The following is a 70,724-nucleotide window of genomic DNA, read 5'->3' as shown; positions in this document are numbered from 1 at the left end:
ACCAAGACCACCAAACTGCCCCCCAGCCGTGTATTAGAGTAGGATCAGTTCATGTGGGCGTTGTGGGTGTGTGCATGTGCTCATATGCCCATTTGTGCTTGTGCACGGGCCTGTGTTAAGCAGATATCAGAGCCCAACCCCATTACAGAAAAACACACAGCAGCTCACAACTCCTGTCCAACTGTTTGGCGATCAGCGGAAGAACCAGCGTGAGAGAGGGAAAGAAACGAAGATGACGAGAGGGAAACCAACCAAGGAGAGAGAGATGGAGGGCGGGGGGGGAGGCAGATGGAAAATAGAGAAGGGCAGAAATGGGAAAAAAGCAGGATTGGAGATGGAGTAGTGGTGGTAGTAAAGAAAACAGGAGGGTGCTTGCGCTTGCTGTCTTCTCTGCTGCTCTGTGATGAGAGCGGAGATCTATATCCTCTTCTGTCCAAGGTCACGGTTGTTACATGGGAGCAAAGCAATATCTCGGACCCACACACACATACACACACACACAGACACTATGTGAGATATGGCTCTGCCGATAACTACAAGCAACCATTATAGATTAAAGCAATTAAACTGGAAGCGACCTTTAACCGAACATTATGCCACAGTCAGGATCTTGTGTGAATCATAAGATTTGCGTGTGTATGAGAGTGTGTGTGTGTGTAGAGGGCATGCTTTACATATGCTGGCTGGCTGCTCACCCTCATGTTCACCTTACGAAGCAATGCAGCCTTTTCCAACCCATCATCCTGAGGCCAGTCCAATAAAAATACATGTCTGGTTGCTAGATTACATTAAATCTCAAAACTGTAATAAAACTGAAATAGGCCAGGGTACCCCAATCCCTCACTGCCGGTACCTATAGGGCAGATTTCTGTGCCTTATTTCAGTGCCTGAGCTATGAACTGCAACCCATACAGGCAAAATTAACACCCCCACACGGGCCTAGCTACATTACACTTAACTGGTGGCAACAGGGCTCTCGAAGCACGTAACATTAACCTATAGTTACCTAGCAGCCACTTCAAACTCCAGACGACACAACAACAAAAATCCTAAGGCTAAACGGTCAGAGATGTGGGTTTATTTCCCGAAAAAGGATACAGACACCGGGACGTGCGGCAAATGTTTGAAAAGGGAGGAACGTGACAAACTGAATGAAGCAGCTGGCGACACATGGGACACTTTCGAAAGCAGTGGGATTTTATGATTGTCTGCTTGTAGGACCCATCAGCTGGCTGGGCGGTCGTCCCAACTTCAAAATTTGCATCGGCAACAAAAAAGCCGCTCTTATTATATAGAGGGTTTTAAAGAAAAAAGTATTGCATCTGTCACCGTTTAAGCACCAGTATCATTTTAAAAGCATCTTTTTAGCATCTCTTATCGGGAAAAAAAAAAAACGATACCCAACCCTAAATATATTCCCCGTTCTGTTGTTTCACCCCCCTCCCTCACCCTGGGCAGAGGAAGGAATTAAAACATTAATTTGCATCCCTTATAGTCAACATCCCGTTGCAGCTGAAGGAAGCACAGAGCTCCGATCATGCTTCTGTGTTTTTCTAGGCTTGAGGAGGTATATTTAGATACAGATAAATAGAAGGAAGTAATCTGCTCTATTCCCCAGCATGATTCTGCACTAGAGGAAAAAAAAAGTAGGCCCCGAGAAAGAGAAGACAATTGTTGTTCCACTGGGTTATCAGGAGGGTAAAGCAGGGATGAGGACAGCAGGACAAACAGGAACCGAGCAGAGACCTGTGAGCGTCCACCCAGCTGTTACATCAGTCTGCCCCCAGGGCCGGGGCTCGTTGTGTGTTGGGCTCCCTCTGCTGGCTCACAGAAACTCACCCCACTCCTCGTCCTCCCTGTTCTGCTGGCAACAAAGACCTTCAGAGGATGCTCTTCATCAAAACAACTTATGAATGAGCCCATTTCCTCCACAGATCATGTTCCTCAAGTCCACAGTTAGCAGCAATTTGGAGCAATTCTCTCCATTCTGCCAAGGCACAGTGTTCCAGCCCACCCTCATAACTGTGTTTCTTGTAAACGCCAACAATTTCGGAGCAGATCAATAGGCCCATGTAGTAAACTAAGCTTGTTGACAGCTTAACACTATTTTGCTGCTAACACTATCAGCTCTATCAAAGGGACTGTGCTCTTAATTTAGCTTTGAGAGTTATATTTCTCTTTTTATGACAGCCACGCTTTTCGCTATACCAGACAGACTCAGAGGGAGGATTTCCTGGAATAACATGACTGCCGAGATGCGTGGGTGGGGAATATGCACACTCATAGACTAACACAAGGTACACACACACACACACACACACCCAAACTGGCACAAAAGAAAAGCAGTCCCTCAGCTAAGCGTGCAGTCACAGCAGGAAAACTGGCAGGCTGAGAGGTAAAAGCAGAGCGTAGAGCGGCGGACAAAAATGGCTTCATTGGATTACTGTCCCACTGGGGCACACACACAAACACACACACAACACTAATACACACACACACAAGTCAGGGGGTTGGCTAAAAAGTGCCAATTAGACCAATGGGCTGAAGCAGCAGGACAGATAAATGACCAGAGGGGGGAGGACAAAGACGCTGGACACACAATATAAAAAGTGTACATTGAAAACTCTGTTGACCTGTCAGTCACCTCAAAAATGCTCAAGTTGAACATCAGACACACACGTGCACAGCAGCTCACAGATGCCCCCTGTGCGTTTATCCCCATCAACAGGAGTTTCCTTTGGCTTCCAGGGGGTTACATCATTCATGCTCGTTTGAATGAATATTTCATAGATGTGTTAGTGTCTCCCTCACATGCATTGTCTCCTGCTGTTAGCGCACTGCTCCTCCTTCTCCGCTCGCTGCCTACCTAACCTCCAGAGCTTTTGTTCTCTATGAGCTCCTCCGGGCTGTGACATACACTCAGCTCACACACAGTTGAGTCAGCCAGAGGCAGGCAGGAGGTCCCCTCCAACCTGAGTGTGGCCTGGCCTGTGCTGTCCCGTGTGCGCGGGGGGTTGATGTGAAATCATTTGACTGTTTAATCTACTGTGAAAGTAGGAGAAAGGTAGCGACCGTGCAGCTCATGACAGGGATGCAGCCTTGTTGAGCCGCACAAAGGGACACGACTGGAGCTGTGAATGAAAACGCTTCACAGGATGACAGTCAAGTCACAGCTGGGATCACCTCCAGTCAGACCGCCTGACAGCACGAGAGGCAACAAACAAACACTCACAAAAGACCCACCGCTCCTTAAACCAGTTACATTTTGAATATGCACTGCTGTGCTCCTTTCTCCACTTAGAAGTTCCCATCTGGAGCCAGCTCCCATGTCTCAGTCCAGCAGGCAGTCAAGAGTAGTTAGTGAGTAAATGCATTGGCTAATTTCAGACACAGCATCGATGTTAATACAATAACCAGGAGACGCTCAGCAGCAGCGTGTGACAAATTTAATGTAATTGCTGCTCCTCATTTGTAGACGGCAGCAGAGGGGAAGAGCATCTATCAGTGGGTTATAATGAAGATATCTATAATTTAGAAGCAATGTGACACAGAGGTCAATATTGCTTTGGCATAATCATTATAAGTTAGGCTGCTTTAATGCAAGAAAAACAAAAAAGAGTGAGACAGATGTGGAGCTTTTTCCAGATGTCAGAAAGTAAAATTGTCCACATCACCCCTCTCCATCCTCAGCATGTCAGGGATGCATGTGTGTATATACGTCATGCAAATTTAATTCCAATATTCCCGGGAAAGAAAACAGTTTCTCCCCCCCCTCCTCTGCTTCCCTCCATCTCTGCTTTTTCTTTATGCATCATTCATAACCGAGCCGAGCACTTTCTGCGCCGCTCCGCTCCGCGCTCTCCCCGGCAAGTGGAGCCGCGGGGATCGGGGCTCCTCGTCCGCCAACGCAGCGCACAACAGCCCCAAAGTCATCTATGTGTACACGCTCACACGCACACTCACACAACCTCCCAGGTCCAGGACACCCACCTTCATTCTCCGGGTAATTCCGTAAGGCTCGGCACGGCGACAGAAAGAGGAGCAGGGAGTACAGGAGGAGAGCGGCTGGATAGATCCACAGGACGCGTGGTGGTGGTGCCATTTTTCAGGCTGCGCTGCGCCCTCGCTGCATCCCTGTCGGCGGTGTCGAGTCGGTGAGCGCAGCCCTGCGATTGAGGAGAGAGAGTGGGGAGAGAGAGAAAGAGAGAGGGGGAGCGTGAGGAAAGGAGAGAGAGAGAGAGAGAGAGAGAGAGGAGGTGGAGGAGGAGACGCTGGGAAGGAGGGTCCACAGTCAGCCAAGTTCTGTCAATCAGCCGCCTGGTCTTTGGAGACTCCTTGCAACGGGTTACACTGCAAAAAAAGAAGGAGAAAAAAAAGCATCTGAACAAGTGATTTTAAGTTTGAAAGTAAAAAACAACAGCGAATTTCAATTGTCAGGGCTTCAAGGACACAGTGAAAATTCTGTAATCTCTTTCAAAGCCGTCCTGAAAGCACAGTGGAGCCTCAAATTTATAAAGTATATATGTCACGGCAAAATCAAACCTCTTATTGGATTATACGATTCTAATTCTGTAATTCTGTAAAGCCCATTCATTTAAAAAGAAATACGGATGTAACAAAAAAGAGAGCAAATGTGACACTGCGCTTCCTTAACAATACACAAACCAAGTGTGAAGCCATTAAAACAGTTCTCAAGGCACAAGGGCTACAGTCAGACAAACAGTGGTCTCTGGAATCATTAGATGGATTTATAACAAGGGCATGAAGTAGTTGTGTTTCCATCAACACATAAGGAACAGACACACTGTTTGACATGACTCTAATCACTGATAATCCAACCATGGCATCCACCGGCTGCACTTAAACTGCATCCACAGTGGCCTGTATTAAATTCCTTTACAATAGGCCGTGCAGTTCAGATACTTCCACTGTGTTTTATTTAGTTTTACTCAGAACCACATTCTCTGGAAACCACAACAAAACCAGGCCTCTCGTGCTGTTTGGATCCGCAGTCAACAGTGGGAGGCGCCAGGATAAACACTTCCATCTCACTGCAGAAAATACTGTCAATTATTTTGATAAGCGACATGGGCACAAGCCAATTACAGCATTAGTGTCAGCTCCGGCTCGCCTCGCTCTGTCTTCGCCCAGTTGTGGATATGGTTCCTGCAGATGTGACCGGCAGTAGGCAACGCTGACATGCACAACGGCTCCCAATCAAACCCTTTATGGAGATTTATTCAGCCTATATTACATGTATTTGACTGCAGTCGGGACGTCAGGAATGTGAATGTGGCTGTTGGTGTGTCTCGCGCGGACTTGTCTTAAAAACATGAATAAGTAATGTGCACAGCCTGTCAAGTGAAATGTGTGAGGAAAAGCTGTGAGGGTGCAAGGTCAACCTTTCAATCTTTCACTTCTTAAACACAGCCACACGGGACAGTGCTCCTGTGGCCAATCTCCGGCAGTACAGGCATTAGAGGGGCATCATTCTTCTCATGGAAGCTTTGGCGAAAAAGCAAATGAGCATCGTTCCCGTAATGTTAATCTTTTTCATTTAATCTTAACACCTACGTATACATTCTCTGGATATAAATTGGGTGAACTTAGAGCCCATTTTCGGATCTAAATCCGTATTTCTCTCTCCGGCACACCTGAGAGAAACAGGATAAAGAGATCCCAGAGGTCACCTGATGCACTGGGGGTTTTATTTCCCTGCAGGCCGCCGGCAACTGTGATGCAACGCGCGCCATGATTTATGGAAAGATCGTGACCACAATTATATTTACCACGGGTAACGCTCTTCTATCACACTTCTGTCCCAAATGAAGCTCCTGAAAGAGCCATAAAACTGTCAAACATACTCAGATTAATGCTGAAATTCAGTTTTAGACCCCCCCCCCCCGGCCATGTGTGGGAGCGATAGAAGTGTGTATCGGCTTTTGTGTTCCTTCTGGCATGTGTGTGAAGCAGCCACCTCCACAGATTTGTTAAGGGTCCAATTATGATGATGATTTGTTCCCTGCAATGGCTTTACTTGGATGACCTAATTTTCCTCATTGAGTGTGTGTCAGTTTTGTGTGTGTGTATGTGTTGGGGGGGAGAGAGAGTACTAGTCTGTTTTCCTCTCCTCCTCCTCATCCCTTCCTCTCCTTCTTCTTCTGCTGCCATGACGCTGCATTCATCCGTACGGGCGACAAAACATTGCTGTCATGCATTCCAGCAGTGACAGCATGACATGGCCCCCTAAGCCTGTGTCACTCCCTCCAGCACACAGACCCCACCCCCCCCCAACACACACACACACACACACACACACACCCTGCATGCCTCGTGGAGGGGTGATTTTGGCGGTGTGTAAAACACTGCTTTTGCATAAAGACATTTCAAGGCTCGACAAGACTGAGCTGAGTTACAGTCGCCCACAACAAATATTTTAAAATGTGTTTCCCGGTGCCCTCGTGTGCATAACTTTGTCTGCATCTGCCGCTGTGGTTTTGTTCCGTTCACCCTCCTCACTTTACTTTACAAATGTATTTCCACTTGGAAGTGATCTCCTCCCATAGCCTTTCACTCATTTTAGGAAGACTCTCCCTTTCATTCCTTTCCCCTCCTCTTTTCGACCTCTACATTCTCAACCGTCACCCTGCTTGGCCTATGGCTGGGTCAGCGAGGCTTTGTGTCGGTCTGCTAACCAGCCACAGTATACTTCTCGTTCTTATTTCCCCACAAACACACAACCACAGTGAATATATATATACCAGGAGCTCCTCCCTATATGAGAAAACCGAGGACAGTTACAAACTTGGATAAGTGCAACAGGCGGCGCAACAGGAGTGTGTGCAAGTGTTTTGTGTCGGGCACATGCACCGTTTGCTTGTTTGAGGGGCAGAGGTGATGACAGGGTCGTCTGCCTTGCCAGGAACACCCCCCCGAAGCCACCACACTCTAAATACACACACACACCCTTAGCCCCATTCAAAGCCACTCACTCATGTAGTAATGTCTCTATTGTGACAGACTGAAGGCTTTATGGGCAACAGCTTGGTGCTGGCATTTGGGCAGAGGCATTAGTGTGTATATGAGCATGTGCGTGATTGTGTGTTAGTGTGTGTGCCTGCGTTTGGCCCATCCGCTCTGGAATCTGCTCTTCCAGCGCTGGAAGTGTTGAAGCCTCGACTGCTCTGCTCCAGACTGGTGACAGGAGAGCAGAGTTGCGGGATAGAGGACGGGAGCGGAGGCAGTTTCAGGCCCGAAGATTAAAAGACAAACACGCACGCATACTCATACACACACACACACACACACACACACACACACACACTCAACCATCCTTCCTCTCCACTCTCACTTTCCTTTACTGCCATGGTCTCAGTTAAGCAGGCAGAGCGATTCGTCATGTCAGAGAGCCCCGGTGCTGCCATACAAAAAAGGTGAAAGGGAGTGTGGGAAAGGGCTGGTGCACAAAGCCCTCCCTGCCCCCTGTCTGTCTCCCTGTCTCAGATGCATACGCGGGTCGAGAGCCCCTTCAGCATCCCCCCACCCAGTAGTCTCCAAGGCCACCATCTGCAAAAACACAGCCGACCTCTCCACACATATACATATACTTTGATTTCCCACGTGACCTTGTTGATTTTGTGGTGTAGCTCAGGGCGCCAACACAGCCAAAGAAAGTGAGGCTACGATTTTCTACTGTGGCCACCAATCTTAAAAATGCAATGAGTTCATAGAGAGCGTTCGCAAAATATCTCAACATCAGTTCTCTGGAGCCTTCCAAAAACCCTTTAACTCAGTCCAGAGAGCCATTCATCCGGGGAGATGGAGGGAGGAAAAGACGGAGGGATAGAGGGAGGGAGGGAGAGGGTAAACACAGCTATTCAAAGACGAAACTCGGCCAGCGCTCCCTTCAAAGAAAAGAGTGGAAAAAGTGAAGGGTGATCTCCTTGAGACTGAAGCCAGCTACGCAGACAGAGAGGCAAATAAAACAAACAAACAAACAAACAAACAGAGAGACTGACAGAAAGACAAGCTGAGAGAGGAGGATGCTCACACTGTTCCAAAATGTCTGCTCATCTATAGGAACCAAAATATAAACACACTCACCGACACACCGACACACACACACACACACACACACACACACACATATACTATATATATATGTATTTGGACAAACTGCTGACTCGTAGGCAAAGTGAATGTTGTCTGGCACAGCTGAGCCCAGCCGAGGGTTATTTACTGTAAGCCTGCTGGGGGAGAGCGGTCAGTGTCTTACCATCTCAGTCCTGTCCTTCTCAAGCAGAGGAGTGATTTAACAATCAATGGAAACTGACCTTGTCTTCCTGTATCACATTCCTGCTAGAGCTGCCCCATTAGCCAATGACGAGAAGGCACGCAGATTCACCGGCGGCAAGGTGAACAACAGCAAGAAAATATCTTGCTGAATCGTCCTGAGGCTAGTAGAGACTAATGGGAGCAAAGTCAGGGAATTTATGTCATTTTATTCAGCCGATGTCACATCATATCAAAAGTGCTAAAAGAAAGAAGGCTAGATGGATGAAGGGAAGAATGGAGTCATCATGAGTAACTGGAGTTTGCCCAAACAGTGACAGTGTGCTGGCAGAGCGAGGACGGAGAGATGCCCGGCTCAGAGCTCAATCATTTCCTACTTGTTCAGTGCTTTATATGGGCTGGCTCAGATCAAGGAGAATCTGAATGGGGATTTAGGCGTCACTGTCATATGGATCGCACACTACTGCTGTCATCCGAGAGTCTTATTATGACCTGCAGTCGCTGTTGCCTCACAGGCCGTTAATCCTATTTGTAACAGTGGTCAGAACTTTGCAAGGCATCGTGGGTAGAGGAGTAAGATTGTCGCTGAGAGAAAGTCTTTCATCCCACATTAGAGCTCAGTCAAAATGAATCATTTTCTAAGGTAAAATAAATTAAACCAAGACAAAAGAAAACCAAACCAAACCAGAAAATTGCAGTGAAAAAAAGTACAATTGCATTTCAGGGCGTCAAATAGCAGCAGCAGTTGGCTAAACAGAACGACTCCATTTAAAGGTAGCACAAAGGCAGCTGGGTCTCCTGCTGCGCTGACTTCATTCAGTGGAGGGAGAGGCAGGTGTGGACTCGGTGAATGTCTGTCAGCGTCTGGCGGAGGAGAGACACTGCTCTCAAAGTGGCTGAAGGCTGCACAGACCCTTTCACATGACGCAATTGGATTCAAAGTTAACATTTAAAAAAAAGCCTCAGCCTCGGTGTGTGTTCTTCTTCCACCTTTCCTCCGCGCACACTGACAAAATGACTTGCACAGAGCAGATCCGCGCGTCGGCGTGATTTGTCACCATCTCTCCCGGCACGGACAGGCCCGCGCTAATGGACGGACACTCTCTTTGTGTGCTAAACAAATTAGCTCCATTACTATGAGACACACGGCGGGGGTGAGAGAGACAGATAGAGGGAGGGAGACGCAACGGTTGTATATAAGGGATACAGAAATGCAAACGTAAAGAGAGAGAGAGGAGCGAGGAAGAGATTGATAGAGTTTATAGGAGAAGAGTTGTTGTATGGAGCATCATTCGGTGTCAGTGTGTCTGTGTGAGCCAGGCGAGACATCGAAGCGCTCCGAGCCCTTGTGGGAAAGAGTAAATGTGCATTATCGTCCATCCATCACTCACTCATTACTCATTCACTTACTTACTCTCTCAGACACACACGCACACATACATACACACATGGAGCACATACATGAATGCTGATAGGCCCTAATACGTGCACTTAACACCAGACTGGATGCCAGTGAGACACATTTATCTCCATGCAACTGTGAAACGATGCTGAGTGCATTTGCGAGCGTGTGTGTGTGTGTGTGTGTGTGTGTGTGTGTGTGTGTGTGTGTGTGTGTGTGTGTGTGTGTGTGCACCAGCGAATGTGATCCGCCAGGTTTCAGGTCAAAGCAATTCTCTGTCAAATGATTGGTTCATAATCTGATTGACAGGCATTCTCCCTCCTCTTCTGTCTTCTCCCTTCTTTCCCATCATTTGTCATCCATTTCACTCTTTCTCGTCCCCCCCCCCCTTGTTGTATGCATTTCTCTGATCCTTTTACACCCTCTCACCTCGTCTCGTCCGCTTCTCCCTCCAACGTCCTGTTTGCCTTCACCTCCTTCTCCTCCTCTCCACTCTCCCTCCATCCTGTCTCAGTCTGGATGATATAAACACATCATTCCGTCTGAGCTGTGATCACATTACCTGTGGTAACGCAGCTCATAACCACACACCTCCGCCATCTGGAAGCACGTGTGTGTGTGAACTCATTTTTGTTCCCTCTGTGGGACTTTTTCCAGCCTAACCCAAACCTTGTCAGGACCAAAGCCCGGTCCTTATGAGGTAAACGTCAGTACTTCGGCCCTGACTAAAGGCAGGGTAGGTAAGCCGTCTGTGAAACACTTTTTCATTTATACGGTGAAATCATCCCGATAGCAATCAGGAATATAATAAACATATGGACAGAATTAAATGATTGGCTGCCCCTGCTCTCACTGTGCATGACTTGGCAAGTCTTCGGCCGGGAAGACATGCACTGCTGAAGCAGCAACGATATCCAGAAGTAAGGGAGCAAGTCATGGAAAAGTCTGCTTCCAGCAGTTGTCAGGTAAAGTGCATGTGTCTCGGGGCGAAGCTTTGACGAGAGGGACGATTGGAGAGAGTGGAGCGCATCTGTATCAATTTTTCCGAAGCGTAGCCGGCTTTTTTTTCATGTGTCCAGGATAACCGACCCAAGCTTTAAGGTTAGTGGTATGGTGTGAATTGTGGTTAGGGTTGGGCAAAAGTTGGTCATGGTTAAAGTTAAGGTTATTGATTAGGTTTGGGTTAGGCTGCCCTCAATGAAGGCAATCAATGCAATCTTAATAAGGTTAGCTGCGCAAACCTGTGTGTGTGTGTGTGTGTGTGTGTGTGTGTGTGTGTGTGTGTGTGTGTGCGTGCGTGCGTGCGTGCGTGCGTGCGTGCATGTGTGTGTGTGTAAAATCATGCCCCGTCTGGTCAAATTTAATTGATACAGAAGCGGACTTTCAGCTCAGTGGTGGCTGTACTGTCGTGGCCTTGAATCCTTTCTCTGGATTTACAATTCACATGGAGTTGTGTGTGACAGGTTAAGTTGATGCTCTTCTGTGCTGACATGCTGCATCAATAGAGACATATCATCTAGCATCTGAAGGTTATAGAAGATTTCCTGTGCTATAATAATCTCTGACTCTCTTGTTGCTGTTTTTTCAAATGGAACTTTTGAGCTTACTGGTCATGTGTGTGTGTCATCCTCTCTCCCTCTCTCTATCTCACTTATTACGTCCGCCATAGAGGTTATGGTTTCACCCCTGTCCCTTCATCTGTCAGCAGGTTTCCCTGTTGTGCTGATGTGTAGTTAAATGTAGGTGAGTTCAGAGAGAGCTGGACCTCTGCAGCCATAGGGTCGACTCCACTGTACCCCGATCAAATGGAGGGTGATCGATCAGGTAGTCTTCAATTAAAGCAGGGCTTCCTTACCTCTGGCCCTGCGACCTCTGACCTTTATATGAATGTTTTAAAAGTTAGAGGGCAGCAGCCAGGAGAGAAAACAACCAGCAATGCAACACACACTCTCTTTAGGTCGAAGGACGCTTCTCCGAAGTCTCCTTTGACATTATCATGAGCTTTAATGATATGCCATAGGGCTCATTTAAACTCTTAGCAGCTGCCCGGGATCTATCGTGCCATGTCAGACTAGAATCAATATCTCTTACACACACTCTCACACACACGTACACACACCCTGGGAGGAATCTCTCTTATCGGGAAACATCAGATCAAGCAGATACACTTGAATGTCTATTGGGGGCAGATTGACTCACAGTGAGGGGGCTCAGAATCAATGTTTTTTCTCGCAGGCCAAACTCATCCTGTGCTTGTGTGTTTGTTTTCTTTGTGTGTGTGTGTGAGTGTGTGTAGATGTGTGTGTTTGAGTGTGTGCATCCAGGGAGCACTTGCCTGCCAAGCCAGCTGTCTGCTTATTCACGACATATTAGTATTAAGATGGTGGTGGCGAGGATCAGAGGACGGACGCACAAGCCCAGAGCAGGCCGAGTGCAGCCGTGGACTCGCCTGACAAGAGAGGCCCCTCGTCGAGCTCCCCCGCTGGGCTCGGGAGACAAAGACAAGTGCCTGTGTTTCCAAACACGGGCCCCTCTCACCACCCAGAGGTCAGGAACTTTGAATAATCTAGCTCAAGCAGGGAAGGCCATGCTTTTCTCATGCACACACACACACACACACACACACACACACACACACACACACACACTCAAACACACACATTTAGGGATTAGGGCTTTGATATGACCCTGGTTAACCCGTAGAGAAACGAAAAGCAGGGTGTCACAGGGGGGAGAAGGAAGAAAGTTGCAAAGAGTGTGGGGTCTACGTGGGCCTAATGACAAAGAGGTGGGGGGAGTGGTGGAGATGAAAAGGGCGATCATGGGACATGTGACAAGAAGCAACAGGGTGAGATGGACTGAACGGACTGCATGATCAAAGCAGACAAATTAAAAGAGAGATGGAGAGATGGTGAGTAAAAGGGAAACATCCTCTTTGAACGTCTTCGTAAAATGTCCTTCTGGCACATCCTCGTGTGAGATGCCACCTCCAGTGAAAGACAGAATAACTGACGTCCAGACACAATAGTCGTTCTGTCACTTGCCCACAAGATCAAACTGGCGGCCCACGTTCAAGCGATGTAGTGTCTAGAATGGGAAACCTCAATTATTCAAGGACAGCTGACATTTTATCTCTTTAGCCTCACAACTTACTGTATTACCATGAAGAGCAGAACAATGTCAGCTGTAGCCTCGGGGATGCAGTGGTTGTATTTTTGCCACTCCAGACTACTGGGCTAAATTTGGATGACTCTCTCAGAGCTTGTCAAGCGCAGGCTTCCCCTTTCACTCACTACAGGGGAAGTCCGCCATCTAGTGCACGAGCAGCATTAGGGCTCCCAAAGTCTGGAGCAGCAGATTTTTTGTGTTTAAATCATTTATTGAAAAGACGTGAGCTTTGTTAGAATAAAAAAAGAACATAACCGTGGTGGAGTCTGACTGTCTCAAGACTTGTCAGTGGAGCTGCTCCAATTTTGTTTCTGTTTTCATTCTCATTTTTGTGATGGGGACCTGACATTTCTGATACACGCCATTGCACGCTTCACAATGTTATGGCTTTAATATGCAGTTTTTCATATTTTCATCTTTTGAAATACACTTTAAGGTAAATGAACTGTGACGAACTTGATTTCACAATTTCGACTGTGGGACTTTTTGCTTGAGACAGTAAGTCCGGTCCACAGGAGCAACACAAAGCAGTAACAGAATAGGAACAAAATGACCCCCGCCTCCCAACTAATCGGCCCATTTTTTCCAAATCTAAGGAGAGGGCTGGACAATTTGCTGTCTATAATAGCATTGGCCAAAAGAGACAGATTACTGAGGCGGTGAAAACCAACTCCATCTGAAATGATCGTGCTGGATCAGCTGTGGCACTGTGCGTCTCCCAACCGTGAAGAACTGCAGGCGGAGAGCCGCTATAATTAAAGCGCTTATTGATTAGACTTTACGCGCTTCTGCGGCATGTGGACCGTGAGCCGGAGGCACGGGGGCGGGTCACTCACTCTCACAGACATTCAAATCACCCCAGAGCCATGAGAGCAATGTCTATGCTAATGTCTATGTTAATACGTCCCTGTTTAAAGTCGATTATTGACGCCTCTCCTAAATGGACGGTTGATCCACAATTGAGGCTTTTTACGAAGGGGTCAATAGCAAAGAGATTGATACAGGGCCAGGAGGTCAGCTTCATTTCAACTCCACCGGTTTCAGGAAATGAATTGGAAATGACTTAGTTAATTTAAGTATTAATTGGAAAGCAAATGACATTTCTCAACTCCAGGAGGGATTTCTGTTCATCTCCTGGTATTGAACAGAAATACGCTAGATCTATCTATAGTGGCCCTGGGGAACAGGTCAGAGACCCTCATTTGTTGAGGATCACCTCTCACTGGATTCATTTAAGCGTATCTGTTTTCACAGGTTTGCATAAGCAGTGTGTCTCTGCATGTGTGACACAAAGAGAGAAAGATAAAACGAGCACAGCACAACGAAAGCCCCCAGGTAACGTAAAAGAGAGCTGGCCATACAGCACGGCTGTGGTGATGTCTTATGGAGCTCTGGTGGCTGCATGGTGCTGGGGGCCAGGCAGAACATCATGCAATCTGTCTGAGAAAGGTCGGTGTATTGATCGGCCTGTATGACTCCACTGTTACATATCAAAAACATCTCTGCTCTTCCCAACACTTCTCCAGTTCTGAAAATGACCCCGGAGTGCAGTGTTCTTTACAAAAGTCCGTCCAGCAGACAGACACTGGGCCCGTCACGCTCAGGCACCGGCGTCTTTCAGACTCAAAGCCCAGACACATGGCTCTCTGAACAGCATACCGGGCCTTTATAGAAGTTTTTTTTCCTTTTTGGAGTGGAACTTATCAGAATGTGTACACAGAAAGAAAGGAGAGGGAGAAAGTTAATCAGACTGTCTGATGGTTATAATTCTACCTAAAAAAAAAAGAAAAAGACAGAATCAAATATCCTTATCTTCCCAAATGAATCAATACAACTCCTCAGTGTTGGATAAAGGATTAAATTAAACCTTGATCTGTCTGTATCTGATTCTTTATTAAACAGAGACGGCCAAATATATTCATCTGATGAGACATTCCTTTAATTAATGTTCTCATTTGTGATATGCCAATCACATTGCGGGGCGTGTGTGTGTGCGTGAATGGGTGCCTGCTTGCATGTGCGTGTGTGTGTGTGTGTGTGTGTATGTGTGTGATTGCTATGAGTCGTGTACCAACCACCAATGTGTTTGGTTTTTAGGAAGCTCTCTTCTCTGCCACAGTCTGTCCCCATTTCTAAAGTAACAAAGGGCACAAGCATGATGTAGGGCGTGTGCATGAGTGGGTGTTAATGCACACAGTGTGGTTAGAAAGCTGCGGTTTCGGGGGTTTCTGTTCAATTCTTTTCTCTGTGCGTAGCAATGACGAAGGGCTCTGTGAAAGTCTGTGTGCCGTAAAACTGTCCCTGTGCACGTCCTCCTGTCCACGTGCAGAGGCTGGACAATGTGCTTCTCATTCCCAGTTGCAGTCAATGTCGGATGAGGATATGAGAGTCAGTATTGATTGTAATTTCCTGCGACGCTACGTTCCACTCTCTTGCTTTATCAGGAGACTAATTCCAATCAGACACGCTGTCAGCAGACCAGCGGCCCTGGCTCCTGCCCAGGACAACAACTAATGAATAAGAGAGGAACGAATAATCCGCCGAGGTATTTTCTCCTCCGACAAGCCACAGGGATGAAAATGATGAGACTGGGATGTTGGGTGTGGAGAAATGTGTGTGTGTTCGTGCCGAGCACATTAGTCCAGGCATAGGTCATGTGTGTGCTTGCTTGCATGTGCCTGAATACCTGTGTGTGTATGGTCGTCAGTTTGTGTATTTGTGTGTTTTCTGTACAGGAATACACCAGCCAGGTTTTCACTGGTGTTAATGGCTGGACGTGTGGGATTTGTTGTTGTTGAATGAGGGAGTCAAGGCCATAAAAGTACCATTTATTTTCCACACTGACAGCAGGTGGATGGCCAATCAGGTGCTTTTTCTTGCTGTTAGTTGACAGTTCTAACCACCGCGCTGCCCAACACCTGTTGAGTCTGTCTTTTCTCAATTATTTCATTTCAATCGTGCTCCTGCTTATCTCCCTGCGTCTTTGTGTTTCCAGTGCCCTCACCCATTCTAAAAAATATAAATTTCACTCTTCTTTTCCAGTTCTCATTAATCCATCCTCTCTTTCTTTAGCATTCTAAGCTCTATGAGTGCATTAAACTGCCAGTTTGCCTGCAGTTTTACAGTTGGTTAATTGCTGTGTTAAACCTTCTGAATCCCCTATGCTTGGCTCTTCTTTCCTCGGCATGTGCCCCTAACCAACTGTATAAATCTGATTTAGACATAATCTAACCCTAATCTAACCTTAACCCCTTTTACTTGGAAATTCTAGTGTGGTGTAAAACGGAAATCTCTCTCAGTAAAGGCCAAACACAGCGTCATGTGGGGGTTTCACTCATTATGGTTGATACATCTCTGCCAATGTTGTGTTCACATGGTGAAAGAAAAACATCCAATAGTATGATATGTTTTTCCAAATTGAGATCTGCGTCTGTGTCTTCTACGTGTATAGCAACTCTTTTTATCCTTAGCTATTTGTGGTGATCCATTGTTGCATCCGTCACAGAAACATCATCACACACACTCACTCGCTATGAATTCTTTGGACATTTCCAGCTGTATTCACACATGGGCACAATTTACCTTGGGGGCTGGCAGAATAGGTGTCAGAGAATGTCCAGAGCAACTGTCTTGGACATAATTTCAGGAAAATGTCCGCAGTACAGTGCATGTCTAAAAGCACCAATACAAAGATGGATCGCCCCAGTAAAAAACTTGTTTGTAGGATTGTCAAACACAGAATCCTTTGGCTGGTGACACAATCAGGAATATGCTAGCTACTGAATTATTTTGAGTTAAACCTACAAACATGTTTGATAAGTTCATCTCTCAGGTGCCAACCTTGTATGGTGTCAGAGAGTCTTAAAGTGGAAGCAGCTTGTGGCTTTCAGAGTGAGTGTGGGAAACTTTCAAGTTGCTGTATGTATGTCTATAGGGTTACTAACACCTTCGAGGGTAGTCGTAAGTGTTGCATTGTGGGTAGGACTGTGGTTGAATGGTCTGTTTCTCACCTTCAGCGAGTGAAAGGCAAAACTCATTGTTTCCTCTCCCCACTGTGTGGCCATGTGACGAGCCTCGGTGGTGACGGGTTGGAAGTGAGGTGGGGGCAGAGAGGCGGATGGGCTGGTAGTGTATAAGAGCAGAGACATTTTTTGGGTTTTGGTCAGGTTGTAAATATTTGCGCCGAGCGATATTCATTCAGACACTGAAGGACAAAGCCACGGTGACAATTTGAAGATGAGACGGATCGTGGTGTTGGCGATTCTCAGCTTCATCACGTGGATGAGCTCGGTCCATGAAAGTGAGTACTGAAAAAAGTTCTAAACTGTAATTGTGTGAATGATCTGAAAGTTTGTAAGGGGGAAATTAATCTTTCTTTCTGTGTGTCCCGCTCAGTGCATGGACCCGTGTCCGGCTGTTGTCTTGGTGTGTCCAACACCACAGTCCGTCTATGGAAAATTAAGAATTACACAATTCAGTTGGAAGGTGTCTGTCCTGTCACAGCCATAGTGTAAGTTTCACACACACACACACACACACACAACGTCAGTTTTGGTTTTCATAGCAAGTTTCCAGGTTTTCAGATATTATAGATTATCTTTATAAATTGCAATAGCATCATCACTTTCTAGAAAGTTTCCCTGTTGTTCTGGATAATCTCAATAGTGTCCGCAGTCATTGGATCTACTTTCTAATGGAAAATAGGCCCTTCGGAAACAATTTACTGTGCATTAACCAGAACAACAGGGACTGTGAGTGTGTACAAAAAAAACATATTTTTTGTTGAACTTTAAATAAATTATAAGTTAGTATTTAACTAAAATCAAAATGAATAAAGCGAAACAACTGCATTAACATCTCACACTATCATTTGCAGGTTCCAGACAGAGCGTGGATTAAGAATTTGCTCCGACCCCCAGAGCAGCTGGGCAAAAAAAGCCAAGATGAAGGTGGATGAGGCAAAAAGGTTGCTTGAGATGGAACAGAATAAAAAGGCATCCACGAGTGACTTTGCATCAACAGTCCCCACTACAACAAAAGCACCAGTGAAGCAAGGCAGGAAAAGAAGGAGGCGGCTTCGGCTGAAATCCAGAAGTGGGAGGAAATGTGTCTGATGGCGTCTTTCAAACCTGCTTTGTAACATCAACAGCAAAGAGAACTGAAATGTATTTTTATCATGATTAAACATCCAGAATATATAGCTGTGATGTCAGGACTCTGGTCTCCAGTTGGATTCCAGATGCCAACCCCACACCAATTTTACTCTATTTCCTAGGTGTGTGGATTGATAAAGTTTTATCTCATCCCATGTAAGTTTGTGTTGACCGTACCTTATGTAAACGTGTGCGTATGCCCGTCAAAGTATTTTGCACTGTCACTTCCCAATAAAGTATTTTTTAGCAAATGGTTTGTTGTGTTTATGGAAGATTATATGACTCTAAGTTGGCGTCAATATGCAACAAATATCTACAAAGTGTACGGGAAGGAAACTCATAAAGATGTCCTACGAAACAGAAACTAACACAAAGGCTGGAGCCAGTCCCTTCTATCTATCTATCTGTCCGTCTGTCCCTCTTTCCGTCTCGATCAATCAATCTACTTTTTACTGATGGAAGATGAAGATAACATTTTCAGACAAAACAAAACAAAAATTCTATTACACTTTCAAAGTTGAGTATAGTGATGTATTGAGGGATATGTGGGATATTTTGTGTGTGTTATCTTAATGCCCTTGTGTCTCAGTGTGTGGATTTCTTTGAAACAGAGTCTGCCGTACCATCAGCACATCCTGCGTTGTTTGATTTCACTCTTCTTCTCCAGTTCTCATTTAATCCATCCTCTCTTTCTTAAGCATTCTAAGCTCTATGAGTGCAATAAACTGTCAGTTTGCCTGCAGCTTTACAGTTGGTTAAATGCTGTGTTAAACCTTCTGAATCCCCTATGCTTGGCTCTTCTTTCCTCGGCATGTGCCCCTAACCAACTGTATAAATCTAATCTAACCTTAACTCTTTTTACTTGGAAATTCTAGTGTGGTGTAAAACGGAAACTGTCTCATCACAATCAAAGTCTGCCATCTCTCTCAGTAAAGACCATACACACCATCATGTGGGGGTTTCACTCATTATGGCTGATACACATCTGCTAATGTTGTGTTCGCACAGTGAAAGCAAAAACCTCACATAGTATGTTATGTTTTTCCAAATTGACATCTGTGTCTTCTACGTGTATGAAAACTCTTTTTTATCCCTAGCTATTTGTATTCTTCCATTTTGGAATCCGTCACAGAAACATCATCACACTCACTCACTAGCTATGAATTCTCTGGACATTTCCACCTGTATTAACACATGGGCTCACTCAGACATTTTCTGGACACTTTACCAGGGGGGCTGGAAGAATAGGTGTCAGAGTATGTCCAGAGCAACTGTCTTGGACATAATTTCAGGAAAATGTCCGCAGTACAGTGCATGTCTAAAAGCACCAATACAAAGATGGATCGCCCCAGTGTTCACATCACAATATATATCAGCAAATTTCAATTAAAATAACGTTAAACAACTCATTTGTAGTATTGTCAAACACAGTGACTGTGGCTGGTGAGATAATCAGGAATATGCTAGCTACTGAATTATTTTGAGTTAAACCTACAAACATGTTTGATAAGTTCATCTCTCAGGTGCCAAACCTTGTATGGTGTCAGAGAGTCTTAAAGTGGAGGCAGCTTGTGGCTTTCAGAGTGAGTGTGGGAAACTTTCAAGTTTCTGTATGTATGTCTATAGGGTTACTAACACCTCGAGGGTAGTACTTTGAGTGAGCGCCAGTCGTAAGTGTTGCATTGAGGGTAAGACTGTGGTTGAATGGTCTTTTTTCTCACCTTCAGCGAGTGACAGGCAAAACTCATTGTTTCCTCTCCCCACTGTGTGGCCATGTGACGAGCCTCGGTGGTGACGGGTTGAAGGTGAGGTGGGGGGAGAGAGGCGGATGGGCTGGTGGTGTATAAGAGCAGAGACATTTTTGGGGTTTTGGTCAGGTTGTAAATATTTGTGCTGAGTGATATTCATTCAGACACTGAAGGACAAAGCCACGGTGCCAATTTGAAGATGAGACGGATCGTGGTGTTGGCGATTCTCAGCTTCATCACGTGGATGAGCTCGGTCCATGCAAGTGAGTACTGAAAAAAGTTCTAAACTGTAATTGAGTGAATGATCTGAAAGTTTGTAAGGGGGAAATTAATCTTTCTTTCTGTGTGTCCCACTCAGTACATGGACCCGTGTCCGGTTGTTGTCTTGGTGTGTCCAACACCAGAGTTCCTCTATGGAAAATTAAGAATTACACAATTCAGTTTGAAGGTGTCTGTCCTTTCACAGCCATAGTGTAAGTTTCACACACACACACACACACACACAACGTCAGTTTTGGTTTTCATAGCAAGTTTCCAGGTTTTTCAGATATTATAGTTTATCTTTATAAATTGCAATAGCATCATCACTTTCTAGAAAGTGTCTGTGTAGTTCTGGATAATCTCAATAGTGTCCGCAGTCATTGGATCTACTTTCTAATGGAAAATAGGCCCTTGGAAAACAGTTTACTGTGCATTAACCAGAACAACAGGGACTGCAAGTGCGTACAAAAAAAACATATTTTTTGTTGAACTTTTAAGTAAATTATTTGTTAGTATTTAACTAAAATCAACAGAGCAATACAACTGCATTAACATCTCACACTATCATTTGCAGGTTCCAGACGGAGCTTGGAAATAGAATTTGCAAAGACCCCCAGAGCGACTGGGCAAAAAAAGCCAAGATGAAGGTGGATGAGGCAAAAAGGTTGCTTGAGATGGAACAGAATAAAAAGGCATCCACAAGAGACTTCGCATCAACAGTCCCCAGTACAACAAAAAAAGTCACGGTGAAGGTGGACGAGGAGGCAAAAGGGTTTGTTGAGATGGAACAGAATACACAGGCATCCACCTCCGATCCCCAGAGCGACTTGACAGAAAAAGTCACGGTGAAGGTGGATGAGGCAAAAGGGTTGCTTGAGATAGAGCAGAATACACAGGCATCCACCTCCGACCCCCAGAGCGACTGGGCAGAAAAAGTCACGGTGAAGGTGGATGAGGCAAAAGGGTTGCTTGAGATAGAGCAGAATACACAGGCATCCACCTCCAATCCCCAGAGCGACTGGGCAGAAAAGGTCACGTTGAAGGTGGATGAGGCAAAAGGGTTGCTTGAGATAGAGCAGAATACACAGGCATCCACCTCCGACCCCCAGAGCGACTGGGCAGAAAAGGTCACGGTGAAGGTGGACGAGGAGGCAAAAGGGTTTCTTCAGATGGAACAGAATACTGAGTCATCCACGAGTGACTTTGCATCAACAGTCCCCAGTACAACTAAAGCACCAGTGAAGCAAGGCAGGAAAAGAAGGAGGCGGCGATGGCGGCTGAAGTCCAGAAGTGGGAGAATTGGGAAATGTTTCTGATGGCGTCTTTCAAACCTGCTTTGTAACATTAACAGCAAAGAGAACTGAAATGTATTATTATCATGATTAAACATCCAGAATATATAGCTGTGATGTCAGGACTCTGGTCTCTAGTTGGATTCCAGATGCCAACCCCACACCAATTTTACTGCATTTCCCAGGTGTGTGGATTAATAAAGTTTTATCTTATCCTATCTTAAGTTTGTCTTGATCGTACCTTATGTAAACGTGTGCGTATGCCCGTCAAAGTATTTTTCACTGTCACTTCTCAATAAAATCTTTCTGAGCAAATGGTTTGTTGTGTTTATGGAAGATTATCTGACTCTAAATTGGCGTCAATATGCAACAAATATCTACAAAGTTTTAAACTCATAAAGATGTCCAGCGAAAAAGAAACTAACACAAAGGCTGGAGCCAGTCCCTTCTATCTATCTTACTGTCCGTCTGTCCATCTCTCCGTCTTTCCATCTTTCCGTCTCGATATATCGATCTACTTTTTACTGGTGGAAGATGAAGATAACATTTTCAGCCAAAACAACAAAAAATGTCCATTACACTTTCAAAGTTCAGTATAGTGATGTATTTGGGGATGTGTGAGATATTCTGTGTGTGTTTTATTAATGCCCTTGTGTCTCAGTGTGTGGTTTTCTTTGAAACAGAGTCTGCCGTACCACCAGCACATCCTGCGTTGTTTGATCGAGCATCATCATGTATGTGTTTGTGGCTAATCCGGCAGAAGAGAGTTAGCAGAACTGTGTCCTCTCTTCTGAGAAAATCGTTCAGTTATGCGTCATTGACCATGTAACATTACAGGACTGTCTAATAAGAGTGTGGGGGGAAACCAAGTGATGCACAATACAGGACTACTGACGCACCAATCGATAGATTTATTTAAAGAATATAGAGAAATACCTTGTTGAGGCGAAAGGTAGTTACGTAGTTCCCTTCAACATAAAGTGACAGTTTTATCTTCTTTTAGCTCAATGTTTCACTTTGCATCACTCTCACTGTTTCTCTCATATCTGTATCTCCAACCACATTAGAAATCAGATTTCTGAACAAACAAAACAAACAAACTCCACTTTTAACATGCTCAGAATTAAACGGGAGACATCGGCTTTTATTTGCTAAAGACCCACATATTCCCTCAGGAGTCGGCTGAAACCAGAACAGAACCATAATAGAGTTAATATTAGGCGTACATTCATCAAGTGGCCATAAACATGACTCCAAATGAATGCTAATGTTGCTCAATGTCTGGTGGATGTTTAAATCATAAGCCCTTTGCTCACCTCTTTGGCAAATTAACTGGGAGATAATATGTTAATGTTGTGTTTACGGCCTGTTGGGATATATTTTCATGCTGCCAAGAAATTAATTAGTCCTGCTTTAAACTCACCTTTAAGATTAATTGAGGTTGTTGCTCTTAAAGAAATGAAACAGACTCTTTTCTCAGCTGCATCGTTTCATCTAAATAGAATCTAAAGATCATGGAGGAAATTGACAGTCAAACTACTCATAAGGATTTTAAAGGAAGATTTTACAACATTAAATGAATTAGAGGAGCCACTGTGACTTACAAATAAACCCACGTCAGGGTCCGACATACACCTGCATGTATACAGACAGGAAGTGACACGTATGGAGATGTTTGTACAGCTTGTGTACACTGGAGATCTGCTCTTAGCTTCATGACAATGAATCTCACGCCCCCCCTCTCTCAACTCCACACATCTGACTGAACATATCACTGGGGCACACATACGCACACACACACACACACACACACACAGCCCAACACACACACACACACACACACACACACACACACCCATGACACACACACACACACACACATACACACACACACACATCCCCCATACACACAAAATCATAGTAATGATTACTCCTCATACTCCCACACCACAGGTTTCACATGGATTGTGAATTATTCATGTTCACGTAGGTTCATGTACTATACTCATTATTGTGTACTTTAATATAGTGGTAAAATAATGTCACTATCATGACACTTTTTTTGACAGAATATTTGACACTTATAATGACAATTTACTCATAGTTACTAGTTATTTGAGAGACAGTGCTCATTATTCAAGAGACAAAATATTGTTAATAAGCCAGAGTTAACTGTATAAATTCATTAGCCAGTTCTTACAAGGCAACCTGACATAAATAATGATTTTTTCTTATATAATTACAAATATCTACGGATAAAAATTGTGCATTATATATACCATCCAAACTAACTGTACAAAAAACTCATGATTAAAACAATATATCCAATAAAAACAAGTTAATAACTCATGATTAAAACACATTATAATAATCAAAAAAATAAAACACAACTCTCATATACAATACAATGCCATGAATATGCATGAAACCTACATAGGGTTAATAACTATATCACATTAGATAAAGTGGAAGGATTACATATCATCACAAGTTTGGTCAATGGGAATTATATGTTGTTGTTCTGATAATGTTATACCCATAGATTTATATCACATTTACAGTGTGTTCACACTCATATTAACATTGAATAACATTTATATTTGTCACACAAGAAGCAATGATGTGCCTCCAAGGCCTAGGCAAGCCGTGGGGAAAACCCATCACACTGTGGTTCGAGCAAACTGTGCATCAACCTCAAACCTTCCACTGTCACATCGTCCCAAGCTGTACCTCACTGACAACCCACACAATGTTAGCAGCTTTTTATAGCGCCAGCAAATGATGGAAACATGTGAAGTGAAAGCCCCAACAACGTCCATCTTCCAGCCTGGAGCCCACCATGCCGCCCCTCACACCATCGCAGTGAGGGGCGGTGGAACATGGAGGCCATTAGCAGAGGTGGAACACATGTATCTGACTACACTGTGAATGACTCAGCCATAGACCATAGAGTGTACTTTTCGTTTCTATTTAGTGGCTTTAATGAGGATGGAATTAACACCTTGTGTGTGCGGTTAGAGAGCAAGCTCTGCAGTGAGTGACCTCACATCCGGTGAGACTATTATACAACACATTATACAAATATACTATAATTACATAACACTAAACATGCCAGATTGTATCATCAAGCTTAATGAATTATTCTCTGACAAAACAATGAAAATATTTTAAATGCCCTTTCTCCATGTCAACCCCCCCCCCCCCCCACATATTTAACGGGGTCGTCCCTGACCCATACCACATCCTTCCACTAAGTTTTGTGGTATTCTATGCATAGTTTCTGAATTCATTTAAAATGACCTTTTCTTTGCCATAGTGAAATCCTAATTAGACATTATAGAATGATGCAACACTCATTAGTCTACAAGACTCCAGTCACTTTTACTTTTAATAATTGAAGTTCATTCTACTGATGCCTTTCAGTGTAGGATTATTTCTCAGTGTGGTATCCCCTCTTAGCTGAGGCCTCATCATACTTCTTCCACTGGCTCCTGTCTCCTTTTCATACAACCCCACTTAAAGGTTCTGTGTGTAGAATTGACTTCCCCTCACCTCACCCGGCATTTCCAAACATGAGAAGAGAACAGCCATTGCACTTTGACTATTTTAATGATTCTCAGTATCATTGTAGAATGAACAATGTCACAAATTATTTACATATTGACATCAAGATCAGATATTCATCATAGAATTTAAAATTAGATAGATAGGCATATATAGTATCATATTCAAATTAATTCAACTACTTTTCTTCAATAACTCAGTGTCCTTTTTCTCAGCATGAGGGTGGACGCTGGTTCAGTGGTGTCGGCGGCGGTGTGAGGTCAAATTCTGCCTCTGCCAATTCTTTCCATCCAGGTAGGCCATGCTTGTCTTTGTCCACAGATTGGTTGGGTCAGAGCAGATCTTTTTGCCTCTCAGTGTGGTGAAGCTATTGGAAATCACATCACAGAAAACATCCAGTCAGTGACAGGTTGTAACATTTCTTGAGGGGGGTGATTGTTTCAAAGTTTTCAACCCTAAGCCTGAAATAAAGAAAACTTCATGTAAATATTCTAGATTTAACATTTTGGGACTATGTGAAGACAAAGTTTGCTCACTAATCCAACGCTTGATAGATTTGCTGACTTACACAACTATTTGTAGAGCACACGCCGGCTGTTCTTGTACATAGTAATTCTTCAGAAGGTCTCTGTGGATTTGAGTGCTTGAAGCTTTGCGACAACAGCTGGCGATCCCACCTGTGGACATGACACACAAAATGAATCGTCATAATCTGACATTAACAAGAACATTGAACCATATCATAAAAAACTGCATGAAAACTCACATGGATAAAAGCATGATAATTGGCCTTACCTTGAGCTGAGGCTGTGGACAGCATGGTGGCTATAAGTACAAGTGAGACAAAGTTGAGAAGAGACATTGTGTCTGTCGGGCTAAAAAAAGATATGGTGTGTAGTTTGCTCTGCAAGTCCTTTTTAAACCCACCGACACACATCAGTTTATATCAGTCTAGTGTGCTGCGCCCACAGATGTGCACACGCCTGGAAAGTAGAGAACATATTTCCTCCCGCAGTGGAGTGGTCCTGACCCCTCTACTCAAAAAGTTGTGGTCTGTGTGAGTCAAAGCATTTTCCAATGTGGTGGGATTATAGGCTTTGCACCTGTTCTAGTATTTAGAATTCAAAATAATAATGTGTTAATTTCCTATAACCTGCGACTTGATGATTAATCTGTATGGTATATCTGTCTCAATAGATTTACTTTTTTTAAATGGATCAGTTTATATTCAGTGACACTTTCCCCCACATTCCAGTTTTGTCAGTAAAATAGCCAATGATTTCAATAAAGTAGAAACTGTTCTGTCCTCTGACAATTCGAACATCTCAAATGAATCTTCAAAGACCTTTTGTGCAAAGGTTAAGGTGTGTTCCTACACTCGAGAAATAAATCTCACTTTCGAACACGGAAGCTTCCTTGTGCTTCTGAGGTTGAGCCTCCGACGCTTGTGTATACCTGTGTACACAGAGCTTACAGGCAGAGCAAACATACCACATTTTTGGTTTCATGGCATTTGCAGGCATGCATATGCGAGGCTACACACACACACAAACAGTGCACAACATAAGCTGCTGCACTAACCACATTGTTTGTGGTCACCTGTTCAGAGGAAGAGGCTGACAGCAGAGACATTTCCACGTGTAGAAGGTTTGTTCGTGACTTCCTAGGTGTGCAGTCAACCTTCTTGACGGCTTCACTTAGATAGAAGTTATATTAACAGATGCAACCTGTGGAGTCCAGCATTGTCCATGTTGTGATTCGATTGAAGAAGCAGGACGATGAAAGTCTTCAGAGGCCATCTCCTGTTTATTCTGACAAAATCCTCCGGTCGTGCACATTGAAATTTGGTTTGATCGGCTTGATTGAACTTTAGGTGACTGCTCTGCCTTCGGCGGAGATATGCACTCCACTGTGTGCCACTGGTTTGTACGAGTAACTCTCTTTGAGGGCAAATACACATTGACTAATGTTATTGGGATGTTAGGAGCAGCAGATCAGAAGAGACTTGTATACAGACTGGGATTTGGTTAATGGCAAACAATGTGCTAATTATTGAAATGTTTCATTAGGTTAAAAGTGAGCCATGTGATATAATGTTATGTTCAGCTGTACTTTGTGTTTGTTCCTCATAGAAGCTCTAGTCATGTAGTTCCATCAGTGTCCAACAGAGCCAACAAGGAGTGGGAGGCTGGTTGTGTGAATGAGTCTCTCTTATTCAGATGAGTGGTAAATGGGCTGTAATTTTTCAGCACTCTCCTCCTCTTCATGAACACTCAAAGTGCTTGTACTACAGTTGACATTTACAACGTACATACAGCAAGGCTATATATCACACTTTGTCTATCACTCATGAAACCCGTTCACACATTGGCCATCAGGGGCAATTTGAGGTTCACAGGGTATATCATCACATTCAAGAACCAATCCTTTAGTAAAAGTGAATGTTAAAATGACATAACATAGAGAAAAGTTCAGTAAAAGGTGTAGTTCAATCAGGAATTGACTCTCCTGTAGCCACCATGTCACTGTGGAAGTTATCTTACAGCCCTCACTGATAAAACAGTTGTTCTGGGGCTTTTAAAACTGACAGTGTAAGTGGAATTTTTTAGATGGTCCATTATGTTTAATTGACTCTAACCTGTCCCATGTCAATGACAGCCCATTATTATGAGTCGGGATTAAATCACTGATATCCCTTAGTTGTGCCGCAGAGTGCTGAGGTAGAATTGTTCTTCCAAGTCGAGTGGCTTATTGTTCCGTCAGTTTGCAGCCAGTCAGGATGATGCTATAAGAGATGATGATGATGCAGTGGAGCAACCTGACTGGACTCAATAACAAATAAAATCAAAATGGTTCGATTGTCCCAGATCAGAAAGTGTAAACTGAAAATTTGCAGAGACATGGATAGCCATATCCTGACTGTTTGAATAAGACATTATTCAGAGTATAATGTTTACATGAGTTACTAATCGAGGGCTCCATTCATATTCCATTTACATACAGAGCATTGTCTGATTTATGTCTCACGCCAAAATCACGTCCTAATACTGGAACCTGTTGGTAACTCATGAATGTCAATATCGCAAAATGATTTGAAAACTCAAACAAAAGAGACTTTATGATGCAATTGAACATTTCTACATGATGCGACAATGGTCCAAAGACTACACATTAATTTGCTTGTTCTGACTATGACTGTATTCAGGTTCAATTTATCAGAAGATGCTGTGTATATGGCAGTGTCTTGTTCAGACTATTGTCTTTATATCAGAATATTGGTTTCTACTGGTTGAAGTTGTAAACAAATTATTAATAGCACAGACATTGTCGTGCTTGACTAGGTAATGTAAAGGAAGAGGCTGACGGATAACAATGAAAACTCAAAACGAGCTGTTTGTGGAATCCGAGTCCAGGGATCAGGTCGGTGTTTCCACACAGAGCGAAGGGAGGCTGCACCAGTAACAGGAGGCTGAGGAGTGCAGGCGGACGGACACAAAAATAAAGACTTTTAAATATCAAATAGAGTCAAGCAAAGTTCGGCCGAAGTGTGAGCACCACTATGGGAGTCAGGCTGCCGAGAGGAGAAGGAGCCGGAGGCGACGCCCAGCCGGCAGCACACATCCAAAGAGACAAGATCCTGTAACAGTAAACCAGGTTTCACAATATTGCCATCGTCATAATCCTCATTAGAACAGTGAAGCCGATCACACTGGTCCCGCTTCCTTCCTCATTTGAAGTTGTCATTTCTGCTTTTCACCACCAAGGATTTTTTTTTGTTCCATTCAGAAAAGCATGGAATAAGCAAAACCAGTAAAGTCATGTCTGTGTAATTAACTATGTATTCTATCACTATCTATTCACTAAGACGACATGTCTGGCAACAGAGGCTGGTAGTTTAACAGCTGTTCGTTTTGGATGGCATTAATACAGATATATTACAAGGTCGTTTTCCAGATTATTTGAAAACAGATGAATATAATGTCATCGAGGATTTTTTGATTAGTGGAGGCATGTGTAATTTTAATGCAAGTTGTATTCCATCTAATATTAGATTATCATCAAATGTATTTACGGCAAACAAATAATCTAAAACGTCACATAACATGAACATTGACAGTATGTTGGAATAACAATCTAGTAAAATATAAACTACAAAGGTAAAGGTGAACACGTTTCTGAGACCTTCTTGTTTAAATAGCATAATTCTGTATATTTAAGGATTTTCCATTGATAAGGACGGTGATTTCCTCTCAAGGTTATTCATTAATGTTATATCTATTTTTTACCGTAATATTCAGTGCGTTAACCAGTTTTTGTGCTACACTGAATCTATTCAAGTATGTTACTAGTCTCTCTAGTAGCATGGTTAAGAAGTACAGGATTATTCCCATAAAACTAATTTTAAGGTTTGCTTTATTATCAATTAAAACAGGGGTCTTCAACGTTTTCAGGCCAAGGACCCCCAAACTGGTGGAAAGATGGAGCGGGGACCCCCTACTATATATATATTGTATAAAATTGTGATTTATATAAAACTGGGCCTAGTGCCATGTATAAACAGAGCTACCCTGTTATTGTGCATTCAATACTCAGCTATTCAAATATTACATGGGTTCATATGTTCATGTTTTTTATTTAAACATGTGCAAGGTACAGGGTGGCCATGCCACTGCCATTTATAAACATACATCTTGCATACAGCACTGAGTTATTAAAGTAATTCACAGATTCATGTTTTTATTTTAAACATGCATGTAGAGGAGACAGTGAATCCTCAAGCCATCTGTGGATGGCACACATACTCCCACATTAGTGAGATGTCGGACCCTGATGGGTAGCAAACAACTTATATAATCTTGGACGGATAGATGTTGTCAGGCAGATGGTCAAATAAGCCTCACAATATGCTGGATGCATGTTAATGTGTATTTAAAGACATTCAATTTGTGGGGGGGAAATTGGTTCGAAAATAAATTAAAAAATTATAAAATTATAAAAATATTGTCTAATCAACCAAAGAATTTGCAACCCCCCTGCGGTACCTCCGCGGACCCCCTAGGGGTCGCGGACCCCCTGTTGAAGACCTCTGAATTAAAAAATAAGCTGCAGTAAACATATATGTGAGAAATCTAAAACCATGTAAACTATGCAGTGATGTTCATCTCCTCTTTCCCATTGGCTATCAGCAGATCTTTACAACATGATCTGCTCATTTCTGTGACATGAAGCAAACGTGCTTTGGTATCTTCCCGAGCGGATCAGAGGTCACTGAGATAACATTCTTTTGAAATTTTGCATTGGACATCACCCACGGATACTGGGGAAAAGTCTGAGATCATAAGTTCTGTTTCTTTAGTAACCTGGTTGCAAAACGACTCAGTGACACAATCTCCAGAGTCTCGGCATTAGCTCCTCAACTTTTTGAACTAACAGACGCTTGACGACAGTGACAGAACAATTTGATGGGAACCATCACCACAGTATTTCTATGTAATACAATTGATTGAAAATGTGGAAAAGGCAGAGCTGTCTGGTGTTTCAAACCCAGTTTGAGGGGTGAAGGCGGCTGCTTACTAATGCACCACTGCAATGAACCTGAAGCTCATCTGTAAGTGAAAAAAAACCTCTCCGAATTCGAAATCAGTCATATATTTGCCGTGTTAAGGAAAAGGTTATTCTTGCAATATCATTTTAGGCGTTTTACTCTTTTTGATGTGGTTGAATCACAGCGGAACAAGTTGGGACTTGTGACTGCAGTGACGGAACTCTCACCGACAAATGACCAAATCTGGGAGGAGGATGCTCAGAAACTTGTGGTTTGCACCGGAAAGCTTTGGGATCTCCTTCCTTCCCCTTTTCTTGCTGCTGTCCTGACCGTCAAGGTCAACACCAGAGAAAGATCAGGGATGTCAAGAGAGAGAGATGACACACTGGGTAGAGTGACTAGCACATGATTAGGGCCTTTATATTATTGCTGAGATCAGCAGGATTCAAACCTAAATGTAATGATTTACCACTATTGAGATTGTAGATTATATTAGTAGTACATAAGTTGTTAAAAAGTAATTGATAGTTATAATAAACAATACATTAACACAACTGTATAAAATATACCCATTCCTCCAGCGTATTCTTTCACAGGTCAAACACATAAAATAAGATAGATTTGTATTATATTATCTCACGTTGCCCTGTACAGGCAACCTACTTTCACATTTCACCAGTAAAGTGTGAAAACATGAACACAGTCCCAGTAAACATATGCAAGTAGTCTATACCTGCTGTAATCGATTACCTGTATTATTGGATTACAACGTGGTGTTATTTGTACGTGAATATGTTTATTTGAACAGCTTTATAGGTTTTCTGAATGAATAAGTGAAATACATAGCTGTACTGGATCGAGAGTTAAAGTTACATTTCTTTTCCATTTATATCCATTTCATGATCAAATTGCAAAAAAGGAAATGAACAACTAGATTTCCAGCAACTGAGTTCTATGCCCCCATCCTGATGCGCACACACACGCGCGCAAATACACACACACACACACACACACACACACACACACACACACACACACACAGACACACACACACACACACACACACACACACACACACACACACACACACACACACACACACACACACACACACACACACACACACACACACACACACACCGCAGAAAGCCCAGAGAGAAAATGCATCCTGTTAGCAGGCCTCGGTTCCTCTTTTTATGGTATAAAACCTGGAGGACGAGTTTGAGAAGATCAGTCTCTTTTTGCTAAATCCATCTCACAGCAGCTCCTGCAAAGAACCTCTGGAACGTCTCACATTGACCATGCAGCTTTGCAACAACAGACTTGCGTGCCTGGCCGTCCTCGTTGGGATCCTGGCCATGGCTACTACAGTTTCTGGTGAGTTGACTTTTAGAGATCCTGCACCATATCTACTCTGTTGGTCATCATACTTAAAAAAAAAAAAAATTCTATTCCGAGGAAGATCAAACTGTATAGACTCAACATGTTCTTGTTTTTTTTCCTGAAAAGCACAAATGAAGTTTAGCAAATGCTGCACCAGGGTCAGTACTGCGAACGTCTCCGCTCCCATCATCGGCTTCAGGATCCAGCGGAGGAACCTGCCCTGCGTCCGCGCTGTCATGTAAGAACCCCCCCTTAGGTTTATCATACAGAGAGTAACAATTAAAACCTAATACAGTTGATGCAATGTCGTGAACTAAAGCAGGTTTGGAGATCGAAACTAATCATTTCTTGTTCCATCTCCCAGATTTGAGACGACAGAGGGAGACATCTGCAGCCACTGGAAACAGGACTGGGTGGCTGAGAAGATCAGGGAGCTAGAGTGAGTCGAACATCTCAGTCCATCTACAATATCAACTCTTAATGCTGCTCAGTCATGTTAACCACATCTCGATGCTTATGGAACACGTCAAACAGCTTTTTAACTGTTATCTCTTCATTGTGTGTTTTACAGTCAGGCCCGCAGAGCAAAGAAGATCACTGCTGTCACACCAAACTCCAGCCCAAGGAAAAGCACTACTCACCATTAGAATTATCTATAGACAATTTATTTACAATAATTTAACATATTAAAAATGTTTGCTAGTGTCACTCTGCAAATGGTATTTAATATTTATAATAAGCATTATTTATGTCTCTTCATTGTATGCAATACAAATCAAGTCTGTGTTTTACAGTAAAATGTTTCTTCTGTTTCTCTGCAAACACAATAAATGTTTCTTTTCACCATCTACACACGTTGTCATTGTTGGATAATTGTGGAAATCAGCAGTAACTGTGCTCATCGTCATAATGTAGCCATTGGAAGGCACAGATCAGCACTCCCATCTGGTGGAGACTTCATAGTACTGCAGTGCAGCTCCCTTGAAAGGAGAGTGTCATTGGGGGGGGGGGGTCACCTTGTCTGGAGCACCAAACCCCTTGGGGAGCTGATCTGAAATAGCACAAGATGCTGCCTCCCTGTCAGTCATGTCCTGCATTAGCATGTGTTGGGCTCCGAGGGCAGGACAGCTCATCGGAAAAACCTCTCACACACCTTCTAGCACACGAGCCGGCAGCATCCAAGCGCACGTGTCACGTCATGAAACACGCACGATGCAGAGCAGCAGTCGACTCGGTCATGGGCCTAATGTCAAGAGTTGTCTTCTGCCAAGATGTCATACGATGGCTTGAAAAATCTAATTGTTTCTATTTAAAAAAAAATGTTTTGACGACATTCAAAGTTATAGGGCACATTTCAGTGAGACGCTGTTTGAATGAACAAATGTGGACGACAATGGAGAACTATCACAAAGGTTTATTTGTTTATAGGAATAAAAGCATTAAGCAGATTCGCATATAGGAAGGAAATGAATATTCAGAAAAGGCAAAATTCAAAAACAAGAAGAATTGCTCACTTCAACATGATTAAATGGCAGAAGAACTTAATCTACACCAGCCGCCTCAAAGCTGTTCCTCTCAGGTTCTCAAGTCATGATAATGAAGTTTTATTTCTGATCCTGCACATGTTCAGCCAAGTAAAAGTAATTAACATCTCTTTTTCAGAGATTCTATCGTCAACAGGATTTGATTACAGTGGCTTCAATTTCTCTCAAACACCCCGGAGGCCACAATCCTTTTATCTTTGGTCCTAGTAGAAAGTCTCAGTGCTGTTCAGGAATGTTTCTGTGGTGCTGAAGAAAGAGCCGCTTCCATCATTATTTGAGGGTTTTCCACTTGTCTTCTTCTTCCTCAGAGTTGCAGCTGAGTTGGTCTTGGACATGCTCTTCAGTTTGGAGCTGCAACATAGAAACAACAGAAAACTCCTCACCCTCAGAGAAGCGTGTTATCGTTTTCAGGTTGACGTCTAAACTTGTCGCAGTTGGTATGAAGATAAGATAAGAATCTCATACCTGAGTAATTTCAGAGTTTTCTTCACCCACACATCTCTCCGAGTCACACAAATCGCGCTCTTTATGGTGTAGAAACTGCAACAGAGAGAAATATTTTTTATACCTTACAGCTGTACTTTGTACTTTATATTCTACTTTCAATCCAGATACAGAAGCCGTTTTTATTCAACTATTCTGAAGAGTTAAACCACAAAGGTCTCACCACAAAATCACACTTTCCTGTCGATCTAAGGAAACCAACTTTCTGAAATGAGTCAGTGATTTACTTTGTGGTTTGCAGTGTTAAAGAAACTTTCGATGAAATGACTAAAAATAATGTTTTAAAAATTTACATATCTTATTATGACGAAAATATTGACAAATTTTGATCAATATTCCGGTTTGATGGTCCGACTTATTGAATAATTGTGTGATTGGATTTTGCAGATGTTAGATAGAGACTAGACAGATTAGTAGCAAATCATTTGTAAACATGATTTATTGAGATATGCAGAAGATAAAACAACTGCCCATTTAAAGTTATGAATTTATGTTTACTATTATAAACACGACTAAATGCTTTATTTTTATGGTTCAAAAAACAGACATAGACACTATTTTTATCAACTAACTTGGAAGAATTTAAAACAATTTCATTACAAAATCTTATTTTCTGTTTACCCAAGTGAGCCAAATTTCTCAACTGTACGAGAGAAATATTTCGGGTTGTGTAGTTTGATAGGAACTTTAAAATTATTACCACAATGGTTGGTTATATTGACACGTTTTGATAAGTATCACAAGACCTATTGAAAAATTGTGTAATTGGATTTTGTTAATCGTAGATAAAGCAACAGATTTGGAACAAATGACGATAGAAAATTGCGATTACCATGTAAAACTATTTTATTTTTATGGTGCAAAATTCACTGGAGACGGCTTTAGCTCGGTGCCGTGTTGCTCGTCGGATTCTGATGTTTGCAGGGCTGGACATGAAAAGGTTTGGTGTCTTACATGATTGCCTCCATGTTGCATTTTTCCATGATGGTCTGTTCTTTGTAGCCCTTGATAAGCTTGAACGGCACCGGCTTCCTGTTGTAGCTCGTACAACAGGCTTTGTTCATTTGGGAACACCGCCGCACACAGACACACAACACATCATTAACAACTGAGTTCAGTTTATTACATCCTACAGAAAAATATATAAACTATGTTCTAATCTGATTGGTTGCGGTCAAATGTGATGAAATGGACTCACAGGTAGCGGGAGTTGGACTGAGTAAACCCAGTATGAAGCAGAGGAGAGCCGTTGTCATGGTGATCGTCCCTCTGGGAGCCATGTTGACAGTGCAGAGTCACAGCAGACAACTTACTGAATACATAACCCCACATTTATATATACACACCCCAATGTGACACTACCCATGTTTCGTAAGATGTGGCCCCTAAATTGAGGACAGGAAACCCACTGTTACATCATCGCAACCAAAGGTGCAGAAGTTGCACTTTGATTACAAATCCAGGCTCGACATGAAGATTTGTTTATGTGGGCCATCGAGAGTACGGCTGTGAAACTGGTGCAACGATGCAGTTGGTTAACACAATCTCTGTGGGCCCTCAGCTATATGTATGCTTTTTGGGTTAATAAACTCACTGTTTAGTTCTTTGCACATGCACAACAGATTCTAATCATCATGCATTCTTAATTTAGATTTAAGATTAAGATTAAGATGCATTTATTTGTCCCAAACACATGCACAGACATGCACAGGCACACTCATGCAGGTAGGGAAATTTAACCTCTGCTTTTGACCCATCTGGTGCAGGACACACAGAGCAGTTAGCGACCATGTACGGCGCCCGGGGAGCAGATGTAGCAGATGATGGGAGTAAGGTGCCTTGCTCAGGGGCACTAGACAGGGTATGGAGAATCCTCTTGGATTTTTGGACAGATCAATCCAGGTTCGTCTTTTGTTGTTTCCCCGTGGAGTCGAACCAGATACGAACCAGAGACCTTTTCTGCCCATAGTCCAAGTTTCTGCCACTAGTCCACTGCCTCTCCACAGCTACAGTAAGTTGTGGTGTATTAAGCACTCAAAGCAATTTTCCTGCAACACAATCCTTAAATTAAATTAATGGCACGGAATGTTGCATTTATCTGGTGTTTTATATCTTCCAGCGGTGACAAAAAGTCACGGTGATGTCCATTGTCATGTAGCTTAAAGCTGTAGTCATGGTGTTTCACATAATCAGCAGTCTTGAGATTGTTTTGTGGTGTGAACTGATGGAGTATGAGAGGCTTGTCAACCCCCCCTTCCTTGTTAGCCTGACCTACTTAGGCTGCAGAAAGCTGACAACTCCAAATGTTGCTCAGCTGACCCAGATAGGCACGTGAGCTTAAATTGTAAATGTAAAGCATGTGATATATGTATACATCAAAAACTACACAAGATGTAAGAGGCAGTAGTTTTTAACATCAACACAACCTCATTCATGGTGCTGCACAGTCGCCGTGGGACTCCTGGTACCACAGACGCACTACATACAGTGCACGATTGCAGCTTGATATTCTTGCAAAGTGGCGATGGAGCACATTAAACGGTTGCAGATTATTCTGTTATAGAGGAGAGGAATCCGCCTGTGCCTCTTCGTCACACACCGTTCTGAGCAATACTCAAATAATCCCTGAAGGAGAAATCTATTTTTCGGTTTGCCCTTTTCAGAGGGAAATTGAAAGTGTGAAGGGCAGCCACAGACAAGGGCCACTGATAGGGATTCAGTGTCTTGCTCAAGGGCCCTCAGGGACACAGATGCTTGTCTTCAAAGTGTGGAGACGACTGGGGACCAGGATGATGAGTAAATCAGGAAGTACAGTTTGTTTAGTAAAGAAACTTTCAGACGGCAAAGTCTGAAATTGCTTCACAAAAGTACAATTATTAAATAAAACCATGAGCACAATAGTGATGAATGTAACAGAAAAACAAGCAGAATCGCAAAAATTACACAGAACAATGGTTAATGGAGGATGAGTGTTTCATCGAGTTGGAGCCGCAACTTCATAGAAGCCATCACCTGGTGTTTTTAAGTCAGGCACGAGTGGACAACCAGTGAGCCCTGTTCAGAAGACCCATGTGACATACTGGTGCTGTCAGGAGGTCAGAGATATATACAGGTGGTCAGTGGGTCAGAGATATGTGCACCGAACATGCAGGCTCTATATATGAAGACAAGCAGCTTTAATTGAGTTCTATGAGGGGAGAGATGTGAGAAGTCCTGCAGGAACCTGCTTTATAGAAAAGAGCAACAGGTGTGTACATGCCAGAAATGTGTTTTTTATTTCCTGCAACCCAACATTAAATTTATATCGTTTGACCTAATTTGACACATTTTAGGGGTTAAGCTCGTGGGTTAATGTGCCAAGTGTGGTTCTCATTATGGAATGGTTTTTTGATGATGGGAAAATATATATTAGGGCCCGAGCACCGAATGATGAGAGGCTCTATTGAAATTGTAATTTGAATTAATTTCTTCTCTTTTAATATTTCAGTTGTTTTTCCACAATAGACATGTCAACAAAATGACAATATGGTTTGAATGATGGGTAAATCATGTCTGTACGTTAATTTGATACTAACATGTTATTTCCTGAAGGAGGAGAAACTATTGTCACTCTAAACAGAATTGGAGCTGATGTCAGTCCGTTGATACATGAGCAGATCAGTTTTTTCTCAGTGTTGCTCAAGCTAAACAAATTTTAGTTCAAATTTTTAAACGTTAATTAACAAAGGGTCAATGGCGCAATAAAAAGGGTTGGACCAGAAAAAGACAGCTTGGCAATAAGAGCAAGGTCATAGGAAATAAAAAATAAGAAGAATAAGTTAAATAAAATAGAGCTCAATATAAATCAGATCAAATATTACATTATATCCATTAAGTGTGCGAGGATGCAAGTGGAATTAAGAGTGATACAAGATTTACAAAAAAAAAGGGGAAATAAAGAACCTGGAAAGATAAACAGAATAAAAGTGTTTGCTTTAACACTTAACCAACTTAAAATGAATGGATTCTTTATTTACATTATAATAAAATATAACTAATCAGGAAGGAAATAATTAATGCAATAAAACAAAATAAAATGAAATAATTATAACAACTTACTGCTGCTAGTTTGTTTATTTTCATCATTGTATTCCTCACTATGGCCATAACAGTCGTACGGGAACAAACCCTGAAATAATTGTTCAAATCCTTTCTGACCTGATAAATTAGAGCATTTCCATTGTGTCTACAAGAGATTGAGCTGATACAGTTACACGTCAGTGTTGTTACTGTGTGTCACATCCTAAACATCACCTCGTCTCATCCACACGCTTAAATGAGTTTTGACGCGTTGGTGCTTTGTCATTTTGTGAGAGTGTGAGATCATCACTCATTATGTTCTCGTTATGACTTGCCCAGCTTGTCTCGTCCTTGAGAGATCCTCTGTCCTCCCACGTGTCAGTCAGGCCCACACAACTCAATTTAGCACATCGCACAAACTCATGCCTCGTTTGATGATGTCCTGCAGCAGCCGTTGCCACCTTCCTCCTCCGGGGGGCAGTGTTGGGATGGATTTGGACGTCAAGCAAACGTCCCGCGTCAAACTGATTATTTGACGCCCCAACAATAGGGACAGCTACGGTCATATGTGAAATGCAAACCAGATTATTTATATCACAACGTGTGAAATAAGTTTATCACACTGATGTACAATGTCATTCAGTGATAGAGAAGCTTTAGATTTAACAGTGACGGTGTAGCAGTCACCTAAACCTTCCTCCTCACAGCAAACAGAAACACAGTAATGGATAATGTCTTAATAAGATGACTGGTGGCTTCTGCTTCATCCTCTCTGCGTGTGTTTGTGCTCATGTTTGTGTAACTTACTGCTTGTACTGATGAAGACAAAGGTAATGATCTGGGTTGAAGACATCATCTAAAACACCGTCTTATCCTTGTCCAGTGTTCAAAGATGCACAGAGACACAGGGACACACTCCCATCTTCATGTGAGGTTACAGACCTATACTGTTTTAATCAGGCTTATTTTACTATCATTATTATGGTATGTCAACAGAAAATAATCAGAAACTACTAAAAGGGTTTTTAGTAGTTTTTCCTTACTCTTGCTGAGGGTTAAGGACAGAGGATGTCACACCCTGTTAAAGCCCTATGAGATGAATTGTAATTTGTGAATACAGGCTATACAAATAAAATTTGATTGATTGATTTGATTGATTTTGATAATCTGTAATTTAATTTGTTTTGAACTGTTTCAGCTTCACAGATACGAAACCTCACAGATATTCTCTGCGTCATATCACTAGTAACCTTGGTAAATGGCTTCAAAATCATTATAAATCTATCCACTGATTTATTGAGGGGAAAAAAAGCAGAATAATCATTAATGAATATAATTATCAGTTGCAGCCCCTGATTGTTCAGTCTAAGCAACGTCTGTGTACAATGATTTTAAATAGAGAACATACTTCATTAATAACTTATATTTATATAAGCTATTGTTTATAGACTATACTGCTTACTTTACTGTTTGCCCAACATTGACGGATCATCTATGAATCCATCCTGATTGGCCAGCATATTCACATGTGACAGATCCAGCAGACTTGGAGCCTCATTAAAGTTAAGTCCAGTATTCACTTCCCATTAAGTTATTTTTTTACACCTGCGTATACTGTTTAGTGTGGGGCTGCTAGAATACACTGTGTTTATCAGAGCTTTAAAAATGGAAATGGCTGCCTGCTGCTCCTGCTTCAAAAATAGAGTTGATGAGAGTGGAGACACTGAACCATGCACAGACCGTTTGTAAACATGAATCATTTGTCTCCTTTTTCTCCCATTCCTCTGAAAAGAAGACAAAACATCCCGGATGTGAACGCTGCCATTTTGTGCCGATACGTCACGTGGAGCCGGGTGTGAGCAGTAGCGATCAGGGGGCGGAGCTGCGGTATCAAGTCCTGCCGATGCAGAGACTCAACCAATCGTGAGTCAGTCTCAGCTGTCAGTCATGTTGCTTCGCGCTGGACACTCATCACTTAGTAACACTCATAAACAAACATCCGTGTGATAAGAACTATCTAACATGACAGAAACCATGTTCGAGAATTATTTATTTGACATGTACTTTGACTGATTAATTTGGTCCACGTCCCTTCCAATAACACAGAGGAGGCTGGGTTTATGACATGCACTGCAGCAAGCCACCAGGGGGCGATTGAGGTGCTTTGGCTTCACGTTTGTGAAACCAAAAGAACAAGCTGAAAGAGACTAAAGCGCTCCTTCTAGCTGAGGGGAATTTATGTCTCATCTAATGATTACTTTTAAAGTTCTGCATCCTCATTATGCGTCATCTGAGCTTGTTAATATAACATTTTGATTAGAGCAGGTTAAACAGTCAATCCCTTAAAGCGTGACACTCTCTCTACTGATAATCCATGTAATTATCTTTCAGAAGCTACTTCTTCATCTATTCTATTGTCTCACTTAGTTTCTATACTGGCAGCTGCAAAATCTCGGTCAGTGTGTTCTGCTGAGAGTGGGTGTTTTTTTCTTCCTCGGCCCCCCTTCGCTCATTTTGGACTCACACTGGTGGACAGAGGGCAAGAAAAGAGGGGAGGGGGGGGGGGGGGGGGCTGGGTGAGGGTAAAGAGAGGGGCTCACCATTGAGTTGTCCACCCACACACATGGCCCCCTCCGGTCACCTGCGTGGGTTTGGGGTTTGGACATAGGCATGGATGCAAGCGCACACATCGAGAAAATAATAAAAACGACAGCTCTCTGACCCCCAGATGTCAAACGTGGCAGAGAAGCTTGGAATAAAAGCGGTTTAAAAAATTTCTAGAAACTTCCTCCAAACTTCGGAAAGGGGTTTTGTCAGTGAGCATTTCACCGCAGAGGAGGGTTCAGGCCGCGAGGGAGACGGGAAAAGCTCTCAGAGCACTTGGCTGTAGCCTGATCTACAAAATAATACCTAGTTTATCATAATTAGCATTGTTCCAGACTGTCAGGCCCACGAGGCACAGAAAACAATGCACTCTTTAATATTTTATTGAGGAGCTTCAGTGAATTACTTGATGTACGATTATGTGAGCTCGGCAGATTCTGTCCTCACCGTATCCTCCTACATCCCATCTGCCCTGTGTGTCCAGAGTGTGGGTGACTGAAGTAGCTGCGGGGGGGATGAGGAATGATTGTGGAAAATCATAAGAAAACTTGTGATGTAACAGTCCAAGTTGCACTTCTGCTGTTCAAGCCGACGCAGTAACATCCACGGCTGCCAACACAACGAGAACTGAAAGACAATAAAAAGGAGAGAGGGGGGAAATGGAGAATTGAAAGACCCCTGTGACATTCGGAGGCGCCCAGAGGTATTTTAGTCTGGCAGAGCTAACTCCTGGCCCAGGGAGACTCCTGAGGATACAGTGAGCCAGGAGAGGTGAGGAGAACCGAGGGGAAGATAGTAAAGTGGTAGAAAGAGGAGTATTTTTAGGGTGGTCTTTTATCTGCAGAGACGAGGGTGGTATCACAGCCAGGTCACATCGCTGAGGGGGAAACAGCACGGGCTGTCTGCCGAGACGCTAGATAAGGAGGAAGAGAACAATGAGTTCTCTCTCTGACAGCTCTCTGAAACACACACCCACAAACACACACACACACACATACACACACACATACACACACACACGCACACACACACACTAGTATGTCCACCAAGACACAAACATAAACTGAGAAACTCGTAACCACATCCACAGGAAGACACACAGCAGCTTCACGCTCACACATCCTCTCACAGATACTTAGACACCCTCGGAAAAGTTAAAAGATCACATGAGGACAGAGCATCGGAGCTCAACAGGTGACCTGAGACAGTTTTTATTCCTCCAAGTTTCTGACTGACAAAACCGACGATATCAGATCAGTCGTCTGTTTATCTCTGTCTTCCTCGTCCTCTCTCTCTCTCTCTCTCTCTCTCCCTCTCTCCTCTATTGTAGCCCTGCGAAGGTGTAAATGCCAGCAGAGCAGATGGATGGAGGGAGCATCTCAACACTCCGACACCATGTTTACGCAGTTGCACACCACACAAACACACATATATAAACACATACACACTCTGAGGCAAGATGTTGATGGAGATTTCTTCAGTCATCAAAGTGACACACATGGCACACACACACATGGCACACACACACACACACACACACACACACACACGCACACACACACACACACACACACATACAGTCATGTTTCCTTGGCTTCAGAGGACATTATATTGACTAACACTGATTTCCTGTGCCATAACCCAACCATAGTTACAACTTGTTTCACCCTAACCTTATACTAAACCTAAACTTAACCTGCAAACATGTTGTCACCTTAAAACTTGATTGATTTACGTTGTGGGGACCTGTTTTTTGTCTTTGTAAACAGACTTAGGTCCCCACAACATGATAAATACCTGGACCAAACACACACACACAGGCAAGATGTTGATGGAGATTACTTCAATCATCACTGACACGCATAGGACACACACGTACACACACACACACTTTTGGTGTTTTGGTGTCATTGATGAAACCTTCTGTTCCCTTCTTCCTTTGTTTATACCGGGCACATGCGTGCATCAACACAGACGCACGTCCACAAGCATACGCACACACAAATCGAGTAATTCTCCAGACGAGCAGCTGTTATGAGGAGAGTCGGGTCCCAACCGAACGCCTCTGACATGCTAATGACGCTTTGTCGACCCGAGGAGTTCGACCACACACACTCACACTGTACAGATTTAGCAAATAAGACTATTTATTTGTCACACAACCTGAAGAATATCGATCCGGTCGTATGAATATTAAGAGATTCGAGCTGCTGCTGCGATGCAGGCAAGGACTGCGAGCCAAATGAAAGCCTAACTCGCTCCAGGAATAACTTAGCGAGGCTTTAAGGGAATATCCTTTTGCAACACCCAACACTCCCCCCACCCTACACGACCACCACCCACCCACCCAATCAAATCCTCCCTGGCAATGCGCCGCTCCTCATCTCTCTTCTCTGCTTCTTTTGTTCATCTCTCTCAGCCGCCCACACACCTACCGTCCCTCGGGCTTTATCTTTACACTCTCGCTCACATGCATTGGCTACTTTGTATGTACTTTCTATTTTCCTCCTCACTATTACAATCTTGGAGGTACTGTTCCTCTATGAATACAGGTTCCCGTTTGGGCATATGTTAACTTAAACACACGCAAGGCCGGATATTTACTGCTTTACAATACAGATGTGTGGGCAGCAGCCATCTGGGGCCCCAAACCGAACAAAAAGGAAGTGTGTGTGTGTGTGTGGCGTAGGGCTAAGGACCAATCTCAAAGTAGGGGTTTGACGCCTGGGGCCCATTGTGGAAACCCCCTCTAGAGAGCTGGGAATCTCAGGGGAGAGTGGGAAAAACATCCCGAAGATCATCAATCAAAACTTCACTGACACAAATGACCAACAACAACGGACCGCTCTTCATCCATGTCACCACGTAACCTCCGCCCCGCAGCCATGTCCCACCCACCTGTGCTACTGGCCCATAGGCCTTCGCCGCAGGAAACCCAACGCGATTGGCCTGTCGGTCCCCGGGCGAAATCGTGATCCCCTCTCGGCTAATTGGGTCTTTGTGATTGCGCAGTCTGTCGTGGCGCTGGGGGAGAATGAAACGTGAAAACCGTATTATGGTCGAGGGGGAAGAGTGGCAGGTCGAAGCAAGGGAGATCGCTTTGGCGTTTCAAAGCGCCAGATGCTCTTCCTGGGTCCATTATGGTGCCTTAGAAGGGATCGAGATGGTTTCGGCATAGCAACTGCGAAGACACAAAGCGAGATGGAGACAGGCCCTGGACGGAGAATCACACAAGCACATACATGCAAATGCAGGCGCACGCACATACAGCAACCAACAAGCCAAGCACTTCATATTTAGTGCTCCTTGTTGGTCTTTTATCAACAAAGGTTTACCAGAACCTAAAAAAGAACTGAAAGTGGAGGACGTCTCTGCTTCAACTTTAATAGTTAGAGAGGGAGAACCCCACTGGATCCATGGAGATGAGAGTATTTGCGATTTCAAGCTGCGTCTCCATCGAGAGTGATTGTTCACCAGCGTCTTTGAGAGAGAGGGAGCGTGTAGGAGGACGGGTCATGAGTCTCCTCTTTGTTTGCTTCAACACGCTTCCACACAAGGACGCACTCCTGCGTCTCCCTGTGTCCTTCCAGGGTTTAGAGATTAAAATATTCAAAACTCTTCTTGACAGATGGTCGAGGGATATTGAAGCTCCTCATCCTTAAGATATCCAACAGCCTGTAATGGAATAAATATCCCTGATCATTCCTAAGGGTTTCTCCTCCCCCCACAACCACCAACAGATGGCGCTGCAGTCACACGCCTCAGTGTAAATGCTCCTCAGGACAAAGGGCCTACAGGCTTCCTCCCCAATTCAAACAATCTTATCAGGAAATTGTGACACAAATCAGGATTTGAAATTCATGCAACAGCCACGCGATTCGAAAAAAAGGTGATGACGTTTGTGACCTCATGCCTGCTGTGGCGTCCGATTGGTCATGACTGTTACATGATTAGTGTATCCTCTAATATTTAACTGGGATCATTGGGTTCAAAGTTTGATCAAAACTGCTCCTTTCAGATCATAGAACGTCTCATTGGAAACTCAACAATAAAACATCTCACAAATGTTTATCAATCTTAAGATGTATAGTCAGCTATATGCAGTAAAGTGTTTTAATGTTTTCCCAAAGGCTCGTGTTTGAAATCCCCAGACCTCACAAATAACCAAATCTACAAAATTATAGCTCATCTATGTTTCCAGAAATGTTTCAGGATGTTTCTAAAGACGATAAGCAGCTAAATGCTGATACGGACCTCATAAACCCTGTGTCATTTGGCACATGGCGTTTGTGGGAAGCATCTGAGTGAAGAGACCGCCCCGCGTATCCGCCGCTGCATCCAACTCGCTTCCACACTTGGGTTCATTCACGCACACTTTTCCCACCGGGATGGAGCCGCTTCAGCCAGGAGCGCGCACTGCAGCCAACTGGGGGCACACACGCTTCCACGCATCATACATGGCTGCGGATTTATGCCGAATATTTTCCAGCCTGCTCTGGATAATTTCGCTGGTTTCGTGTTCGAGGACGAGGATTTATCCGCCGAACGAAGGTGAGTTATAGAGCAGGGGGGGTTCCGGAGCTGGTGCCGTGGCGGTGCGCATCGACCGTGCGCGTCCCAGACAGGATGGGAAGGGATGATACAGCATGGGTGCAAATCTGCGTAAAAGTTGATCAGCACTTAATTTAGATTTTGGGCGGAAACATTGCCCAGTTGTTAAGGCTCCTGGTTCCTCGCAGAGTTGTGTCTTCATGGAGTTCAGCTGCAGGGTCCCTCTGTCTGTTGTTTCTTGGATATGTTCTCTGGACGAGTTACAGCGCGCAGTGTAGTGATGTAGTTCAGTGTCGAAGACTTTATTTATGAGCAGTTGAAGCCCAAAAATCACTTTTTATTCGTTTCTTTGACTTCGAATTGGATTTTACGCACTTGAACCAATGTGCCATTTTGAAATCACACAGATATTATAGAAGAAACATGAAGATATTCAATATAAATAATCTTAGGCTACAGAAAATAAACAGGAGCCATCCAGTTTGTCCCAGTGATCTACTGGAAATATTGAGGTGTGGTTAACTTCAAAGTATAATAAATTGAATTCATCCACACTGTTATGGAATTCAATTATTTTTAATGTTTTATTTGATGCCACCTGTGTGTATGTGCATTTCAGTGACCCTGCTGGATACCAGGACAGTGCCAGGAGAGCTGAAATGGGCAGCCAGTCCATCAGAGGGAGGGGTGAGTGGGAGCATTTTTCTTCTTTTTTGTGTTTTACAGATACTCTGTTTACAGCCCGTTCTCTCTTTGGAAAACACAGCGTCTCTTTCTCTCCCTCTCTCAAACACACACGCACACTTGGTCTGGAAACTGTAAATAATCATCCCACAGATTTTTGAAATGTGCTGTTGTTCACCGAGCTTAAGTGCTAATATGAGAGTGCTGGCGTTGTGTTTGGCACAGGAGAAGGCATGGACCAGCTTGGTGGTGGGTGTGATTTTTTAAAGGGATTTTTTACTACCATGCATTTGCCAGAATGATTCCTGGAAATATCTTGTTTTTTAATGTCATCTCCTCTCATCTTTTTTGTACTTTTTATTGTTGGCACGTTGTGGTCTGCCATCTACGTGTCCTCTCTCTCCCTCCCTCTGTCCTCTCCTCAGAACGTCCCTCACCTCTTTGTTGGTTTGAGAGTTATTGGTGAACTTGACTCGTATTTCTTCAGTCCCCGTGCTCTCATTCTCTCACAAGCTGCGTGATTGACGGGGTCTTGGTCTGCACGCACTGAGCTTTTGATTACAGGCCCCCCCCACCTTCCGCATCCTTTAGCTCGACGTTCATACACACAAAACATCATCTCTGTATGGTAGGGGCAAGTGCACAGCGTTTTTTGTTTCTTCTCCGACAGCTGTGATTTCTGTCTACTGACAAAGACTCCAGAGGAGACCAGACAAGGAGGCATCATACCCTATGACAGCATTTTCTTTCAGCCCTCCACCCCAATACACACAAAGACACACACATGATAAACATTCAAAAGCACACACTACACAAAGGCAGAACCACACGCTCATGCTCATGCCGACACTTATATCGCATCTTGTACATGTAGGAAGACACGGTTACGACACCGATTCCAATGTTGATAAGTTAAGGCATTAAAGCAGTACATTTTCAATAGTGAACCCTATTAGAAATGAAAAGGTATTGGAAAAATCCAACGATTGATACAAAAAACATAAATAATGCATTTAAATTAAAATAATTAAAGGTCAAATTAAGCCACAGCACATCTGTTAATCAATATCATTAAATCGATATATTTGTGATGAGCCGATATCAGTCAGTAATATCAGTCCCTGATGGCGTATCGATCAGGCCTAATTGGACACACACACACACACACACTCACACACACACACACACACATACACCCACTCTCCTTTCTCTTTCTCCATCTTTGGACACGGCACATTTGGTGTGTATACAGCTCTCAGTAGTAGGGAGAGCACATATTATCATTCAGCGGTAATAAAAAGCCAATTTGGAGTTGGGAGGCCCGGCGGTCATTGGGAGGGTCACAGTACAAGGCAAACAGTCGGCTCGATGGAGATGGATGGTGTAGTGAAGGATGAGCCTGTTCCTCTTGTATGAAAATGTGACTGCGAAAACCTTGGGAGTCGCGACAAATCTGAGCCAGCATCCACTGCGGGACGAATGAAAGCCTGCGAGGTTTCAAATGACAGCAGTGAATCAGAGGATGCTCCCCAGCTTCGGAAATGTACTTGAACTTGTTTCTCTGTATTTATGAGGCCAGACAGTGAGAAAAAACAACACGATGAATCCTCAGCTGTGAGCACGCTTTTTCTGGTGACCGCTTCTGTAAGAGTATTTCTGACAAGGCTTGTGCCTACAGGGCTGGTGATTAGAGTTTGGTTCAAACTTAGTGTTATGTCATCGATTTTACTTCATGCCACAACTGTTTGGAGACTTCAAAGATATAACGTGTAACAATTCTTCAGGAAAATGGCTCGAAATGACTAAAATAAATAGACTTGTGTTCTTACATTATCCCAAATGGTTTTGGTTTCACATTTTGATTGCAACCTTCCCATTGGTCACTCGTAATGGATCATTATCATTCATTCATTCGTTTGCTGCATAACGTGAATAAATCTTTAATACATTACCTCATGAGTGAACATGATTTAGGCTGCATCAGGTGGATATTCATAGGCAATGGTGTTGAAGACAACAACTCTGTTGCTTCACGACATCATCAAACAAGGCCTTTCGTTATTGTTTTGATTTTGAGACCCCTATTTGTTGAAGTTAATATGTTGTTTGTTGTTATGATCATCTGAAATCTGCGAACTCGAAAAATGCAAGATTCTTCCACAGTCACATTTACCTTTTCAAAACATTTGTTTACAGTTTGTTTCCCCCAGAAATTATTTTCTGACAGTATCACTTGAAAGCGTTGCTACTTGGCAGCTGATTATAGGGAAAAGCTGCTCTGGCAATCGATTTTTAATGATTAATGATCTCTTTTATGGAGCATCTGTTTCTATGAAGTTTCTCGTAGCTGATTTTCCCTCTGTTGGCATGAATGGAAACCAGCAGGTGCCTGAAAAGTTAGAAATTAATCCAAATATTTACGGAGCGTTATAGTGTTCACAAAACATGCAAAATGAAGTCACCCTATGCCCTGCTGAGTGGAGTAGTACAATCGTGAGTGTCTTTGTGTGTTTCTTAGTGGGAAGAAGTGAGCATCATGGACGAGAAGAACATCCCCATCAGAACGTACCAGGTGTGTAACGTCCTAGAACCCAGTCAGAACAACTGGCTCAGGACAGACTGGATCCCGAGGTCCGGTGCCCAGCGGGTCTACGTCGAGGTCAAGTTCACACTGAGAGACTGTAACAGCCTGCCAGGCGTCACCGGCACCTGCAAGGTACAGCATGATCATTCTGTGTTCCCCCAACTTCCTTTGACTCATTATCATATTAAGAGAAAAGACGAGCACCGAAAATGATTAATTCACCTCAGTCTCTTTTTTGGGGGTTTCTCTGTCTCTTTGGTCTTGTAGGAGACTTTCAATCTGTACTACCATGAGTCAAACGAAGACAGGGAGAGCTACATCAAAGAGAGCAGCTTCATTAAGGTCGACACCGTGGCGGCAGACGAGAGCTTCACCCAGGTAACACTAATCAACTCCGTCAGGGCTTGAGCTCTCTATCCTCCCTCCTCCACTCTCCTTAATTTGCTCCTATCCTGATAAAATGTAAGACGCCCTGGCACTCGGCTGTAATTTCTTTATTTGTTTCACAAGGGTTTTTATCTCAGACGTCCATTTCACCCTCCCAGGGGGGAAGCAGGAAGCGTTACTATCATGACGTCTGGGTTAAGCGTCGTGGGCATTAAATCTTATTTCACCTTAGCAATCAATGCAGGTTCATCTGGACAAGAGCCAAAGACTGAAGACGTAAAGATCCGCCGTGGTCCAATTGCAGCTGCCACTTTGGGTTAAACAAGCGGATTGATCGCTGACACAGTTTAGCGCACATTCCGTTAATCGAGCTCCCTTCTGTTTGCATCCAGGTGGACGTCGGAGACCGCATCATGAAGCTGAACACTGAGGTGCGGGACGTAAAGGTCACAACCAGGAAGGGCTTCTACTTGGCCTTTCAGGATGTTGGTGCCTGCATCGCTCTGGTGTCTGTCAGGGTGTTCTTCAAAACCTGCCCGCTCACCATCCGTAACCTGGCGACTTTCCCCGACACCGTCACCGGTGCTGATACGTCCTCCTTAGTGGAGGTCAGGGGGTCTTGTGTCAACCAATCAGAGGAGAGAGATGAGCCTAAAATGTACTGCGGGGCTGATGGAGAGTGGCTCGTTCCTATTGGTGGATGTCTGTGCAGCACCGGATATGAGGAGAAGGGGGGAGCGTGTAAAGGTAAGGGATGCGACAGGAATACTTCACCGTGATTTGCTGTTTGGTGTTGTCTCATTCGTTTTGCTCTCCGGCTCTACACCCTCCGCTCCCCTTGTGTCGCCACTTCTAAATCCCATGTCTCTATGAGTGACAGTCACTTCACAAGCTGCTCGCTAATGATGGAAAACATTATTCTGTGGATTATTTCATCATTTTCAGAGTATGCGTTCAGAGATTCTGTCTTAAAGGGACATTCCCATGTGACATGCTGGTAATGGCAGAATGTAACCATGCACTGCATTCCACAACACCACAGTAAAACTTATCTATGTGGGTATTTTCTTCCACCTCTTCCACAGTCATAAATTACATCAGGACTTTCTCCAGTGCAGATGTTGTTGGACCTAGCTTGACTGTAGAGTTCTTTATTTGAAAATATAATCTTTTGTTAAATATTTTTTAAAGGGAATTGACATTTAGTTTTTTGATTGCAGACATTATTTTAATGTCGCCCTAACGCTGACAACTTATAGTTAAGTTAACATGCTAATAACTAGAAGGGCTCTCAGTAGAACAGATACCTTCTGCCAAGACTACTCCTTTTAAATTAAATTATGTTGCACCAAATTGGACACAAACCAGGCATAGATAGATGTCCATGCCTGGTTTTTCATCAAGATCCATGAACTGCTGCCTGTGAAAATGGGGGAAAAGTAAAAATAAACTGCCTACATCTCGCAATGTTCAAGAAAGTGAAAAAACGAAATCCTCGATCCGCCCTGATCCAGATCCCCACCAAAATGTAATAGGATCCTCCCTGACCCATACCACATCCATCCACCAGGCTTCATGGTAATCCATCCTGTAGTTTACGTTTTATCTAGCCCATAGACAAACTGACAGGGGTAAAAACATACCCTCGTTAATGGAGGAAATGTGCTAATTCAACTGGTTGTTAACGGTTACTTTTGTGTGACATAACTTGGAGCCAGGAGACAATTAAGTTAGCATAGTTTAGCTTAGCTTAGTTTATCTTAGCTTAGCTGGAGAGCAAAGACTAGAAACAGAGGGAAATGTTCTTGCCTGGCTCTGCCAAAAAAAAACATTGAAGTCAATAATGAACACACTATCTAAAATGCTACTTGTTGCATTGTTAAATGAAAAAATTCAAAACAACCACAACACTTTTAATGAAGGACCTTTAGGGTCCTGATGTTATGGAACTTGGAACACACTGACCAGGTGCCTTACTGTACTATGGGCTGGGCTCAACTAACTGTGTCTTGACAGAAGAATCCTTTTCAGTCAAGAGAATGAAATTGGTGCATTGTTGAGAAACTCGCAATTAGTTGAAATCTATCTCCCAATAACTGCCAGTAGTTACAATAACTATATCTATATTATGAATCACATCGAATCAAATCAATCAAAACACAATCTATATCCTATATTTTACCTTAACTGTTTCTTCTAATCAATCGAGGCTGTAAACAGTGTTTCATGCAGTCTTTACAGTTGAATGCAGTCTCATGAGTAAAAGCTCTCAGGTCTTAGTGTGACGTGTGCTGACATAACAACGGCCATCTGGTCAAAACGGTCTTTCTAACACATACAAATCTGGCCTGAACTTTACAGTAACAACTATACAAGCTGTTCACACCTCTCCCCAACATACATGTTGCATGGATGACGTGTATTGTTTGGAAGTGAGTGTTGGGATTGTGGAGACAACGAAAATGTGCACGTCTGTGTGAGAGAGTTGGGCGAAGTCAAGAGTCGGTGGAGACACTTTTACAACTTCACTCCCCCTATTCAGTTTCACACGCAACAGACACACAACATGTTGGCTTGCACAAACACATACGCAGATGGACAGAGACCGATAGAGAGAGACGGGGAGAGGAGTGGGACTAACGGATCTGTTCCCTCGGTTTTATTTATGAAGCCTATCCCAGAAGACTAATTGTATAACAAACAGACCCATAATTCAAAGAGAGGCGGAGAGATGCTGAGAGACAGAAAGACAGAGACGGACATAAAAAGAGGGGGGTCGTTGTGGCCAGTTGGCGTTAAAGAGGGAAGAAAAATCCTTTTTTTTTCTTTGCAACAGGAAAAAGCAGTTGCCAAAATTTTGAAGTGACAAACGTTCTCAAAAACCTTTACCCCAGCTCAACCCGTTTGTTCCCACTGAAAAGAGGAGGAGGTTTGCGGGGTGGTCCCTGAGGCCTGAAAGATGTTCCTCCTCACTTAGATTTAGGAGAGACCCTTGACTCTGTTGAACCTCTAGCAGATGTGAAGTGCCATCTATCTATCCGCTGCTCCCGTCTCCGTCTCCCCGCTCTCGCCGCCTGTCAGGCTGTTGGCCGGGCTCAGCTGCATCAGTGGGAATCCATCAAAGTCTGGATGAATACCGAACGCTGCTCAGCGAAAAACTCTGACCCTGCGGTATTGGATGGTTCGCCTTAATGCTGCTCCAATTCTAAGTCTGAATTTTATAGAGGGGGGGGAAGCAGAGCAAGATGGAGGGAAAAGGCAGATGGATTTGTCAGGAGATTTAGATGTTCTGTGTCTCGTCCCGTCCCAGAGGTCAAAAGGATATTCTAGACTCTCATGTCTTCATTTAGTCTCTATAACAGACAAGTAGACTTAGTTCGAACATAGCAGGGACAGATACCCCCTGTGACTACAGGCTGCATTGACAACGTTTCTTAAAGGAATAGTGCCACATTTTGTAGAACGCAAACATTCTCTATCCAACAAGATAGAGAGATATACTAAGAGTCTAGACTTTTTCCCTCATTTTTAGTTTATGCTTAACTAAAGCTAATCATCCCCTGACTCCAGCTTCACATGTTAACGCACATGATGATGTTATCTGTCTTCCCATATAATTCTAGTGAAAGGGATAAAATGCATAGATTTCTCTATTTCTTTAAGAAACCCAAATTATAGCGAACGCTCAAAAACTAATCCAGACTCTCATTGAGACAAAATCCTACAAATTGTTTATTCATCCTTGTGTTGCGTAGAATCTCTGCACATTCTTCTTCTTCTCTGTTATAAATGGCCACCTGTTATGTGTAGTACATCTCATGAGTTAGATTCATTGCAGTTTTCAGCAAATTTGTTTAACTTGCAGTTTTTCATTTTTCACCGTCTGCCGTCTACTGCAGGAATACCTTTGCATTGTCAGTGTGATCTAACTTCCCCCAAGAGCTGCTGCTGAATTGAGCTGAAACAAGAGTCGACTTAGCCAAAGCGGTGAAATGTGAAAAGTTCATTTTCAGTGTTGACACAGAGTAATGAGGATGGAGAGGATGAGAGGAGAAGCTTTGGAGAGGAAGAAGGGATTAGCTGTTGAATGGGCCGAGAGGGGGATTGAAAGAAGGCCACTGACAGCAGAAGGCATCAATGCCGAGCCGCCCCTCCCCTGCTGGGGGTTCGTCAACGGGTGCAAAGGAGACGAGCGGGGAAACACAAGAGACAGGGAACTCCCCCTCTTCTTTAGACCCCTGGTTAAGACCGAGATCACGACTGAGCCTGATGAAGACGTCAAAAGCTCTGACTGACAGGCACATACAGACACACATATGCACAGAGAGGGAGTTTAGCTGCAGAGTGCAGGGTCATGACCGAGGTAGATGAAGACGTCAAAAGTTTGACAGCTGCGATCCGTCTGGGAGGATCAGAAACAAGGTTGGAGAGACAAGGGGCGAGCGGTTGAGAAAGAACAGAGAGAATTTAAAATGTGAACGGTTGGAGAGGGGGAATGACAGAGAAACCTCCTACTTTTTGTTTCACTGTCTCTCCACTGGTCGTTTCTTCTCAGATTCTGATCACGGCCTGGCAGGGTTGGAATGTGTGTGTGTGTGTGTGTGTGTGTGTGTGTGTGTGTGTGTGTGTGTGTGTGTGTGTGTGATTCTGTGTTATCCTCCATCCGGAGAGATTTCATGGTTGTGCTTCTTTTTTGCAATGCACCTGCAGGGACTCGTCGGCAGTAGAAAGCGTTTGGACTGAAGGAATGAAAAGAGGGAAGATTGAGAGAGAGAGAGAGAGAGAGAGAGAGAGAGAGAGAGAGAGAGAGGGGCAGAAGCATAGAGAGCCACACTGGAAGAGAGATGACAGAAAGAGAGAGAGTGAGCAGATGATAGAAAGAGTGCGTAATCGCTGTATTCAGTGCCTCTAATTATTGCAACGCATCTCTGGACTCAGTACATGTTGGATTTGAGATTTAGAGTGTGTAGGTGTGTGTGAGTGTGTGTGTGTGTGTGTGTGTGTGTGTGTGTGTGTGTGTGTGTGTGTGTGTGTGTGTATTCTATATCCAATTTTATAAGCAACAAAGACAGTTTGGAGGACTGCCCGGGAATGCCCAGAGAGGAGTGGGGCAAACAGAGAGAGAGCGCATGCATGTGTATGTGTGTGTGTGTGTGTGTGTGTGTGTGTGTGTGTGGCAGGTGACAAAGCAGCCAAAGACAGTGGAATGGCACAAGTGATTGTCTGTAGTCTGAAGCAAGTCAAACCCAGGTGGGGGTAATGGTTTGCATTCCACCATCACAATCGAGGTATGTGTGTGTGTATGTGTGTGTGTGTGTGTGTGTGTGTGTGAGAGAGAGAGAGAGAGCTATTGTCTCCCTCTCCCAGGTTGCTCCTAATGTAGAGGAGGTTTGCCAGCTCCACCAGTCCGTCTGTGGCTCCCTGGCAGCGGAACAACCTCCGCTCTCCGTCTCTCTCCATGTTGCTCTCATTATCCCTCCTTTCTCTTTCTCCGTCTCTTCTCCCTGATCCGCGGTCAGAGGTGGGGGGTGCTGCTGCTGCTGGTGGTGGGGCTGATCGGAGTGTGATGGGGAGCGCGGGGGGGCATTGTTGTCGAGCCCCTTTCACATGCTAATGATGGCTCTGTTGGCTTTGGGCAGGCATACCCACACACGCACACACACACACACACACACACACACACACACACACACACACACACACACACACACACACACACACACTTCTCTTTTCGAAACACCAGTGTTTTGTTAGTATTTAAATTTAGACAAACTTAAAGCCGCGGCTTCCATTGAGAACGCTCCCCAAGGTTTTAAATGCAAACTGACTGTGAGGAGATGGAAGATATGAAATTAATTTTGCACCAATCTCACACGGGAGGTGGGTTTGATCCTTGAGGGAGGCAGGCGATCCTTTGAATAAAGCCATACAGTAGGGAAAGATAAGAATCGTGTCTTCCCCTCCAGCCTTTCTGCAGGTTTTAATTAACAGGGCTTGACCCCTGTGATTAATAGCGTTCCGCCCTCTCGAGTGACAGTCTATCAATCCATCCATCCATCCGTCACTCCGTCCCTCCCTCTATCCATCACAGAGACAGGTGGAGCGGTCAGGGGTACTTCCTTCCAACTACACCCCTCTGCAGGGAAGGAACAAGGGATGATGACAGATAACACGGGGTCAAGGAGAATACACACACAACACACATACAGTGTGCCGGACGAAGATCTTAGTTGGATTTACAATGAGCCGCATTTGCATTTTCGCGAGCAGAAGAATGCATATGCAAATGCCGACAATGCTGATAGTAATCAAAGGGCACCTTCCCCTAAGTATCTCTTCCTCGTCCCCCCCCGTCTCTTTCTCTCCTCGTCTTTATCTCGCGCACTTTGTCAGTCTTTTTCTCGCTCTGTCTTTCCCAGTCAACCTTTTCCCATCCCTTATAGACTCTGCCAATTTCTCTTTGTCTCAAACAGCCCAGCAGCTGATAACGGCGTATTAACTGTCGTGCTAACAGGCAGAACGTGAACATGCCCACACACACACACAAGCAGCCACACACACCTAACCCAGGTTTCACCTTATCTTATCAGTATGTGTGTGTGTTTGTGTCCAGTTTAGCTCAGGCTCCCGCGCAGTGCAGGGTTAATGTTGGGTTAATGACGCCCTCATGAGCTCTTATTCCAGGTCACCAGCACTGCCCCCCCCAAAACTCTTTTTGAAACCAACGCTTAGAGAGACACAAAAGGCTACAGAGAGAACAGAGAGAACAGAGACATGAGAGGGCTCTGAAGGAAGTTTATGGCTTCAGCACTTGCTCCTTTCTTTCCTCCTTTCTCTCTCTTCCTTCTTCGTTTTGTCCTCTGTGCTGGAGACAAGGATGGAGGATTGGGTGGGACAGAGACAAAGGCGGCGTGCTACTCCCCCTGGCAGCGTCTTCTGGAGTCCCTGTAATCAACCTCTAAATCCTCAGCAGGTCAAATACTTTTCTCAGTGTTTTTAATTCCCTCTGGTTCCCGTCCACGGCTGACTTGACTATTTTGATGACAAGAAGAAAGAAAGGAATGTACCGAACAGCAGGAGAATGATAACAATGTGTTTCTGTCTGATGATATCAGCTGACTGTACGATAAGCTATTCGCCGGATGAAAGCTGCTCTTATCAGCTGTAAATGTGTTTATGATTTCACTGGTTTAGAGTACAGGGTCCACATGCGCGTCTCATCTGAATCGGTATCAGTACATCGAGCTGTAAACACCGTGCGCTGGCTTCAAAGCTTTCTCCGGGTTTTTGACTGTGAGAGGGATCCGTACGGGGATGCACAAAGAGTGAGCAGAGGCACAAAGCCGTGTAAGTGGAGGTCGATGAGGAAGTGCACAAGGGAGCGAATGAGGGAGGTCGTGAAAAATGTGAAAGGGAGGGCGAGTGAGTGTGTGAAAGAGCAAATCTACGGAGGCTCACGCAGATGGGGCAGGATGGTCGGCCTGAGTAGATTACAGGGGAGACTTCCTCTCCCTCTCATCTACTGATGAGAGTGTCATAAAGCATGCTGACACACACACACACACACACACACACACACACACACACACACACCGGACAAAAACACACACTCACACACACACAGATCATTCCCACATTCCTTTCCACTCCCACTGGGATGTCTTCATCCCAGTCTTGAAAGGGTTGTGGGGGGGGGGAGGGAGCCCGGAAAGATGGTGGGATTGAGAAAGGAGAATGAATAGGGAGTGATGATGAAAAAGGTGTTGAAAAGAATGATCGCTGTTGAAACAAATGAAGGATTTCCTCCTGAAATTAAAGAGAGAGAAAAGAGCCAGGCTCTAACCAGGCACGCTCTGCCATCTCCTTTGCTCCACCAGTGGATGTCAAGCAGTATAATTATGCATTCATTTATTGTATTGTTGCTCCGTCAATGCATGAAGTCCTCCCTCCTCTCCCCCCTGTCTTTCCCTCACCCTCTCTCTTTCTCTGTTTCCCCTCGTTCATATATTTAAATGTCAGTTATATTTGTGTGGGCTGCTGGCGTCGTGGAGTTTCTGATGCGGTCGCTGCTAATGTTTCTTGTTTCTGTGTGTGTGAGTGGGAGCTGATCAGCGAGCGTTCTTTTGTGTGTGTGTGTGTTTTTTTCTTTCCTCATCAAAATCCAAAGATAAAAGAAGTCAAAGTGCCCACTGCTCCTCGTGCTGTATCTGTGTCTCTCTCCAGATTTCTCTTTATACTTATTTGTCTGTGGATTCAAATGCTCGAATGCAAAAAAAACAACAATGCCATCTGCTGAGTAACTTGTCTGGGCTCTCTAAGAGATCGACTTAGAAGACATCAGAGGTTGTATCAAGGGTCAGGGGTCAGCTTCAATAAACGTACCAATAATTAAAAATTTTAAAAGTACCTTGTGCAGTGTTTCTTACCAAAATAAATTACCTGAAAGATGCATTTAATACATTTTCTTCCACATAAAGTATTATGAAAGGTATCAGTTTGAAATATTTTGGATTTTCTCTACTGTTTTATCACATCAAAAACATCATGTCACCTCATATGCTCATTCTTGAACCCTAACCCCGATTGAATATTTGATCTGGTGTCAGAAAAACGCATATAAATCTAGTTTAGTGTGATTGAAAAACAATAACGTGTCAATTTGTTCCTCCATCGAGGAGTTTACGGTTCCAGCTGCATTTGTTCGTACAAAAGCTTCAAAGCCTCAACCATCGTCATGGTAACCAACGTCCGAATTAGCCACTGAATGCTGCAAATACTATTATTATTACATGTGCATCTCCATAGAAACCCCACTAGTTATTGAAATAAATAGCATCCATGTTAAGTTGTAGAAGTTATTCTTATTGACAGTTCTGTGTGTCTTGTTACGCACTGACACTGGATCAGTGACACCCACGTGACCATGTGCAAGAAATGGACCATTTCAAGCATCTATTACAAAATTGCAAAGATGAGCCCATTCTACAAACTGGCAAATCTGTTAACACCTGAACAGCTTAGCCATCATGCAGCTGCTTGATGTCGGCTTTTGTAACCTCCTTCAAATAAACTAGACCACCTCCCCTCTGTCCCCTTAAGACCATACATTGCCTTGAAAGACTCTGGTACAGTGGCCTATACAAATTAAATGCACTCAAAAGTTAGGGATATTTGTGGGTAAATATCATTGAATCTTTGAATGTTGTTGACTTTTATTAATGTTGCACGGATGAATATTAAAGTGGATATGTGTCTCTCTGCAGCCTGCTCTGCTGGTTTCTACAAGGCCAAGTCTTCTGATGCAGGATGCTCCAAGTGTCCCCCCCACAGCCACGCGCTCAGAGAAGGCACAACAGTCTGTGACTGCCACTCTGGATTCTTCCATGCCGACAGCGACCCTGCCTCTATGGCCTGCACCCGTAAGTATACACACACACACACACACACACACACACACACACACACACACACACATGCCCGCGCTAATAAGATATTGCATAAGTGAAAACAGACAACATGTGTGCATTGCTGGCAAATAAAGAGAAAAAAACACCCATTGTTTTCCATTCTCTCTATCTTTACCAAACAGAGGGAGACACAAACTTGTCTGAATGCCACTTCTGTTTCACGATCCCATTACTTATGACTAAGCCACCATCTACATCCTGTCTGGGAGTGATAACTAAAGAAACTAAAGAGGAGTGAATAAATGTCCCTCTCCTCTCTCTCTCCCCCCCCCCCCCCCCCCCCCCACCCTTCCGTCTCTCTCTGTTTCCCTCTCTCTCTCTCTGTGTGTGTGTGTGTGTGTGTGTGACAGAGCTAGAGAGCTTGGTCTGTGTGTCGTAAACTTAATTATGCCTATATACAGCACGTGGTTTTCTTCGCCTGGGAAACATGAACACACGCACACACACAAAGTGAGAGAGAAATGCCTCTGAAGTAAAACATCCAGCCCATCGAAAACATCTAGGAACTACATGGTTTTGGGTCTGATCCAATATGTCTACAGTTCAACCGCCGTGCAAACAACTCTCCCTGATGTGTAGTACAGGATGTGCAGTATATGTGGTTAGTTTTTTTTCATGCTCAGGTTTTCCCCTGTGTCCTCCTCAGAGCCACCCTCAGCCCCGCAGCAGCTCATCTCAGTTGTGAATGAGACCTCTGTGGTCTTGGAATGGGCACCCCCCCGTCGGCTGGGAGGAAGGAGCGATACCAGCTATAGCTTGGAGTGTCTCATCTGTCAAACAGGGGGCCACAGTCGGACCGCCGGCAAGGACCTCCCCAGGAATCACAACGTCTCCAAGCCTGAGGTTCAGCACAGTGGCCTAGGCATGCAGTCAGACCAGGGCATTGTGGGATCAGAAACCCAGTCAGGGAGAAGCGTCTTCCAGAGCAGACCTGTATCTGAAGAGTACCCAAGACTCGGCTCTGGCTCCGGCTCTCAGCTCTGCCTTCCCTGTGGCTCCGATGTGCTCTTCTCCCCCGGCCAGACCCGCCTGAAGACCACCAGGGTGGTGGTGACCGAGCTGAGGGCCCACACGCACTACACCTTCATCGTCCATGCACGCAACGGGGTCTCCCTGGCCAGCGGAGCAGGGTCAGCCCAGAGTGTGTCTGTCACCGTTACCACCAACCAAGCTGGTGAGAATGAGGAGTGTTATAACTGAGTTTGTCAGACTGTTTACTGTTGCAGTAAAAATGTGCTTATAGATGTTCTGTCTGTATGTGGGTCAGCACAATGCAATCTGCTGCTCGGTGCACATGGTCCACAAGGGAGCAAGGCCCCATGGGTAATGTTCAAAATGATATGAGTTAGCCCTATATGTAGTTATATATGAGCATGATAGGGCTGGTATCCGCTCTAAAACACTGCAGAACACCAACTGCTGATGCATTTTTGTGTTAAAAAGAGGAAGTAAATGTATTTGGAATTGATATATTTTACTATAATATATCTTATATGCTAAATATACATTTGAAAGCTTAAAATCACTGCATGATGCATCCAGAAAAGCTTGTGAACAAAATTAGCTCGGAACAAATCACTGTGAGCAAAACATAAAAAGAAAATAAAGAGAATACAAATATCTCTGGATGAAAAAGTTGTGCCATACACAGACAAAGATGTCTACAGAGTTTTGTTGATGAGTTTTGTTGATGAGGTCCGATGTCATTGTTGATGTCCTGTTAACAAAAACACTTGATCTCTGCTGGGTGAACACATTTGAACCGGAGAATCTTCTGCCCTATTGTTCCCCATGTGTGAAAGACAAACTCCAGAGAAAGTCTGGACCCAATTGTGTTCACAGTCTCTGGAGGTTCATTCTGTAACTACAGAATGCTGGTGGCCCGTTTTTTTCCAAGCTTATAAACATTGAACATATCACGTGTCCAAATCGCACCAAATTCAACACAGCACTTCCTCTGGCCTTTAAAAATACACGTGCCAAGTGTGAAGCCGATAAGATGAACTGTTATATATATATATATAACCAATACATTTGCTTTAGATTTGCTTTGATGTTACAGTATAATACTACAATGGATCGTCACAGACTAAAACCACCGTCGAACAAACACAAAGGACACATCCATCATGGAACAGGCAGAGATTATTCCCCATTAGCATCAGTATGTAACACAACTACAAGACACTTCCCTCGCCCTCTCTCTCTCTCAACTGGAAAAGCTTGCTCTTACTATCACTGTCACAGTTGCCATAGTTATTACTCTGTCCTCCTACACTTAACAACCGCTCAATTAATTGTAGGGGTGTTCTCAAGTGGATTTCAGAAAGCATTCTTGGAAATGTAAATCGCTGACTTAAATACAAACAGACAGGGCTGCCTGAAGTCCTAGAGGAAACAGTTTGACAAATAAAAACCTCAGTGAATCGAACTGTGGGATTTTCATTGCGTCAGCTCTTGACCGGGGAAGTGTTTGAAAAATCACCCCGGTTTTATGACGTGTTTCATTTTAGTTGAGAGGGTGTCAGCTGCTCCCTGGCGTTCCCTCACACATGCTCTCCATTAGTTAGCTTTTTTTTGTTGCGCGCTGTTACATCTCAACTGTCATTGGTTTAAGACTTTATGCTGGCGTTTTAGAAAGTAGCACACCTGCTCGGTTCCGAGTTGTCCCCCCACGGGAAATAACTTGGCTGTGTGTGCACAGCACGAGAGCGTGTCTGGGATGTGTCACGTCCAACCTGCGCCGCCATATGGCCCCGGTATCATGTGAACTGCCACAAAGGAGGACAAACTCCGTAAAGGCCCCGACAATGGAGGGATGTAAGAGGAGAGAGAGTGGAGGATAGGTCTCGTCCCTGTGGAATAGGCAGGAATGGGATTTGGGTCAGCTCTCAGGTGCACAGGGTCAACGGGCCTGTTGACACACAGACAGCCTACATACCTTTGGGCTGTGAAATGATTACAGACGTTATTATCACACAACATCCAGTATGTCATTATACAAACTCACACCATTGTGCCTGAATTATCTCTTTCCATCTCTCTCATGCTCAGCTCCCTCTCCGGTGTCATCCATCCTCGTCATCGATGTCACCAGGCACAGTTTGTCGTTGTCGTGGCAACAGCCAGACCGGCCTAACGGGGTCATCCTGGAATACGAGGTCAAGTTCTATGAAAAGGTGAGCCGCCTGCAGGTTAATGCAGCTCGGGCAGCTCTCGGGAATGTCAATATGGGGCCCCGCTGTTTATGTATCGCTGATGATGAAGATAGATTTCTTGTCAGCGATGGAAAGTGACCCCGCTTTTCTGTCCCCTAATCAGGATCAGAGAGAGAGGTCCTACCGCATAATTAGGACCTTCGCTCGCGGCGTGGACGTCACGGGTCTCAACCCCCTCACGGTGTACGTGTTCCATGTGCGTGCTCGCACAGCGGCCGGGTACGGAGAGTTCAGCGCTCCATTCGAGTTCTCCACCAATTCAGGTATTGTAACAATAATGTTCAGAACTTGAAGAGCACACACAAAACTTTTATTATCATGATGAAGTTCTAACTTTCTGGTGGGTGACTTTTGTGTCCTTCCCCCGTTAGATCCCTTCCCTCTGATTGGAGAAGGAGTTAACTCAGCCTTCCTGCTGCTGTCTGTCAGCGGGGTTGGAATTTTACTGCTGATATCTGCAGCTGTCTTCATCATTAGCCGCAGGTACACACACGCACACACACACACACACACACACAAACACACACACACACAAACACACACACACAAATACACACTAAAAGCATCCTGGAAGTCGTGCTGCCCTATCTGCTTGTTAGGTCGGCTTGAAGTTTCCCATCAGTGCTGCCTCTGCCTTCACCACTGCTTTGACCAAACTGCCTTAATGCACACAAAAAAACACACACACACACACCCCCCACACACACAGACACACACAGCTCTCCTAGTTTTGTGCGGCTAAATAATGTGTGTGTGTGTGTGTTACCTGGAGCTTTTAAAGGGGATTAGAGTGGAGACAGTGATAATCCCTTTGTCCCTGACTTGTCATTACTGTCTCTTCACCAGCGCAGCTTGTGTGTCAGCTTCCCCTCGCGTGCACAGTCTCGCACAGTAGCTTGTGCGAGTGCATGCACGTGCACAAACACACACATGCACATACACAAACACACACACCTGCTCACCCACAAAGGTGTTTTTGACAGTTTCTTTGTTTAATGGAAAACAGCTTTTATCTTGTGCTACCCGAGGCGGCGCCCCTCCTCCCTCTCTGCCTTAAATGCTTTCATCTGCTCGCTCGCTGTCTCTCCCGCAGCCCGCAGCCCGTGGCTCTCTGTTCTCATTCATTTCAGCGAGGTGAACCCTGGAAAGCCCAATGAATGAATGTGCGCCGCTGCAGGAAGAGAAACCAAATTAAAAGCGATGCGTCGCACAGTGAATGTCTCTTTATCAGTTCACCTGTAAAAAACATGAAGTGAAGAGAAAGTGACAGGGAAGCTCTTGCTTGTCATTTCTGTCGGTGGGTTTAATGGCCATTCTTTTTTTTACGTCTCATCAGGAGGAGCAAGTACAGCAAAACAAGGCAGGACTCAGAGGAGGAGAAACATCTTAACCCAGGTAGACACACTGCACACACACACACACACACACACACTGTCAAAACAACGGAGAGACAGATGGATGCTCTTTTTCTCCTCCGTCTCTCTGCACTTCGTATACACACACTGCCAAACACATTTACATAACATATGCAGCCGTTACACAACTCATATTTGTCACCCTCCTCTTCACACCTTCCTCTCCTCCCTTGCTTCCTCCCCTCCATTTTCTAGGGGTGAAGATCTACGTGGACCCGTTCACCTATGAGGACCCCGATCAGGCCATCCATGAGTTTGCCAAGGAGATCGATGTTAGCAGTATTCACATTGAGAGGGTTATTGGCATGGGTGAGCCTGATCATATCGCTTGCACACACTCATACAAACCCACACACACACACATGCCGACTTGGCGCTTACTTTGCTGTTTGCTCTGTGTGTGTAGGAGAGTTTGGGGAGGTGTGCAGCGGCCGGCTGCGTGTGCAGGGAAAGAGGGAGATCTACGTGGCCATCAAGAGTCTGAAGGCGGGCTACACTGACAGACAGAGGAGGGACTTCCTGTCCGAGGCCTCCATCATGGGACAGTTTGACCACCCGAACATCATCAGGCTGGAGGGCGTCATCACCAGATGTGAGTGGTAGTTGTGTGTTGATAATAACTTAATGTGCAGGTTTGAATTCAGCCTAATGTTTCAAACTCCTTTACCCACTTAGGCAAGCCGTTGATGATCATCACAGAGTACATGGAGAATGGATCCCTGGATGCCTTTCTTCGCGTAAGCGCGGTTTACTATTCAGTATTTTTCTGTGACGTTATTCTGGTGAACTGAAAATGTAAAGAAAAGTCTCTGTCGTGTAAACATCTCAGAAACATGACGGCCAGTTCACGGTGATCCAGCTGGTCGGCATGCTGCGCGGTATCGCCTCCGGTATGAAGTACCTGTCAGACATGAGCTACGTTCACAGAGACCTGGCAGCTCGGAACATCCTGGTCAACAGCAACCTGGTGTGTAAGGTGTCGGACTTTGGCCTCAGTCGGGTTCTGGAGGACGACCCAGAAGCTGCCTACACCACAAGGGTGAGACACACAGCATAACTAAACTTAAACTAATGTGGGCATATGCTGTACATGTTTTTAAATGGTGGAATCAACAAATTCCCTCAGTCCCTGACCCCGTTATGACTTATGCTGCTGTTGTAGGAGACCACTGGGACTTACCTTTCCCCTGGAGGGAAGATCCCCATCAGGTGGACGGCCCCAGAGGCGATAGCGTTCAGGAAGTTCACCACAGCCAGCGATGTGTGGAGTTACGGTATCGTCATGTGGGAGGTGGTCTCATATGGAGAGAGACCCTACTGGGACATGAACAACCAGGATGTGAGTAATCTTTATATCGCTAGTTCCTGAAATGAAATGTTCACTTAAAGGTACGATCAAAGGAAAGCGCTGGATCATCTGCGTTGTTATTACCGCCACTTGTTTGTTTATGAGTTGGTTTGCATGTTTGCTTGTGAACAAGATTACACAAAGTCTACCGGGCGGATTGTCACGAAAATTGGTGGACGGATGCAGTATGAGTCAGAAAAGAGCTCATCAAACCGGTTTCATACAAAATCAATCATGCATCTGTATGATACTCTGCTGTCGAGACTTGCATTAATTATAAGCAGTGAAATTGATGAGTTAAATATGATCAGAAGTGAAATGGTGGATTATCAAAAAATAATATTCATGTTGATAAGTTTCTTTTCAAGTTTCCTGTCTAAACAACAGTTAATAGCTCTGGATTCAGTGACAAACTTTAACATCAGTCACAGTTCTCCCATTATTTAATTAAAGTTTCCCTATAAATAGTCTATTTGCTCCCACTTTCTAGAGAAGTCAAATTAAACCTTTACTTTTTTATACTCCTCAAATTGGATTTTGAATAAGCATGTTTATCAGATGGATGAATGAAACCGGCTCTCCGTCTTTAGGATATTTATAGAGACGACTTCTGGAGAAAAATAAACTGCCCTCTGTGTGACGTGCTGTTTTCTGACCCAGTGTCTTCAACCTCTGCAAATGTTGCCTTTAAATCATCCGAACAGCAGAAATAATGCTTTCCACCAGTCACAGGACATTTTTATTGAAGATAAAAACTTAAACTTCATACAAAGTTGACAAGTAATGGCTGCTTAGAATTATCCCTCAGCGACGCTCAAGCACACTTTATACATTTTTGTGGTGATTCAGTTCTGAAGAGTTTCGGAGGGTTTGCGAGAAAAATGCTGTTTCAAAGCGAATTTGCATCACTTTGAGCTCAAAGCTTGTTGAGTTTGAGGAGGTCACAGAGACCAGTCTGGCATATGGACATTTTCAAACATGATTGATTTCATCTTCTCAACTTATGCAGTTTCAGAGAAATGTCCTGATGAGACATTTTATCCAGCATATTTTTGAATTATTTTTATATAGCAGCAAATTAATACACACTGAGCTGCACTTCATTTTCTCTGTTTGTTTTGATTGACCTCACAACCAACCATAAGTTTGTGTTAGCATCTTTGAACCTACATGTAACTCCTCAGGTGGGATCCAGTTACATCCACAGCAGAGTTTATTGTCGTCTTTCCATTTTAGACTTGACCAAAGGTGCATTATTTCTGAGTGTGTTATTTATGTTAAGGATGGGCCCACAATGCATTGCACACAAGAGATACAGGAGCTGCTCAAAGCTGCAAATATATTAAAATAAATTGCAGATGGCGACGAGACATCCTGGAAAGATCTGTGAAAACCCAAAAATAATGAAGCTTTTAAAACATAAATATGATCTCTTCTTTTTATTTATTCAGCAGTTGTGTTTTAAAGCAGTTTTAATGAGCTCCTCGTCTTTTCTCATATGAAAACCTCAAAGTGGTTTTGAATTGATTTATTCACATGATAACAGCAAAAAACAGGATGCTGTTGTGCACCATTACAATGGGATTGGGAAGAACTGCCATGTCAAATAGAGGAGCATCTGCAAGAGGAAAGCCATGCAAAGTTCAGTTTGTATTGCAAACACCCTAAAATAATACACTATATTGCTAAAGAAACATTATGTTAGCATTATCATCATGAGAGTGGTGGCACACCAGCATTAGAATTTAGCCCAAAGCACCATGTTGCCCATGTACAACCTCATAGAGCTGTAGTTTCTTTATTCTTGATTTTGAAACTCTTTCCTTTGGATTCAACCTGATAAAAACATTCATCCTCCACCTCTATCTGTCCTGTAGGTGATTAAAGCGATAGAGGAGGGCTACCGGCTGCCTGCTCCCATGGACTGTCCCGTGGTGATGCACCAGCTCATGCTGGACTGTTGGGAGAGAGACCGAGCCGAGCGACCCACCTTCAGCCAGATACTCAACATGCTGGATAAACTCATCCGTAACCCCGGGACTCTGCGTCGGACAGGAGGGGACAGGTGTGTAGGCACAGACATGTACAGCAGTATGCAGGCACCAATACATGTATATTTCTATAGGGACCCTTAAAATGTTCTCACACCCTCACCGACATGTTTTGAAACATATACTCAACACTATTTCACTTTGATTTCACACTATTCATAAACTTTGCCTCCACCAACCTGCCCCCCCTTCTCTTTCTCTGCGTTTACAGACCTACACCCACCATGCTGGAGTCAGGGATGGCTTCAGAGGTGTGTGTGTCAGTGGTGCCCGAGGTGTGTGTGCCGGAGTGGTCGGTTTGTGAGTGGCTGCAGGCCGCAGGGTTGGAGAGGTACACAGACACACTGGCAGCAGCGGGATACACCAGCATTGACACTCTTCTGGCTCTCACACACCAGTAAGTGTACCCTCATGTGAGAAATGGATTAAAGTGAGAGTCGTTTTTTTAATCATCACATTTCTTGCTGCCAAAAAAGAAACTCAAAACAGGATTTCTACCTTTACGCCGCAATCACACTCAAAACCAAAAAACAAAACTGAAGAATTGACGCAGAATGGATGAAATTCATTTCGTCCTCATTATAACATTAACACTGCCTGCACTGTAGCATTAAACTACACACAGTAAAGTCCCTTTTCCACTGGTCAAAGAGCGACTAACATCTGGCTTTCGTCTGCAATGAGAACGGACACAGTCAGCATTCACTCCCAGGTCAAATGAGTGCGCAGTCCACATTTATCTTTATCGGCTCTCTCAGTCTAGACACATGTCCCCACACTATGTCTGCGCAGCCTTCAAAAGAGCATTGAACTTCCTGGCATTGGTGTCTAAAAAGCCATGAACGTTTGTGTACTAATTATTTTTTACATCTTGGCAACAACGTGCATCAGGGATTTCTCGTCTTTGGATTGTGCAACATGCGACACTAGCCAGACAGCGAGGTGAGAGAGCTTCTCAGTTTAACATCTACTGGCCATGGGAGAGGAGTCAATAGCTCCAGGAAAAAATCTAGAAATTAGTACATAAAGCTTTTAGTACTCAAAAGTCACTTCTAGCAAGAAAAAAGTCACTTCTGGCAAGAAGTACCTTTAGAGATTTGACAGAGTTAGGTATTTGTCATACAGTTGTTTCTGGGCACGCGTGAAGGCAGGGTGATGAGTCAGCCGTCACAGAAATGAGTGAAATATGGTCCCAACCGAACCGTTTTGGACGGACTCACCTTGAAGGAAATTAGATAGATAGATAGATGGATACTTTATTAATCCCGAGGGAAATTCAGATCATCCAGTAGCTTGTACACTTAACACATCACTGACACACATACATAAATCACATACGGAGAGCATATTTATAGATACAGGAATGGAATGCAATGATGTGATTGTGTCAGTGTCCAGTAGGAAAGTGTTCTTGTGCTGCTGGTGTGGAAAGTACAAAAAAATATAAGCTGTATGTATATTATAGAAACAGCAGAAGAAAAAAAAAAATATATAAATATATAAATAAATATATTTATATATTTCATGGCATTGCTCTCCGTTGTACTGATACAAATAAACTGAAACTTCTCTTATCTCCAAACACCTGGCCAGGGGCAGGTTTGTTTGTTGGATTGTCAACATCAGAATGTAAAAACAATTCCCCCATCAGAAATGTGTGTGTTCGATGATCCAGCAAGTTTACTGATTCCACATAAAGCTCCTGTATAGTGAGAGTTACCAACGTGCTGAGAAACGTGAGCATCTCCCTGATGTCGAACTGGGATTTATTTGTATTTATTGTATCTTTCAACTGAATGGTCTGATGTAGCTTATTCATCTGTGTCATACAACTCACACTTAAAGACTCATAAAAGAGCTCTGTACAATACATGGGCAACATATTCCTCCACCACGATGAATAGTGCTCTTAAGAGTGTTATGTGCATGTACACTGGAACTGGATTCTCATGTTACTCAGCATGCTCAGGGACGTGACTTCTAATATTAACCTCCTATGTTACCACTCTCTTGTATGTGCTTAAATAGATCTGAAAGACAACAGTGGTTTACAGCCATTTAATTAAATTGTATTTATATAGCACCAAATCACCTACATTAAAATCTCAATCTACTAGTAATTTAGATAGTAAGAGATCTTAAGAGAAACCTCAACAGCTCCCACAACAAACAACAATGGAGAGAAACAACTCCCTTCTAACAGGAAGAAGCTTGACGGGAAGCACAATGGCAGAAACTATATCAGGCTGTGGCTGCACAGACAACTTGATATTATGGTTATAGCTTAATTGTTATACAGGGTTGGCTATTAATAGAGGAGAGGAGGTTAAACAGTGGTTCAGATGAGTCACTGAGCAGGAACTGAAGCCCAGGAAGCTCCTGTATATCTAGGGAAACCTTTAAATCTCTTTCATCAACCTTATAGGTAACATGGTGATAATGTCTCTCTCTTTTCTAGAGGTATGGTTTTAAGTAAAAGTCAGAAAGGTCCTTCTGCAGAACATTGCGATGTCAAAGGGAAATTGACCTTTGTCGCCACTTCACCATTTTATCCAATTAAACATCACGATACGATGAGATATGATACAATGCGATACTTTACATTAGATACGATACAATACGACATGACACAATAGGACGCAGTCTTCGTGGACGGGTTAGGGACAGCGAAGGCCGAACCAAACTGAGACACGGTCTGGTCTACAGAGGTTTTCCATGATCTGCGTCACCAGCTCATCTAGCTCTTATCGCTGTTGCCCGAGCAAAAGAGCTGAACACATGTAGTTTGTATTCCAGGATGAAAGAAAGCATTTGAAGGAGCCTTTGAAAAGTGACAGCCAAGCAGCGCCTCTGTGATGCAATCTGTCTTCAAATGCAGCCTCTGAAGGAATCAGTCCCTGAACTGAGACTCAGCTTCCATGTTCTCTCGTGGTCACAAATGTATTTTATGAAGTCACAGTGACCTTGACCTTTGACCTGTGTTTCTTAGATATTACATTCATGAAAAAGAGGTAAAACCCCAAAAAACAAAAATCATTATTCCTCCCGTTGTCATCGTTGAGGCATAAAATCCTGCACTGCCTCTTCCTTAAGAGAAGACAAATCGTAGCTTTATGTGTCTGAATGAGTATCTTTGTCTTTGCACCCACAGGGAGATGGACAGACTGGGAATAATCACACCATCACACCAGGACAGACTAATTGCCAGTGTGCAACAAGAAATGCTGTCTCAGATGCAGCACATGCAACACACAATGGTTCCCGTCTGAATTGCAGAACGGATAAAGACCTGTTTCGAGAAGAATTTCATTTACCTCATTCATGCACTTTAGAGGGACCTTTCACCAGAGGAAATACAAGGAGTGGATTGAAGTGAACAAAATCCGAAGTAAGAAGAAGAAAACGAGAAGAGAAAAGCAGCACTTTTGTGAACTTCCATCCTGTGGAGTTTTCTAAAAAAACAAAAAAAAAACATGGACGCGGCCACAGATAATATTGAGCTACTGAGAGCTTAGACTGAAGCCTCATCCTCTTATCCAACTCTGTTTTTCATTCTTTTATGATCCGTTTTGTGAAGGCTGATATGTGATGGTGTGCATAAGCAGAATGGCTCCCAACTTTTTTATTTCGCTGCTTTGGGCTTGACTTGAATAAAATGTGTTTCGTGTTTGCTCGTATGTCTGCATGTGTGTGCGTGTGTGTGTGTGTGTGTGTGTGTGTGTGTGTGTGTGTGTCGTGTGAAATCCACACAACATGGAAACTCCCTCGTCAAGGCGCCAGCGATCTTTGAATATTCTGAATATGCAAAGTTACCAGAGAGAGAGGGGGAGGAGCCAGACAGAATGTACCATTACAAGCTCTTACCAGTTACATGCTGGAGGATCCTACTAACAAACTATGTGATTTGCTTGTGTTTTTTTATTCATTTCTTGTTTCACCTGTATGAATTATGATTTCTGTTGAATTAGTCCTTTAGATTAGTGTGGTCTATCTGTGTCTATGTTCATGTCTCTTGTTTGATGCTGAGAATTAGCTACATGAAGCATTTTGTTTATTTATGGTATTTTTTTAATCTAGTTTGTACATTGTATAATAGATAAACTGAGGAGATATTGTAATGATCACCATATTGCATCGCAATAAATGCCAAAATCTATTTATGCAGGGTTTCACTTTCTTTGAACACAACATTTGCATTCTTATGTATTTAATGGACACCATATATTATAATTAGTCCGAGAATCAAGTGGATCTTCGAGCGCTTAATGTTTGTTATGAGTTTGGCAGAAGAAAATGTCCTCTTTGAAAGTTGGGACTTAGTCAGAGATTCCTGTAACAAGGAAAATAACTCCAGAAGAACACCCAGTGTGTGTTGTGTATGTGTGTGTGCATGTGTGTGAGTGTGAAAGAGGACCAAGACACAGAGGGAAAGAAGAATAGGAGAGAGAAAAACTGAGGGGAGAAAGCCAGCTTGAATTTAAAGGAGAGAATATTAAGATT

The 70,724-nt window shown here is 43.8% G+C and overlaps 6 protein-coding genes across 6 annotated transcripts in view; 3 read left to right on the top strand and 3 right to left on the bottom strand.

The window, feature by feature from the left end:
• Positions 1 to 4,162, bottom strand: part of epha4b (eph receptor A4b) — an 85,304-nt gene extending 81,142 nt beyond the window's left edge. Inside the window, exon 1 of the mRNA XM_053437979.1 lies at positions 3,991 to 4,162. Coding sequence (XP_053293954.1) covers positions 3,991 to 4,102 — 112 coding nt within the window. The 5' untranslated portion in view covers positions 4,103 to 4,162. The remainder of the gene's footprint in view (positions 1 to 3,990) is intronic.
• A 12,805-nt stretch (positions 4,163 to 16,967) lies between these two features.
• On the top strand, positions 16,968 to 18,266 carry LOC128454557 (eotaxin). Its single transcript, XM_053437980.1, has 3 exons — positions 16,968 to 17,162; positions 17,258 to 17,372; positions 17,739 to 18,266. The coding sequence occupies exons 1-3, from the start codon at positions 17,099 to 17,101 to the stop codon at positions 17,974 to 17,976; spliced, it is 417 nt and encodes a 138-aa protein (XP_053293955.1). The 5' UTR covers positions 16,968 to 17,098; the 3' UTR covers positions 17,977 to 18,266.
• A 1,520-nt stretch (positions 18,267 to 19,786) lies between these two features.
• LOC128454555 (A-kinase anchor protein 5) lies at positions 19,787 to 21,633 on the top strand. The gene is made up of 3 exons (XM_053437978.1): positions 19,787 to 20,026; positions 20,122 to 20,236; positions 20,599 to 21,633. The coding sequence occupies exons 1-3, from the start codon at positions 19,963 to 19,965 to the stop codon at positions 21,338 to 21,340; spliced, it is 921 nt and encodes a 306-aa protein (XP_053293953.1). The 5' UTR covers positions 19,787 to 19,962; the 3' UTR covers positions 21,341 to 21,633.
• Positions 21,634 to 24,906: 3,273 nt separating this feature from the next.
• On the bottom strand, positions 24,907 to 25,849 carry LOC128454822 (C-C motif chemokine 2). The gene is made up of 3 exons (XM_053438379.1): positions 25,676 to 25,849; positions 25,449 to 25,557; positions 24,907 to 25,247 (listed from the first exon to the last, which is right to left on the bottom strand). Exons 1-3 carry the CDS (start codon positions 25,815 to 25,817, stop codon positions 25,115 to 25,117), a joined length of 384 nt encoding a protein of 127 aa, XP_053294354.1. The 5' UTR covers positions 25,818 to 25,849; the 3' UTR covers positions 24,907 to 25,114.
• A 7,358-nt stretch (positions 25,850 to 33,207) lies between these two features.
• On the bottom strand, positions 33,208 to 35,199 carry LOC128454559 (C-C motif chemokine 20). Its single transcript, XM_053437982.1, has 4 exons — positions 35,055 to 35,199; positions 34,811 to 34,910; positions 33,818 to 33,892; positions 33,208 to 33,703 (listed from the first exon to the last, which is right to left on the bottom strand). Exons 1-4 carry the CDS (start codon positions 35,134 to 35,136, stop codon positions 33,556 to 33,558), a joined length of 405 nt encoding a protein of 134 aa, XP_053293957.1. The 5' UTR covers positions 35,137 to 35,199; the 3' UTR covers positions 33,208 to 33,555.
• Positions 35,200 to 44,864: 9,665 nt separating this feature from the next.
• LOC128455029 (ephrin type-A receptor 4-A) lies at positions 44,865 to 70,380 on the top strand. Its single transcript, XM_053438656.1, has 19 exons — positions 44,865 to 45,070; positions 45,690 to 45,757; positions 48,273 to 48,470; positions 48,606 to 48,716; positions 49,118 to 49,472; positions 57,989 to 58,144; positions 58,839 to 59,366; positions 61,247 to 61,371; positions 61,514 to 61,673; positions 61,782 to 61,893; positions 62,747 to 62,805; positions 63,021 to 63,134; positions 63,232 to 63,417; positions 63,501 to 63,562; positions 63,655 to 63,864; positions 63,988 to 64,164; positions 66,051 to 66,238; positions 66,436 to 66,621; positions 69,376 to 70,380. Exons 1-19 carry the CDS (start codon positions 44,908 to 44,910, stop codon positions 69,491 to 69,493), a joined length of 3,276 nt encoding a protein of 1,091 aa, XP_053294631.1. The 5' UTR covers positions 44,865 to 44,907; the 3' UTR covers positions 69,494 to 70,380.
• Positions 70,381 to 70,724: the final 344 nt, after the last annotated feature.

This window comes from Pleuronectes platessa, chromosome 13 (genome assembly GCF_947347685.1).
Source record: "Pleuronectes platessa chromosome 13, fPlePla1.1, whole genome shotgun sequence".
In the NCBI taxonomy this organism is placed as follows: domain Eukaryota; kingdom Metazoa; phylum Chordata; class Actinopteri; order Pleuronectiformes; family Pleuronectidae; genus Pleuronectes; species Pleuronectes platessa.
The sequence above is the reverse complement of the archived record's forward strand: the minus strand, read 5'-3'. Positions and strand labels throughout refer to the sequence as shown.

Excerpts from the sequence above, each read along its gene's own strand:
- LOC128454822 (XM_053438379.1), bottom strand. The coding sequence starts at position 25,817 with ATGTGTGTCGGTGGGTTTAAAAAGGACTTGCAGAGCAAACTACACACC. Across the intron at positions 25,558-25,675 it reads GTCCACAGCCTCAGCTCAAG|GTGGGATCGCCAGCTGTTGT; the intron begins GTAAGGCCAATT and ends TCATGTCCACAG. Across the intron at positions 25,248-25,448 it reads TGTGCTCTACAAATAGTTGT|CTTCACCACACTGAGAGGCA; the intron begins GTAAGTCAGCAA and ends GATTTCCAATAG.
- LOC128454557 (XM_053437980.1), top strand. The coding sequence starts at position 17,099 with ATGAGACGGATCGTGGTGTTGGCGATTCTCAGCTTCATCACGTGGATG. Across the intron at positions 17,163-17,257 it reads GATGAGCTCGGTCCATGAAA|TGCATGGACCCGTGTCCGGC; the intron begins GTGAGTACTGAA and ends TGTCCCGCTCAG. Across the intron at positions 17,373-17,738 it reads TGTCCTGTCACAGCCATAGT|GTTCCAGACAGAGCGTGGAT; the intron begins GTAAGTTTCACA and ends TATCATTTGCAG.
- LOC128454559 (XM_053437982.1), bottom strand. The coding sequence starts at position 35,136 with ATGGCTCCCAGAGGGACGATCACCATGACAACGGCTCTCCTCTGCTTC. Across the intron at positions 33,893-34,810 it reads TGCAACATGGAGGCAATCAT|TTTCTACACCATAAAGAGCG; the intron begins GTAAGACACCAA and ends TCTCTGTTGCAG. Across the intron at positions 33,704-33,817 it reads AAAACTCTGAAATTACTCAG|CTCCAAACTGAAGAGCATGT; the intron begins GTATGAGATTCT and ends TCTATGTTGCAG.
- LOC128454555 (XM_053437978.1), top strand. The coding sequence starts at position 19,963 with ATGAGACGGATCGTGGTGTTGGCGATTCTCAGCTTCATCACGTGGATG. Across the intron at positions 20,027-20,121 it reads GATGAGCTCGGTCCATGCAA|TACATGGACCCGTGTCCGGT; the intron begins GTGAGTACTGAA and ends TGTCCCACTCAG. Across the intron at positions 20,237-20,598 it reads TGTCCTTTCACAGCCATAGT|GTTCCAGACGGAGCTTGGAA; the intron begins GTAAGTTTCACA and ends TATCATTTGCAG.
- LOC128455029 (XM_053438656.1), top strand. The coding sequence starts at position 44,908 with ATGGAGCCGCTTCAGCCAGGAGCGCGCACTGCAGCCAACTGGGGGCAC. Across the intron at positions 45,758-48,272 it reads CCAGTCCATCAGAGGGAGGG|TGGGAAGAAGTGAGCATCAT; the intron begins GTGAGTGGGAGC and ends TGTGTTTCTTAG. Across the intron at positions 66,239-66,435 it reads CGTCGGACAGGAGGGGACAG|ACCTACACCCACCATGCTGG; the intron begins GTGTGTAGGCAC and ends CTGCGTTTACAG.